This window comes from Anolis sagrei, chromosome 13 (genome assembly GCF_037176765.1).
Source record: "Anolis sagrei isolate rAnoSag1 chromosome 13, rAnoSag1.mat, whole genome shotgun sequence".
Classification (NCBI taxonomy): domain Eukaryota; kingdom Metazoa; phylum Chordata; class Lepidosauria; order Squamata; family Dactyloidae; genus Anolis; species Anolis sagrei.
Genome location: NC_090033.1, coordinates 233877 through 305965, shown reverse-complemented (window position 1 = coordinate 305965; position 72089 = coordinate 233877). Strand labels below are relative to the sequence as shown.

Here is a 72089-nt window from a genome sequence, read left to right as displayed (position 1 = left end):
CCGTATAGAAGCAAAGTAAGTAAGTAAGTAAATAAATAAATAAATGGTTCTGGCCCATGCTACCTATCCGACCGCATCTCTGCCTATGAACCCACCAGGACTTTGAGATCTTCCGGGGAGACCCTGCTCTCGATCCCGCCTGCTTCTCAAGCTCGGCTGGCGGGGACGAGAGATAGGGCCTTCTCGGTGGTGGCTCCTCGGCTGTGGAACGCCCTTCCTACGGACATTAGACTAGCACCATCTCTAATGGTATTCCGCAAAAAAGTGAAGACCTGGCAGTTTGAGCAGGCGTTCGAATAATTAGTGCAATGATTAGTTAATGAACACTGGAATGGAACATGTTTTGGATGACGAGACGACAGTGAATGGGTATTGTAGTCACTGTTTATGAATTGTGTAATGTGTTAGGTTGTGAACTGTTTCTATACTGTAGCCCTGAATCTTTGCTGTTCGTATTTGTTGTGAACCGCTGTGAGTCGCCTTCGGGCTGAGAACAGCGGTATAGAAGTCAGGTCAATAAATAAGGTAAATAAATAAAAGCCTCTGACAATACTCAGGGCGCAATGTTCAGGCGTGGCCACTGGAGGGAGGCAGAGCGCATGTCTTAGAGGCGGGGCCAGAAGGAGAGGGCGGGGCTTACTGCTCTGATGGGCGGGGCTTCACAGGAGTAGCCTTCTGGGAACTGTAGTCCAAAGCGCACCTGGAGACAAGGAACTGGAAGTAATGCTGGGAAGGGGACCAAGGAGGCCATCCGGCCTGACCCCAGGAATGGAAAGGGGTTAAAAAAATACAGGGGAATTCCAGACAGGAAACAATCGGGGACAGCTAACCCCTCCCAACAAAGGATTCCCCCAGGCAGGAAGCAGCCAGGCTTTGAAGCTATAAGGCTATACCAAAGCACATCTGGAGACAAGGAACTGGAAGTAATGCTGGGAAGGGGACCGAGGAGGCCATCCGGCCTGACCCCAGGAATGGAAAGGGATTTAAAAAATACAGGGGAATTCCAGACAGGAAACAATCAGGGACAGCTAACCCCTCCCAACAAAGGATTCCCCCAGGAAGGAAGCAGCCAGGCTTTGAAGCTATAAGGCTATACCAAAGCACATCTGGAGACAAGGAACTGGAAGTAATGCTGGAAAAGGGGACCGAGGAGGCCATCCGGCCTGACCCCAGGAATGGAAAGGGATTAAAAAATACAGGGGAATTCCAGACAGGAAACAATCAGGGACAGCTAACCCCTCCCAACAAAGGATTCCCCCACGCAGGAAGCAGCCAGGCTTTGAAGCTATAAGGCTATAAAGCCGTATTACTAAATAATATTAATATTTACTATTGAATAATAATAACATCAATATGGCCTTTATTATCATTAAAAATGATTGTGAGGATATTAATAATAATAATATACAGACCAAGAAGATAATTAAGTAATGTTAACGCTGAAAATAGTGAAATCGGAACTTTAAGTATTAAATATTAAATATGAACTTATTTTTATATTAAATATAAATAAAATATTAAATGTAAACTTATTTTATATTAAATATAAATCAAATACATAATTTAATTAATGTTCCTATTTTATTATTTTTAGTGTTATTATTTAATTATCTTTTTGGTCCTATTATTATTATTATTCTAATAATAATAATAATAATAATAATAATAGGAGCCCCCAGTGGTGCAGTTATTTATTTATTTATTTATTGTTATTTAATTATCTTTTTGATATTATTATTATTCTAATAATAATAATAATAATAATAATAAGAGGAGCCCCCAGTGGTGCAGTTATTATTTATTTATTTATTGTTATTTAATTCTCTTTTTGGTATTATTATTATTATTATTATTATTATTCTAATAATAAAATAATAATAATAAGGAATCGTGTATATTTATATTTAATATAAATATAATATTTAACATAAATATATTAAATATTTTATTTAATTTATATTTAATATAAATATAAGTTTATATTTAATATTATATTTAATTTATAATAAATATAAATATAAGCTTATATTTAATATTTTATTTATATTTAATATAAATATAATTTATATTTAATATTTTATTTGATTTATATTTAATATAAATATAAGTTTATATTTAATATTTTATTTGATTTATATGTAAACTAAATAAAAGTATATATTTAATATTTTATTTTATTTATATTTAATATAAATATAAGTTTATATTTGATATTTTATTTAATTTATATTTAATATAAGTATGTTTATATTTAATATTTAATTTATATTTAATATAAGTATAAGTTTATATTTAATATTTTATTTATATTTAATATAAGTATAAATTTATATTTAATATTTTAATTGATTTATATTTCATATTAAGTTTATATTTAATATTTAATTTTATTTCTATGTAATATAAATATAAGTTTATATTTAATATTTTATTTCTATGTAATATAAATATAAGTTTATATTTAATATTTTATTTAATTTATATTTTATATAAATATAAGTTTATATTTAATATTTAATATTTAATTTTATTTCTATGTAATATAAATATAAGTTTATATTTAATATTTTATTTATATTTAATATAGATATAAGTTTATATTTAATATTTAATTGATTTATATTTCATATAAGTTTATATTTAATATTTTATTTTATTTATATGTAAACTAAATAAAAGTATATATTTAATATTTTATTTTATTTGTATTTAATATAAATATAAGTTTATATTTGATATTTTATTTAATTTATATTTAATATAAGTATGTTTATATTTAATATTTAATTTATATTTAATATAAGTATAAGTTTATATTTAATATTTTATTTGATTTATATTTAATATAAGTATAAGTTTATATTTAATATTTTAATTGATTTATATTTCATATTAATTAAGTTTATATTTAATATTTTATTTGATTTATATTTCATATAAATATAAGTTTATATTTAATATTTAATATTTAATTTTATTTCTATATAATATAAATATAAGTTTATATTTAATATTTTATTTATATTTAATATAAATATAAGTTTATATTTAATATTTAATATTTTATTTAATTTATATTTAATATAGATATAAGTTTATATTTAATATTTAAATTTATATTTAATATAAATATAAGTTTATATTTAATATTTTATTTATATTTAATATAAATATAAGTTTAATATCAATAGGGCCAGTGTAATGCTGTTGGCCATTCTCAATTGCTGGAAAGCCCCCAGTGGTGCAGTGGGTTCAATCCCTGTCCCGGCAGGACTGAAGACTGACAGGTTGCAGGTTCGAATCCGGGGAGAGGCGGATGAGCTCCCTCTATGAGCTCCAGCTCCTCCTAAGGGGACATGAGAGAAGCTTCCCACAAGGATGATAAAAACATCAAATAATCCGGGCAATGTCCCCTGGGCAACATTTTTGCAGACGGCCAATTCTCCCATACCAGAAGCGACTTGCAGTTTCTCAAGTCACTCCTGACACACACAAAAAATTTGGAAAGGGCGTTGGACGGGCCCATTTACCATTCATCTTGATGGGGATGCACGGTGTACCGCCTGCCTATTGTCATTTCTTTGAATACGCCAGGCTGCCCGTCGATTCGGTCTCCTTGTTGATGTCATTCAAATGATTTTCCGCTTTGACAGCCTTGCAGTGAGGACACACTTCCGTCACTCTGCCGACGAGAACATCCCGGCTCAAACTATCATCGTTGTGCCGGAACGCAAGGCAGTTGTAATTGTGTGATTGTGGCGCACGGAGTCTTGTTAGGAGCCGATCGGCTGTTTTTCCTTGACGTCGTTCCGCCGCTCTCTGCCTCTCGCGTTCCTTCTGTTGGGAGCGAAGAAGCCGATCTGAAGCCGCAGAGCGCAACTGCCGTGCGCGCAAGCGTGCCTCCTGGAGCCTGGCCGCACGCCGCTCGGGGGTTTCCTCGGCACGTCTTTGCGCCATTCTCTGCCTGTTGCGCTCTTTCGCCGATGCCCTTTCCTCCTCGGTCTGGTTTGCGATCACGCGTCGCGTTGCTTCCGCTCGGCGAGTACGGCGGCCCAAGTTGGATCGTCGGCGAGGCATTATTTCAATTTCATACCAATTTCACTGAAAAAGAAGCGAGTTATGGCGTAACACGTTGTGTCAAAATTTCAAAGCACTTGGTGAAGAATTCTCGGAGAATTCAGATTTTGAACAAATGAACATTTACATTTTTATTTATGTAGAGAGATAATAATAATAATAGAAATTTGTGTATGCTTATATTTAACTAGCCGTCCCCTGCCACGCATTGCTGTGGCCCAGTCTGTGTATATGTGTTTTGTGTGTGTATATATGTGTTTATCTGTGTGTTCACATATATATATGTGTGTGTGTGTGGGTGTATACGTGTGTATATATTTGTGTACTTTTGTTTATATGTGTATATGCATATTGTGTATATAAACAGAAGTACACAAATATATACACACGTATACACACGCACACATATATATATGTGCTTGTGTGTGCTTGTGTATATGCATATATGTGTGTGTATTTACATCTTTATTTATGTAGATAGATAATAATAGAAAATTGTGTATATTTATATTTAACTAGGCATCCCCTGCCACACATAGCAGTGGTCCAGTCTGTGTATGTGTTTTGTGTGTATATATATGTGTTTATGTGTGTGTTTGCATATGTGTGTGTGTGTGTGTTTGCATATATGTGTGTGTATACGTGTGTATATATGTGTGTACTTCTGTTTATATGTGTATATGCATATCGTGTATACACACAATATGCATATACACATATAAACAGAAGTACACACATATATACACACGTATACCCACACACACATATGTGAACACACACATAAACACATATATACACAGACAAAGCACATATACACAGACTGGGCCACAACAATGTGTGGCAGGGGACGGCTAGTATACAGACACACATATATATGTGCTTGTGTGTGCTTGTGTATAGGCATATATGTGTGTATGTGTATATTCATATATGTGTGTGTGCGCTGGCGTTTATATATGAGTCGCCTTCGGGCTTGAGATACAGCGGTATATAAGCAAAGTAAATAAATAAATAAAATAAATATATATGTGTGTGTGTGTCTGTAGGTATGTATGCATGTGTATATGTATATATGGTTTATTTTGGGGGGTTTTAAATTCCATTCTGCTGTTTTGTGTGTGTGTGTGTGTTTTTTTAGGGGTGATGGACGTTTGTTGGATTGTTAGGTGTATTGTGTCAAAATTTTGTGTCAATTCATATAGTGGTTTCTGAGTTATGTTAATCCCACAAACAAACATTACATTTTTATATATATAGATATAATTAGGAAAGCCTAGAGAAGGGAATGATGCTGGGGAAAATGGAAGGCAAAAGGAAGAGGGGCTGACCAAGGGCAAGATGGATGGATGGCATCCTTGAAGTGACTGGACTGACCTTGAAGGAGTTGGGGGTGGTGACAGCCGACAGGGAGCTCTGGCGTGGGCTGGTCCATGAGGTCACGAAGAGTCGGAGACGACTGAACGAATGAACAACAACAATAATTAGGAATTATTCTACTAATAATAATAATAGAGAATCATGTTTATATTTAATATAAACAGGAATTATTTGAATAATAATAACAATCTATAGTTATGTTTAATATAAATAATATAAATAGGAATTATTCTAATAATAGAGAATCATGTATACTTATAATTAATATGTATGTGTATATGTGTGTAGGTGTATAGGTTTGTATATGTGCGTAAGTGTATATGTATGTGTATGCATATATGTGTATGTGTGTGTATGTATGTGTATATGTAAGCGTATATGTATGTGTATATATGTGTATGTATGTGTATATGTGTGTAAGTGTATATGTATGTGTACGCATATATGTGTATGTGTGTGTATATGTGTATAAGTGTATATGTATGTGTGTGTATATGTGTATGTATGTTTATGCATATATGTGTATGTATGTGTATGTATATGTGCATGTATGTGTATATGTGTATGTATATATGTGTATATGTGTGTAGGTGTATATGTATGTGTGTGTATATGTGTGTAGGTGTATATGTATGTAGGTGTATATGTATGTATGTGTATATGTGCATGTATGTGCATGTATGTGTATATGTGTATGTATATATGTGTATATGTGTGTATTTGTATATGTATGTGTGTGTATATGTGTATGTATGTGTATATGTGTGTAGGTGTATATGTATATATGTGTATGTATGTGTATATGTATATGTGTATCTATGTGCATGTATGTGTATATGTGTGTAAGTGTATATGTATGTGTATGCATATATGTGTATGTATGTGTATATGTGTGTAAGCGTATATGTATGTGTATGTATGTGTATATGTGTGTAGGTGTATATGTATGTATGTGTGTAGGTGTATATGTATGTGTGTGTATATGTGTGTGTATATGGGTATGTATATGTGTGTAGGTGTACAGGTATGTATTGTATATATGGTTTATTTTGGGGGGGTTTTTAAGTCCGTTCTGCTGGGTTTTTTGTGTGTTTTTAGGGGGGATGGAGGACACTCATTGTGTTTTGTGACCAAATGTCACAGTAATCCATCCAGTGTTTCCGGAGTTATTTATATTTAATATAATTAGGAATTATTCAAATAATAATAATAACAATAATAATAATAGAGAATCTATATTTATGTTTCATATAAATAATATATGTATTTATTATATATTTATTTTAAATTAAATTGTGTTAAGTTTTTGTTGAAAGAAGATAATTATTTGGAAAAGAGAAATAAAAGGGAAAGGGAAAAAAAAACACCCAAAACCCTCATTTACATTGAAAGTGGTTGATAATTTTATTTATATATATATATATATATATATATATATATATATAATATTATAAAATATTATAAATAAATAAAAAATAAAAAAATAAAAAATAATAATAATTGATACAATAATAGTTTGTTGTTGTTCATTCGTTCAGTCGTCTCCGACTCTTCGTGACCTCATGGACCAGCCCACGCCAGAGCTCCCTGTCGGCCGTTACCACCCCCAGCTCCCTCAAGGTCAGTCCAGTCACTTCAAGGCTGCCATCCATCCATCTTGCCCTTGGTCGGCCCCTCTTCCTTTTGCCTTCCACTTTCCCCAGCATAACTGTCTTCTCGAGGTTTTCCTGTCTCCTCATGATGTGGCCAAAGTACTTCAACTTTGTCTCCAGTATCTTTCCCTCCAGTGAGCAGTCGGGCTTTCTTTCCTGGAGGATGGACTGGTTGGATCTTCTCGCAGTCCAAGGCACTCTCAGAACTTTCCTCCAACACCACAGCTCAAAAGCATCAATCTTCCTTCGCTCAGCCTTCCCTAAGGTCCAGCTCTCACATCCGTAGGTTACTACAGGGAATACCATGGCTTTGACTAGGCGGATCTTTGTTGCCAGTCTGATGTCTCTACTCTTTATTATTTTATCGAGACTGGACATTGCTCTCCTCCCAAGAAGTAAGCGTCTTCTGATTTCCTGGCTACAGTCTGCATCTGCAGTAATCTTTGCACCTAGAAATACAAAGTCTGTCACAGCCTCCACGGTTTCTCCCTCTATTTTCCAGTTGTCAATCATTCTTGTTGCCATGATCTTGGTTTTTTTGACGTTTAGCTGCAACCCGGCTTTTGCGCTTTCTTCTTTCACCTTGATTAGAAGGCTCCTCAGCTCCTCCTCGCTTTCGGCCATCAGAGTGGTGTCATCTGCATATCTGAGGTTGTTCATGTTTCTTCCAGCAATTTTCACCCCAGCTTTGCATTCATCCAGCCCCGCACATCCTCGCATGATGTGTTCTGCATACAAGTTCAAAAGGTTGGGTGAGAGGATGCAGCCTTGCCGTACTATGCCTTTCCCAATCTTGAACCCGTCTCCTGTTCCGTGGTCAGTTCTGACTGTGTCTCCTTGGTCCTTGTCCAGATTCCTCAGGAGAGAGACAAGGTGGCTTGGGATGCCCATCCCACTAAGAACTTGCCACAATTTATTATGATCCACACAGTCAAAGGCTTTAGAAGAGTCAATGAAGCAGAAGTAGATGTTTTTCTGAAACTCCCTGCCTTTCTCCATTATCCAGCGGATATTGGAGAAATATTGGAGTAATATATTATTATTATTATTATTATTATTATTATTATTATTATTATTATTATTATTAAAATACAACCTTTATTTCCTCCATTAATTCAGTAAAACAAGGAATATTACTGGGGATACCTCACTCCTGGCTTCCTGCTTCTTCTGAGCAGCCATTTCCGGAAGAGGCGGAAAGGAAGTCCCGCCTCCTCCCCTCAGTCCGAGCCACGGGGACGCTCTAGGAACGCCCCTCTCCATACCTGGGCTCTGGGCAGGGCCCTCCGAGAAGAGGTTCCTCCAGCGCCGCTCTCTCTCTCCCTCCCTCTCGATGATCATTCCGCTGATGGCCCGGCTTCCGGAGGCCTGCTCTCGGGCTCCCCCAAGTGGCCGCTCCCGAACATGGCAGCCTCCCACTTGCTCCATTCACTGCAAGGGAACCCTTTCCCTTTGCATTCCTTTCCCTAAATCTACATTTCTTTATATTTTAAATTCCCAATTTTATTTTCTATTGTCAAATATTATTATTATTGACTAGGCCTTGTAGTCTCTTCCAATGCCATGATTCAACATTATTATCATTATTATCATTATTATTATTATTGTGCTCTTATTATTATTATTATTGTTATTATTATCTCTTATTATTATTGTGGTCTCTTGTTATTATTAATATTATTATTCTGCTCTCGTATTATTAATATTGTTGTTGTGGTCTCTTAATATTGTCTAATATTGTCTATTACTATTATTGTGCTCTCTTATTATTATTAATGTTGTTGTGGCCTCTTATTATTATTGTGCTCTCTTACCATTATTAATATTATTATTATTGTGCTGTCTTATTATTATTGTTGTGGTCTCTTATTATTGTGATCTATTATTATTGTGCTCTCTTATTATTATTATTATGGTCTCCTGTTATTATTAATATTATTATTGTGCTCTCTTATTAATATTGTCTTTTATTATTATTGTGCTCTTATTAATATTGTTGTTGTGGTCTATTATTATTATTGTGCTCTCTTATTATTATTATTATTATTATCTCTTATTATTATTGTGGTCTCTTGTTATTATTAATATTATTATTCTGCTCTCGTATTATTAATATTGTTGTGGTCTCTTATTATTAATGTTGTTGTGGTCTCTTATTATTGTGGTCTATTACTATTATTGTGCTCTCTTATTATTAATATTATTACTGTCTCTTATTATTATTATTGTGGTCTCTTGTTATCATTAATATTATTGTGCTCTCTTATCATTATTAATATTATTATTATTGTGCTGTCTTATTATTATTGTTGTGGTCTCTTATTGTCTCTTATTATTATTGTGCTCTATTATTATTATTATTATTATTATTATTATGGTCTCCTGTTATTATTAATATTATTATTGTGGTCTCTTATTAATATTATTATTGTCTATTATTATTGTGCTCTATAATAATAATAATAATAATAATCATCTCCTGTTATTATTAATATTATTATTGTCTCTTATTATTATTGTGGTCTTATTATTAATATTAATATTATTATTTGAAACACGACGAGTCCACAGCAGACAAGATCACTCTCCTGGCTGTTGTCTAGGGCTGTGTTATGTATTATTATTATTATTATTATTATTATTGTGGTCCCTTATTATTATTATTATTACTATTATTATATACACCAACCCACTATTATTATTATTGGACTCCACAACCACCTACGTATCCAATGCCATCATACTCGGACAACGAGGGATCGCCTAAGTAAGTAAGTAGAGTAAGTAGTTATTTGTATTGTTGAGTACCTGTTGTGGTCTCTTCCAAATCCATAATTCTATGTTATTATTAGTATTATTATTGAGGGGCCTTCTCTATCATTTATTTATTTATTTATTTATTTATTTATTTCCTGCATTTATTAACCGCCGCTCTCAGCCCTAGGGTGACTCGCGGCGGTGTACAGCACATAAAAGACAATTTACAGTGAGCCAAGACAACAAAACTAACATATCACTAATACACAAACATCTAATTACATTAAAATAATCCGCTCCGTCTTATCGTAGAATCATAATCAGTCTTGTAGTCGTAATCCGTTCCAGTTGTCATTTCCAGTTACTGTAGCACTCAGTTAAATGCCTTCTCGAATAGCCATGTCTTCAGGCCCTATTATATTATCATTCTAAATAATAATAGTAATACTGAATAGTCCTCATGTACTTTTCCAACTGTATGATGATGATGATGATGAATCATAGAATCCTAGAATCCTAGAGTTGGAAGAGACCTGGTGGGCCATCATCCAGTCCAACCCCATTCTGCCAAGAAGCAGGAATATGGCATTCAAAGCCCCCCCGACAGATGGCCATCCAGCCTCTGTTTCAAAGCTTCCAAAGAAGGAGCCTCCACCACACTCCCTCTGGGGCAGAGAGTTCCACTGCTGAACGGCTCTCACAGTCAGGAAGTTCTTCCTCATATTCAGACGGAATCTCCTCTCTTCTAGTTTGAAGCCATGGCTCCCTTGCGTCCTAATCTGCAAGGAAGCAGAAAGGAAGCTTGCTCCCTCCTCCTCCTCCCTGTGGCTTCCTCTCACATATTGATACATGGCTATCATATCTCCTCTCAGCCTTCTCTTCTTCAGGCTAAACATGCCCAGCTCCTTAAGCCGCTCCTCATAGGGCTTGTTCTCCAGACCCTTGATCTGCTCGCTCCTCCCTGTGGCTTCCTCTCACATATTTATACATGGCTATCATATCTCCTCTCAGCCTTCTCTTCTTCAGGCTAAACATGCCCAGCTCCTTAAGCCGCTCCTCATAGGGCTTGTTCTCCAGACCCTTGATCTGCTCCCTCCTCCCTGTGGCTTCCTCTCACATATTTATACATGGCTATCATCATATCTCCTCTCAGCCTTCTCTTCTTCAGGCTAAACATGCCCAGCTCCTTAAGCCGCTCCTCATAGGGCTTGTTCTCCAGACCCTTGATCTGCTCCCTCCTCCCTGTGGCTTCCTCTCACATATTTATACATGGCTATCATATCTCCTCTCAGCCTTCTCTTCTTCAGGCTAAACATGCCCAGTTCCCTAAGCCGCTCCTCATAGGGCTTGTTCTCCAGACCCTTGATCTGCTCCCTCCTCCCTGTGGCTTCCTCTCACATATTTATACATGGCTATCATCATATCTCCTCTCAGCCTTCTCTTCTTCAGGCTAAACATGCCCAGCTCCTTAAGCCGCTCCTCATAGGGCTTGTTCTCCAGACCCTTGATCTGCTCCCTCCTCCCTGTGGCTTCCTCTCACATATTTATACATGGCTATCATCATATCTCCTCTCAGCCTTCTCTTCTTCAGGCTAAACATGCCCAGCTCCTTAAGCCGCTCCTCATAGGGCTTGTTCTCCAGACCCTTGATCTGCTCCCTCCTCCCTGTGGCTTCCTCTCACATATTTATACATGGCTATCATATCTCCTCTCAGCCTTCTCTTCTTCAGGCTAAACATGCCCAGTTCCCTAAGCCGCTCCTCATAGGGCTTGTTCTCCAGACCCTTGATCTGCTCCCTCCTCCCTGTGGCTTCCTCTCACATATTTATACATGGCTATCATCATATCTCCTCTCAGCCTTCTCTTCTTCAGGCTAAACATGCCCAGCTCCTTAAGCCGCTCCTCATAGGGCTTGTTCTCCAGACCCTTGATCTGCTCCCTCCTCCCTGTGGCTTCCTCTCACATATTTATACATGGCTATCATATCTCCTCTCAGCCTTCTCTTCTTCAGGCTAAACATGCCCAGTTCCCTAAGCCGCTCCTCATAGGGCTTGTTCTCCAGACCCTTGATCTGCTCCCTCCTCCCTGTGGCTTCCTCTCACATATTTATACATGGCTATCATCATATCTCCTCTCAGCCTTCTCTTCTTCAGGCTAAACATGCCCAGCTCCTTAAGCCGCTCCTCATAGGGCTTGTTCTCCAGACCCTTGATCTGCTCCCTCCTCCCTGTGGCTTCCTCTCACATATTTATACATGGCTATCATATCTCCTCTCAGCCTTCTCTTCTTCAGGCTAAACATGCCCAGTTCCCTAAGCCGCTCCTCATAGGGCTTGTTCTCCAGACCCTTGATCTGCTCCCTCCTCCCTGTGGCTTCCTCTCACATATTTATACATGGCTATCATCATATCTCCTCTCAGCCTTCTCTTCTTCAGGCTAAACATGCCCAGCTCCTTAAGCCGCTCCTCATAGGGCTTGTTCTCCAGACCCTTGATCATTTTAGTCGCCCTCTTTCTCTGGACACATTCCAGCTTAGAGTCAATATCTCCCTTCAATTGTGGTGCCCAGAATTGGACACAATATTCCAGGTAAAGTGGTCTAACCACAATAGTAATGATGATGACTATTATTAATGGGCGCTTCTGGTCCACTCCACTTCTGTTGTTGTTGTTGTTGTTGTTGCTATGGTTGTCTATTGCAATGTTCCTCTCAGAAGCCTATGGGGCCTTCTTGCCCAGGTTCCCCATACAAGCATACGGGGCTTCCTGGCCAGTGTGCCAAAAACTCCCCTAGAAACCTATGGGTGGGGTGCTGGAGCTTACCACACTAGCCATCATGTGCATGGAAGCTGAATCTGACTTACGGCAATGGCGCAACGGGGATTCCTGCCCATCGAGGAGGTTTGTGGCGGGCTGCGGCTGGAGTTCTGTTTCGCCAGAGTGGAGTACCCGCAGGAGAGGCTGGTGGTGACGTGGCTATTTACTTCAGGTTGTTATGATTTCCCATTTGCTGCTTAGAAGATGTTTAATTTTACGTTTATTACAAAGATTGTGTAAACACGTTGCAATGCTGATATTTTTGTGTTTCTCAACCTGGGGGTCGGGACCCCTGGGGGGGGGGGTCAGAGGGGTCGCCAAAGACCATCAGAAAACACAGTATTTTCTTTTGGTCGTGGGTGTTCTTTGTGGGAAGTTTGGCCCAATTCTATCGGTGGGGTTCAGAATGCTCTTTGATTGTAGGTGAACTATACATCCCAGCAACTACAGCTCCCAAATACCAAAGTCTATTTTTCCCAAACTCCACCAGTGTCCACATTTGGGAATACTGAGTATTTATGTCAAGTTTAGTCCAGATCCATCATTGTTTGAGTCTGGATGTAGGTGAACTACAACTCCCAAACTCAAGGTCAATGCCCACCACACCATTCTAGTATTTTCTGTTGGTCATGGGAGTTCTGTGTGCCAAGTTTGGTTCAATTCCATCATTGTTTGAGTCCACAGTGCTCTCTGGATGTAGGTGAACTACAACTCCCAAATTCAAGGTCAATGCCCACCAAACCCTTCCAGTGTGTTCTGTTGGTCATGGAAGTCCTGTATGCCATGTTTGGTTGAATTCCATCATTGGTGGAGTTCAGAATGCTCTTTGATTGTAGGTGAACTATAAATCCCAGCAACTACAGCTCCCAAATACCAAAGTCTATTTTCCCCAAACTCCACCAGTTTCCACATTTGGGAATACTGAGTATTCATGTCAAGTTTAGTCCAGATCCATCATTGTTTGGAGCCTGGATGTAGGTGAACTACAACTCCCAAACTCAAGGTCAATGCTCACCAAACCCTTCCAGTATTTTCTGTTGGTCAAGGGAGTTCTGTGTGCCGAGTTTGGTTCAATTCCATCGTTGATGTTCAGAATGCTCTTTGATTGTAGGTGAACTATAAATCCCAGCAACTACAACTCCCAAATACCAAAGTCTATTTCCCCCAAACTCCACCAGTTTCCACATTTGGGAATACTAAGTATTTATGTCAAGTTTAGTCCAGATCCATCATTGTTTGGAGCCTGGATGTAGGTGAACTACAACTCCCAAACTCAAGGTCAGTGCTCACCAAACCCTTCCAGTATTTTCTATTGGCCAAGGGAGTTCTGTGTGCCGAGTTTGGTTCAATTCCATCGTTGGTGGAGTTCAGAATGCTCTTTGCTTCTGAAATCTCAGCAACTACAACTCCCAGGTGACAAAATTATTCCCCACCCCACCCCAACCCCACCAGTATTCAAATGTGGGCGTATCAGGTATTTGCGCCAAATTGGTTCCAGTGAATGAAAATACGTCCTGCATGTCAGATATTTACGTTATGATTCATAACAGGAGCAAAAGGACAGTTGTGAAGTATCAACGAAAATAATGTTATGGTTGGGGGTCTTCACAACATGAGGAACTTCGTTAAGGGGTCGTGGCATTAGAATCACTGGGTTGCTGTGAGTCCTCTGGACCGTATGGCTATGTTCCAGAAGCATTCTCTCCTGACCTTTTGCCCACATCTACGGCAGCCATCCTCGGAGGTTGTGAGGACCGTTGGAAACTAGGAAAATTTCTTTCTTTCTTTATTTACAACATTTATATGCCGCCCTTCTCACCCCGAAGGGGACTCTGAGCGGCTTACAAGGTATAAATATATACACACACACACACACACACACACACACACACACACACACACACAATATTGTATTATTAGCACAGTACAATATCAGCATTAAACATTGCTATATTGCACCGTACCACTATATCGTAATATTATTAGCGATATTACGTGTAATATAAATATATAATTATGGTATCATTTCTCATTTCCGTAGATCCTTCTGCTTTCTTTTTCCTTTCTGTCTGTGTGACCTGCTTGGCTGTCTCACGCAACATGGGCACACATTTAACTCTCTCTCTCTCTCTCTCCTATTAAGATCCAGACCAGGAAGTAGCTGCCTCTGCCACACTCCACTCCTTCTCTTCTTTCCTCCCTCCCTCCCTTTCTTTCCTTTTCTTCCTTCCTTCCCCTTCCTTTCCGTCCCTCCCTCCTTCCCTTCTTTCTCCTTCCTTTCCTTCTTTCCCTCCTTCCCTTCCTTCCTGTCCCTTCTTCCTTTCCTTCCTTTCCTTCCTCACTCCCTTTCCTCCTTCTTTCCCTTTCATTTCCTTCCCTCCCTCCTTCCTTCATCTCCTTCCTTTTCCGCCTTCCTTCCTGCCTTCTCCTTCCTTTTTCCTTCCTTCCCGTCCCTCCTTCTTCCCTTCCTTCCCTTTTTCCCACCTCCCCTTCCTTCCTGTCCCTCCTTCTTTCCTTTCCTTCATTTCCTTCTTTACCTCCTATCCCTTCTTCCTTTCCTTCCCCCCATTCCTCCTTCTTTCCCTTTCTTCCTTTCCTTCCCTTTCATTTCCTTCCCTCCCTCCTTCCTTCATCCCCCTCCTTCCTTTCTCACCTTCCTTCCTGCCTTCTCCTTCCTTTCTTTTTCTTCCTTCCTGTCCCTCCTTCTTTCCTTCCCTTCCCTTCTTCCTCTCCTTCTTTTCCTTCCTCCCTCCCTTTCCTCCTTCTTTCCCTTTCTTCATTTCCTTCCCTTTCATTTCCTTCCCTCCCTCCTTCCTTCATGTTCAGATCACCCTGGACGATGCTGAGGAATCTTAAGCACCTTCAAACCAGGCCAAAGTCTTCTTCTCGATGCCAATGGGCTGGTTTGAAGGCGCTTAAGATTCCTCAACGTGATCTGAACATGAAGCATGAATCTTAAGAGTACAAACTTCAGCAGTGGAACTCTCTGCCTTCCCCGGAGGGAGTGTGGTGGAGGCTCCTTCTTTGGAAGCTTTTAAGCAGAGGCTGGATGGCCATCTGTCAGGGGTGATTTGAATGCAATATTCCTGCTTCTTGGCAGAATGGGGTTGGACTGGAGGATGGCCCAGGAGGTCTCCTCCAACTCTTGGATTCTAGGATTATTGTTATTATTATTATTATTATTATTATTATTATTATTATTATTAAGCAGAGGCTGGATGGCCATCTGTCAGGGGTGCTTTGCATGCAATATTCCTGCTTCTTGGCAGAATGGGGTTGGGCTGGATGATGGCCCACGAGGTATCTTCCAGCTCTAGGATTCTAAGGGAATTCCAGACAGGAAACAATCAGGGCCAGGTAACACCACCCAACAAAGGATTCCCCCCAGGCAGGAAGCAGCCAGACTTTGAAGCTGCAAGGCTATTCAATGCTGATGGCAACATTCCCACTTGCCTCAAGCAGAAAAGAGTTCTTTCTTTCTCCCACAGATATATATATATATATATATATATATACACACACACACACACACACACCCCATTTCCCACATTTTCCAACGGACATCACAACCACTGAGGATGCTTGCCGTAGATGTGGGCGAAACGTCAGGAGAGAATGCTTCTGGAACTCACCGTGTTCTTTCCCTCCTCCTCCTCCTCCTCCTCCTGTCGCAAATACTGCTTGCCCAGAAAAGAAAGCAGGAGCCAGCGTGAGTTAGCACAATATAAATATGCCGTTGTTGGTGCGAAGTCAACTCCCCGTCCCCATCCGTACCCCCGCCCCCCATGCCCACCCCCCAGTCCCCCCGGTGCGGTAATAAAAATACATTCTTTACAATTAAAAGGAAGCTAGTGCAAGTCCCGTTGTGGCGGCGAGGAGGAGGAGGAGGAGGGCCCGGGTCTCACTTGAGGGGCACCTCGTACTTGAAGATGACGCTGAAGATCTTCCCTCCGAGGCGGTCGGCCAGCCAGGAGTTCTTGATGACGGCCAGCTTGAGGCTCTCGCAGTCCAGGGCCGCCTCGTAGTTGGTGTGGATGGCGCGGCCCATGCCTTCGATGACCACCAGGTCCGTCTTCCGCTCCCGGACCAGGCTGGCCAGGCCTTTGTCCAGGCGGCTGCAAGGAGAACCGGCACACTTATTAATATTATTATTATTATTATTATTATTATTATTATTTGGGGTTCTTCTACCCCGCCTTTCTTCTCACCCCGAAGGGGACTCAGGGCGGCTTACAGAAGCAAAGGCACAATTACATCAATTCACAATTCACACTAGTTCATGCATTATAACCATAAAATCAATAAAATCAATAAAACCAATACAAACCCAGTTCCTCCTCTTACATGGTCAGCGATCGCTAACTCATAATTCTAATTTTCGTTCCACTTCGTCAATCCTGTTGGTCTTACTCGCCTGATTGTCTGATTTAATTGCCAGATTGCCCAAAGGCCTGGTCCCACAACTACGTCTTTACTTTCCTCCTGAAGGAGAGGAGGGATGGCGATGCTCTGATTTCCCCGGGGAGTGAGTTCCACAGGTGAGGGGCCACCACCCAGAAGGCCCTGCACCTCATCCCCACCAACCTCACTTGTGATAGCGGTGGGGTCAAGAGCAGGGCTCCCCCAGATGATCTCAAATTCTGGGGTGCGATGTAGAGGGAGATAAGTTTGGACAGATACGCTGGACCCGAACCGTACAGGGTTTTGTAGGTCAAAACCAGCACCTTGAATTGTGCTCGGAACTGAACCGGCAGCCAGTGGAGCTGGCACAACAAGGGGGTGGTGTGTTCCCTGTATGTCGCTCCGGTGAGCAGTCTGGCTGCCGCTCATTGGACTAGTTAAAGTTTCCAAACAGTCTTCAAGGGCAACCCCACGTAGAGCGCGTTGCAGTAGTCTATTCGGGTGTTGTTGAAGTTCAACAGGAGGAAATGCAAGAGACTCCACTTGGGCAGGATAACTTGTTGAGGTTCAACCGGAGGAAATGCAAGAGACTCCACTTGGGCAGGAGAACTTGTTGAAGTTCAACCGGAGGAAATGCAAGAGACTCCACTTGGGCAGGAGAACTTGTTGAAGTTCAACCGGAGGAAATGCAAGAGACTCCACTTGGGCAGGAGAACTTGTTGAAGTTCAACCGGAGGAAACGCAAGAGACTCCACTTGGGCAGGAGAACTTGTTGAAGTTCAACCGGAGGAAATGCAATTGACTCCACTTGGGCAGGAGAACTTGTTGAAGTTCAACCGGAGGAAATGCAAGAGACTCCACTTGGGCAGGAGAACTTGTTGAAGTTCAACCGGAGGAAACGCAAGAGACTGCACTTGGGCAGGAGAACTTGTTGAAGTTCAACCGGAGGAAATGCAAGAGACTCCACTTGGGCAGGAGAACTTGTTGAAGTTCAACCGGAGGAAACGCAAGAGACTCCACTTGGGCAGGAGAACTTGTTGAAGTTCAACCAGAGGAAACGCAAGAGACTCCACTTGGGCAGGAGAACTTGTTGAAGTTCAACCGGAGGAAATGCAAGAGACTCCACTTGGGCAGGAGAACTTGTTGAAGTTCAACCGGAGGAAACGCAAGAGACTCCACTTGGGCAGGAGAACTTGTTGAAGTTCAACCGGAGGAAATGCAATTGACTCCACTTGGGCAGGAGAACTTGTTGAAGTTCAACCGGAGGAAATGCAAGAGACTCCACTTGGGCAGGAGAACTTGTTGAAGTTCAACCGGAGGAAACGCAAGAGACTGCACTTGGGCAGGAGAACTTGTTGAAGTTCAACCGGAGGAAATGCAAGAGACTCCACTTGGGCAGGAGAACTTGTTGAAGTTCAACCGGAGGAAACGCAAGAGACTCCACTTGGGCAGGAGAAACAAAAGGCAAAGGTACAAAATGGGGGGCGAGGAGGCCTGGCTCGTAAGCAGGACGCGGGGAAAAGATCTTGAGCCAGGAATGTGATGCCGGGGCAAAAAAAGCCAATGGGATGTTGGCCTCTATAGTGTCTAGAGGCACGGAAGTCCTGCTCCCCATGCTCTATTCCGCCTTGGTTGGACCACACCTGGAATCACATTGTGTCCCATTCTGGGCACCACAATTGAAGGGAGATGTTGACAAGCTGAGAAAGAGGGCGACTCAAATGATCAAGGGTCTGGAGAACAAGCCCTAGGAGGAGCGGCTTAAAGAGCTGGGCATGTTTAGCCTGATGAAGAGAAGGCTGAGAGGAGACAGGATGAGAGGCATGTATAAATATGTGAGAGGAAGCCCTAGGTTGAATGAAAAGTAATGCCTCCACCTTCGTAACTCCTCAACAGATGGCAGTACTGGTATATGACAGGTACTGGCTTATTAAGTAGACTCTCCTCCACAGTTCCATTTTGGCAGGGAGCCTTGGCATTGAACAGTTGTGTTGTTGAAGTGAAAAGTAATGCCTCCCCCTTCGTAACTCCTCAACAGATGGCAGTACTGGTATGCGGCAGGTATTGGCTTGTTCAGTAGACTCTCCTCTACAGTTCCATTTTGGCGGGAAGCCTTAGCATTGAACAGTTGTGTTGTTAAAGTGCCAAGTATGGAACCCTGCGCAGATGGGAAGGCTGAGAGAAGACATGATGAGGGCCATGTATAAATACGTGAGAGGAAGTCCTAGGTTGAATGAAAAGTAATGCCTCCACCTTCGTAACTCCTCAACAGATGGCAGTACTGGTATGTGACTGGTACTGGCTTGCTCAGTAGACTCTCCTCTACAGTTCCATTTTGGCGGGAAGCCTTAGCATTGAGTGGTTGTGTTGTTAAAGTGCCAAATATGGAACCCTGTGCAGATGGGAAGGCTGAGAGGAGACATGATGAGGGCCATGTATAAATATATGTAAGTCCTAGAGAGGAGGGAGCAAACTCCCTTTCTGCTGCACTGGGGTGAGACTAGGACGCAATGGAACATAGTAGAAGAAAGGAGACCGAATGTGAATGGACCGGAGGCGGACCCTTGTTTGTCATACCCAGGAGAAGCCTTACCTCAAGTCCAAGCAGGGCGAGCTGGAGCCTGTCTGCACCAAGAGCAACTTCTCTTCCTTCAAGGCAGATCTAAAGGAAGAAAGGTGCCGTAAGAAGTGGGTACGAAATACAGTCATTACATGATATAACATACTTCTTGTTCCTGGGTTACAAATGTCATTTCCTGTTGTACCTGCCGCGTACCAGTACCGCCAACTGTTGAGGAGTTACGAAGGTGGAGGCATTACTTTTCATTCAACCCTCGTATCTATTGAGAGAGGCGGATGGCGGAAACAGAAGAAGAACGGCCTGCCTCAGGGGAGCGTGCTTGCTCCATCCATGTTTAACATTTGCACAAATGACCAGCCACTGCCAGAAGGGACAGAGAGCTTCATCTATGCTGATGATCGTGCCATCACTGCTCAAGAGGGAGCTTTGAAATGGCGAAACAGAAGCTCTCCAAAGCTCTAGGTGCTCTTACTGCCTAAAACAGGGAAAACCAGCTGATCCCTAATCCATCTAAAACTGGGACATGTGCTTTTCACATTAAGAACAGCCAAGCATGCCAGGCTCTGAGGATTATTACCTGGGAAGGAATCCCACTGGAGCATTGCAGCGCACCCAAATCCCTGGGAGGAGTCACTCTGGACCGTGCTCTGACCTACAGGAAGCACTGCCTGAATATCCAGCAAAAAGTGGGTGCTAGAAACAATATCATACCAAAGCTGACTGGCACAACCTGGGGATCACAACCAGACACAGTGACGGCATCTGCCCTTGCGCTATGCTACTCTGCTGCTGAGTACGCATGCCCAGTGTGGAACACATCTCACCACGCTAAAACAGTGGATGTGGCTCTTAATGAGACATGCCGTATCAGGGAGTGTCTGCGCCCTACACCACTGGAAAAATTACACTGTTTAGCCGGTACTGCACCACCTGTCATCCGCCGGGAAGGAGCAGCCAATAGTGAAAGGACCAAGGCAGAGACATCTCCAGCGCATCCCCTGTTTGGGTATCAGCCAGCACGCCAATGACTTAAATCTAGAAAAAGATCTTCGGAGACACTCGCTGGAACATCTCAGCAAGCGAGAGTCCAAAAGTGGCAGGCTCAAATCCAGAACCTGATACCCAATGAGAGACTCACCCCCTGGGCACACAGAAGAAGACTGGGCGACTTGGAAGACGCTGAACAGACTGCGCTCTGGCACCACGAGATGCAGAGCCAACCTCAAGAAATGGGGCCACAAAGTGGAATCCACGACATGTGAGTGCGGAGAAGAGCCAACCACTGACCCCCTGCTGCAATGCACCCTGAGCCCTTCTTCCACATGATGCACAAGGGAGGACTTTCTCGCGGCAACACCAGAGCCAGATTCTGGTCAAATATGATAAATAAATCAACGACCAACTTAACATAGTTTGTGGCAGCTGTTTAATAGACACCCATGAAATCATTCTATTTCCCATGAATTTCCTGTAGATCTTAGGAAAAACGACGTTTCTAGAGTAGAACAACTGCTTTCAAAGTAAGTCCCACACAACTAAATGAGAAACAACACTTACAAACCAGGAACAGAAAAAAATACACAGTGTTATTAATAGTTATTAAAAGCAATGGATCTGAAGTTAATGGAGAAATAAAACGAAGCCTTTGAGTCATAGGTTGAACCTTCATCTGTTAAATTCACACAACATGGAATGTATTGGGAATATCATCCAATTCTGAATGGGTTTTTTTTTTGTTCCGCTACAAAATCCTAGAATCCTAGAGTTGGAAGAGACCTCGTGGGCCATCCAGTCCAACCCCGTTCTGCCAAGAAGCAGGAAAATGTCAGACTGTAGGATCTGTATAGCAATATTAAATGATCACTCACAAGCCGGTTTTGCTTTGAAATGGATATATTGCTTGTATCTCTGCAGCAAAGAAAGACACTACGGACTTTTCCCCACCACCACTTCCTTTTATACACCTTTGCTGCCCATCTCCCCCTCTTCCCAGTTTCCTTATTAGAGCTTGTGGCATCACAAGTTCCAACACAAGATTTCCAGTGCCCTGGCTTCAACATGTCACAGGGAGAGAATTGATTCAGCCAGGATGATTCAGTCAGGATGTCACGGAGGGAATTTCATAGAATCATAGAATCCTAGAATCAAAGAGTTGGAAGAGACCTCCTGGGCCATCATCCAGTCCAACCCCATTCTGCCAAGAAGCAGGAATATTGCATTCAAATCACCCCTGGCAGATGGCCATCCAGCCTCTGCTTAAAAGCTTCCAAAGAAGGAGCCTCCACCACACTCCCTCCGAGGCAGAGAGTTCCACTGCTGAACGGCTCTCACAGTCAGGAAGTTCTTCCTCATGTTCAGATGGAATCTCCTCTCTTGTAGTTTGAAGCCATTCTTCCATTGCGTCCTAGTCTCCAAGGAAGCAGAAAGGAAGCTCCCTCCCTCCTCCCCCCTGTGGCTTCCTCTCACATATTTAGACATGGCTCTCATCATATCTCCTCTCATCCTTCTCTTCTTCAGGCTAAACATGCCCAGCTCCTTAAGCCGCTCCTCATAGGGCTTGTTCTCCAGACCCTTGATCTTCTCCTTCCTCCCTGTGGCTTCCTCTCACATATTTATACATGTCTCTCATCATATCTCCTCTCAGCCTTCTCTTCTTCAGGCTAAACATGCCCAGCTCCTTAAGCCGCTCCTCATAGGGCTTGTTCTCCAGACCCTTGATCATTTTAGTCGCCCTCTTCCTCTGGACGCATTCCAGCTTAGAGTCAAGATCTCTCTTGAATTGTGGTGCCCAGAATTGGACACAATATTCCAGATGTGGTCTAACCAAAGCAGAATAGAGCATGGGGAGCATTACTTCCTTAGATCTAGACACTAGGCTCCTATTGATGCCTGAGGCCAAAATCCCATTGGCTTTTTGTGCCGCCACATCACATTCCTGGCTCATGTTCCCCTTCCTCTCCACGAGGACTCCAAGATCTTTTTCACACGTCCTGCTCTCGAGCCAGGCCTCATCGTCCCCCGTTCTGTATTTGTGATGTCTTCATGCCGTCAGAAATTAACTCCTGGCAGAAAATCACAAAGCACCCCAGACAGATGGCCATTCAGCCTCTGCTTAAGAGCCTCCAAGGAAGGAGCTTCTACCACATTCCGGAGCAGAGAGTTCCACTGCTGAACGGTTCTCGCAGCCAGGAAATTCTTCCTCACATTCAGATGGAACATCTCTAACTTTCACACTCTCTCCTAACAGCGCAAAAGAAGAAGAACATACCAAACCGCTCCTCACCGTATGACCGGATCAGTCGCCGCGATCCTGTCGGCCACAAGCAGGGATTCGCTGTAGGTCACGTCATTCAGGGCCGGCCCTGAATTACAGGCCAATATGACCTACAAGAAGGGAAAGGAAAAATCGGGTCACGGAGAAGAACGCGGTCGAAAAAAACGTGTCAACATTTTGGAGAGTTCCATGTGGCCTACCAAACAGGGAGGGTGTTGTAGATCAGCCAGAGGCTGATGGTTTAACTGATGATTGAGAGAGGATTGGGGCACAAAGCGATGGGCTCTCGATTCTGGGTAAATCAAGTCTGGGAAATGATGGTTCTCTCTGTGAGGAAACTGGCTCGGAAAGTGCAAGGCCTCCAGGGCATTCAGGGGAGCCAAAAGTAGCAACCACAGTTAAGGAATCAAGTGAAGACTTGAGTGATAAAGAGGGTTCCCAGAAGGAACCACCTATAGCTACAGAGATCCACAAAAGTCTTCATTGACAAAACAGAACTGAAAATAGATTGCGTAATTCTGAAAGATTACGTGGGAAAGTTGTGAAGGAAATCCACAGGAAACAGAATGATTTCATGGGTGTCTATTAAGCAACAAGTTGTTTACCTTAAGTTCAGTTCAGGCAATGCCGTGTTAGAGTCAGAAGCTAAGACTGACTCAAACACAGCATTCCGGGAAACTGAATGATTTCATGGGTGCCTATTAAACAATAAGTTGTTTACCTTAAGTTCAGTTCAGGTAACGCCGTGTTAGAGTAAGAAGCTAAGACTGACTCAAACACAGCATTCCGGGAAACTGAATGATTTCATGGGTGCCTATTAAACAATAAGTTGTTTACCTTAAGTTCAGTTCAGGTAACGCCGTGTTAGAGTCAGAAGCTAAGACTGACTCAAACACAGCATTCCGGGAAACTGAATGATTTCATGGGTGTCTATTAAACAAGTTGTTTACCTTAAGGTCAGTTCAGGCAACACTGCGTTAGAGTGAGAAGCTAAGCCTGAGTTTTACATGGGAAAGCTGTGAAGGAAATTGACAGGAAACGGAATGATTTCATGGGTGTCTATTAAACAAGTTGTTTGCCTTAAGGTCAGTTCAGGCAACGCTGCGTTAGAGTGAGAAGCTAAGCCTGAGTTTTACGTGGGAAATCTACAGGAAATAGAATGATTTCAGGGGTGTCTATTAAGCAACAAGTTGTTTACCTTAAGCTCAGTTCAGGCAACACTGCGTTAGAGTGAGAATCTAAGCCTGAGTTTTACGTGGGAAAGCTGTGAAGGAAATTTACAGGAAATAGAATGATTTAATGGGTGTCTATTAAACAAGTTGTTTACCTTAAGCTCAGTTCAGGCAATGCTGCATTAAAGTCAGAACCAAACCTGAGTTTTACGTGGGAAAGTTCTGAAGGAAATTCATGGGAAACAGAATGATTTCATGGGTGTCTATTAAACAAGTTGTTTGCCTTAAGCTCAGTTCAGGCAACGCTGCGTTAGAGTGAGAACCTAAGCCTGAGTTCTTCTGCTTCTGGTTCAACTCAAGCTTTGATTTTGGATTTAATATCCTGGAAGTTTTCTATGTTCTTACTCATGTACTTTTGTTCAAGTTTTATTAGTTATACTTTCTGGGTTGTGCACTTATGCTGTACCTGTGATTTCTGGCTGTTCCTGGACTTTGTCACCTCTGGACGTTTGGATTATTTTCAGTTTATCGCCTGTTGCCAAACCTTTTGGGATTATTTATCTTCCTTTCTTATTCCTGATTTTTAAAATGCTTTTTAAAATATATTTTTTACAATAAATGGTGTTCTTTATTCCTGGACTCTTGTGTGGTCCGATCGTCATAGGTGTTGCACAACAATGGCTAAGGAATCGCAAACCGTAATTGGAATACGTTCCAGAGCTTTGCAGCTGTGTTTTCCAATTCAAATGAGATGCAAATGGGTTTGTGATGCCACTGACCTCAGTTCCCCTCAACAGCAGCTCCCGGACAAAAGGGAAAACGCCCAAAATGATGTCGATGCCGCTGTTGTCGGCAAAAATTAAGGCACATTTATGAGGAGGGGCCTGCGGAGAGGGAGAAACAGGAAGAAATCTCAGTGTGAAGGTCCCCGTTAGGTATGTATGCAGGCTCAACGTGATCACTACCCTCCCCGACTGCCGTAGCAGCATATACTGTACAAAGATAACGGCTACATATAGAAAACGGGGTCTTTTCCAGCCAGATGTGGCCCTTTCCTCTTAAAACGTCATCACATAGCACGATTCCAGAAAATACAAGAAACAAGGAGAGAAAAAACCAACAAGGCGCAGTTTTGTTGCATCTGCTATAACTCTTTCCAGTTTCCTGCAACTCTTTCCAGTTGTTTACCTTAAGTTCAGTTCAGGCAACACTGCGTTAAGAGTGAGAAGCTAAGCCTGAGTTTTACATGGGAAAGCTGTGAAGGAAATTCATGGGAAACGGAATGATTTCATGGGTGTCTATTAAACTACAAGTTGTTTACCTTAAGTTCAGTTCAGGCAACACTGCGTTAAGAGTGAGAAGCTAAGCCTGAGTTTTACATGGGAAAGCTGTGAAGGAAATTCATGGGAAACGGAATGATTTCATGGGTGTCTATTAAACTACAAGTTGTTTACCTTAAGCTCAGTTCAGGCAACACTGCGTTAAGAGTGAGAAGCTAAGCCTGAGTTTTACATGGGAAAGCTGTGAAGGAAATTCATGGGAAACGGAATGATTTCATGGGTGTCTATTAAACTACAAGTTGTTTACCTTAAGCTCAGTTCAGGCAACACTGCGTTAAGAGTGAGAAGCTAAGCCTGAGTTTTACATGGGAAAGCTGTGAAGGAAATTCATGGGAAACGGAATGATTTCATGGGTGTCTATTAAACTACAAGTTGTTTACCTTAAGTTCAGTTCAGGCAACACTGCGTTAAGAGTGAGAAGCTAAGCCTGAGTTTTACATGGGAAAGCTGTGAAGGAAATTCATGGGAAACGGAATGATTTCATGGGTGTCTATTAAACTACAAGTTGTTTACCTTAAGTTCAGTTCAGGCAACACTGCGTTAAGAGTGAGAAGCTAAGCCTGAGTTTTACATGGGAAAGCTGTGAAGGAAATTCATGGGAAACGGAATGATTTCATGGGTGTCTATTAAACTACAAGTTGTTTACCTTAAGCTCAGTTCAGGCAACACTGCGTTAAGAGTGAGAAGCTAAGCCTGAGTTTTACATGGGAAAGCTGTGAAGGAAATTCATGGGAAACGGAATGATTTCATGGGTGTCTATTAAACTACAAGTTGTTTACCTTAAGCTCAGTTCAGGCAACACTGCGTTAAGAGTGAGAAGCTAAGCCTGAGTTTTACATGGGAAAGCTGTGAAGGAAATTCATGGGAAACGGAATGATTTCATGGGTGTCTATTAAACTACAAGTTGTTTACCTTAAGTTCAGTTCAGGCAACATTGCGTTAAGAGTGAGAAGCTAAGCCTGAGTTTTACATGGGAAAGCTGTGAAGGAAATTCATGGGAAACGGAATGATTTCATGGGTGTCTATTAAACTACAAGTTGTTTACCTTAAGCTCAGTTCAGGCAACACTGCGTTAAGAGTGAGAAGCTAAGCCTGAGTTTTACATGGGAAAGCTGTGAAGGAAATTCATGGGAAACGGAATGATTTCATGGGTGTCTATTAAACTACAAGTTGTTTACCTTAAGTTCAGTTCAGGCAACACTGCGTTAAGAGTGAGAAGCTAAGCCTGAGTTTTACATGGGAAAGCTGTGAAGGAAATTCATGGGAAACGGAATGATTTCATGGGTGTCTATTAAACTACAAGTTGTTTACCTTAAGCTCAGTTCAGGCAACACTGCGTTAAGAGTGAGAAGCTAAGCCTGAGTTTTACATGGGAAAGCTGTGAAGGAAATTCATGGGAAACGGAATGATTTCATGGGTGTCTATTAAACTACAAGTTGTTTACCTTAAGCTCAGTTCAGGCAACACTGCGTTAAGAGTGAGAAGCTAAGCCTGAGTTTTACATGGGAAAGCTGTGAAGGAAATTCATGGGAAACGGAATGATTTCATGGGTGTCTATTAAACTACAAGTTGTTTACCTTAAGTTCAGTTCAGGCAACATTGCGTTAAGAGTGAGAAGCTAAGCCTGAGTTTTACATGGGAAAGCTGTGAAGGAAATTCATGGGAAACGGAATGATTTCATGGGTGTCTATTAAACTACAAGTTGTTTACCTTAAGCTCAGTTCAGGCAACACTGCGTTAAGAGTGAGAAGCTAAGCCTGAGTTTTACATGGGAAAGCTGTGAAGGAAATTCATGGGAAACGGAATGATTTCATGGGTGTCTATTAAACTACAAGTTGTTTACCTTAAGTTCAGTTCAGGCAACACTGCGTTAAGAGTGAGAAGCTAAGCCTGAGTTTTACATGGGAAAGCTGTGAAGGAAATTCATGGGAAACGGAATGATTTCATGGGTGTCTATTAAACTACAAGTTGTTTACCTTAAGCTCAGTTCAGGCAACACTGCGTTAAGAGTGAGAAGCTAAGCCTGAGTTTTACATGGGAAAGCTGTGAAGGAAATTCATGGGAAACGGAATGATTTCATGGGTGTCTATTAAACTACAAGTTGTTTACCTTAAGCTCAGTTCAGGCAACACTGCGTTAAGAGTGAGAAGCTAAGCCTGAGTTTTACATGGGAAAGCTGTGAAGGAAATTCATGGGAAACGGAATGATTTCATGGGTGTCTATTAAACTACAAGTTGTTTACCTTAAGTTCAGTTCAGGCAACACTGCGTTAAGAGTGAGAAGCTAAGCCTGAGTTTTACATGGGAAAGCTGTGAAGGAAATTCATGGGAAACGGAATGATTTCATGGGTGTCTATTAAACTACAAGTTGTTTACCTTAAGTTCAGTTCAGGCAACACTGCGTTAAGAGTGAGAAGCTAAGCCTGAGTTTTACATGGGAAAGCTGTGAAGGAAATTCATGGGAAACGGAATGATTTCATGGGTGTCTATTAAACTACAAGTTGTTTACCTTAAGCTCAGTTCAGGCAACACTGCGTTAAGAGTGAGAAGCTAAGCCTGAGTTTTACATGGGAAAGCTGTGAAGGAAATTCATGGGAAACGGAATGATTTCATGGGTGTCTATTAAACTACAAGTTGTTTACCTTAAGCTCAGTTCAGGCAACACTGCGTTAAGAGTGAGAAGCTAAGCCTGAGTTTTACATGGGAAAGCTGTGAAGGAAATTCATGGGAAACGGAATGATTTCATGGGTGTCTATTAAACAACAAGTTGTTTACCTTAAGTTCAGTTCAGGCAACATTGCGTTAAGAGTGAGAAGCTAAGCCTGAGTTTTACATGGGAAAGCTGTGAAGGAAATTCATGGGAAACGGAATGATTTCATGGGTGTCTATTAAACTACAAGTTGTTTACCTTAAGTTCAGTTCAGGCAACATTGCGTTAAGAGTGAGAAGCTAAGCCTGAGTTTTACATGGGAAAGCTGTGAAGGAAATTCATGGGAAACGGAATGATTTCATGGGTATCTATTAAACAACAAGTTGTTTACCTTAAGTTCAGTTCAGGCAACATTGCGTTAAGAGTGAGAAGCTAAGCCTGAGTTTTACATGGGAAAGCTGTGAAGGAAATTCATGGGAAACGGAATGATTTCATGGGTGTCTATTAAACTACAAGTTGTTTACCTTAAGTTCAGTTCAGGCAACACTGTGTTAAGAGTGAGAAGCTAAGCCTGAGTTTTACATGGGAAAGCTGTGAAGGAAATTCACAGGAAATAATGCATACAAAACAGTTTCCATTCGAGCTGGTTGCTAAAAGGCCAAGTAAGGCCCCTCTACGCCATATAAAATCCAGATTATCTGCTTTGAACTGGCAGTGTAGACTCATATAATCCAGTTCAAAGCAGATAATCTGGATTATACAGCAGCATAAACTAAGCATTGTCTTTCTGTTGTTTCTTCGGACATTAAACGATGGGAATGTTTCTATGGCCAGTGTTGTTTAGAAAACTAGTTTTGTTTAGTTATTTGTTTGTCTGTTTACGACATTGATATGCCGCCCTTCTCACCCTGAAGGGGACTCCGAGCGGCTTACAAGATGTGTATGTATGTGTGTGTGTGTGTGTGTGTATATATATCTATATATATATATATATACACACAATACACACACACATACATACACACACAATATATTATATTAGTAGCATAGCACAATATCAGTATTATATATTACTATATAGTACTATATCATTACGTTGTAATATTATTAGTTATATTACATGTAATATAAAATATATAATATATTTACTTTACCTCTACTACTACTATTTATTTATTTATTTATATTCTGCCCTTCTGACCCTGAAGGGGACTCAGAGCGGCCTACAAGATATATATATACATACAATATATTATATTATTAGCTTAGTACAATATCAGTATTATATATTACTATATTGTACTATATCATTATATTGTAATATTATTAGTAATATTACATGTAATATGAATATATAATTATAGTATCATATTATTATTATTACTATATATTATATTATATTATTAGTATAGCACAATATCAGTATTATATATTACTATATTGTACTAAATGTACTTTCTCAACCTTCCTAATGCCGCGAACCCTTAATACAGTTTCTCATGTTGTGGTGACCCCTACAATATGCTATTGTTATGAATCGTAATGTAAATATCTGATATGCAGGTTTTTTTTTTCATTCACTAGACCAAATTTGGCACAAATACCTGAAACACCCCAATTTGAATACTGGTGGGGTTGGGGCAGGGATTGATTTTGTCATTTGAGAGTTGTAGTTGCTGGGATTTATAGTTAATCTTCAATCAAAGAGCACTCAGAACTCCACCAATGATGGAATTGAACCAAACTTGGCAGACAGAACTCTCATGACCAACTGGAAATACTGGAAGTGTTTGGTGGGCATTGACCTTGACTCTTGGAGTTTATTTATTTATTTATTTATTTGCTTTATTTCTATACCGCGTTTCTCAACCTATAATAGGTGACTCAATGCGGTTTACACAATATTAATTATCATAACAATAACAATTAAAACACAGCATATCCAATAGCACACACACAACCATTCATACAATGCCTCGATCGCAAACAAGATCCAGTCTCATATCCTTATGCCGTTCCTATATTCAGTTTACCGTCATTCTGTGTACCATTGCGCTGATTAGCCAAACGCTTGCTCAAAAAGCCAGGTTTTGAGCTTCTTCCTAAATGCCAGCAACGAAGGGGCCTGTCTGATGTCGTTTGGTAGGGCATTCCATAACCGAGGGGCCACCACCGAGAAGGCCCTGTCTCTCGTTCCCGCCAGCCGTGCCTGTGACGCAGGCGGAACCGAGAGCAGGGCCTCCCCGGACGATCTTAATGTCCGTGTCGGTTCATAGGAGGAGATGCGTTCGGAGAGGTAGGTGGGGCCGGAACCGTTTAGGGCTTTGTAGGCTAATGCCAGCACCTTGAATTGTGCCCGGTAGGGAATTGGCAGCCAGTGGAGCTGGCTCAACAGAGGAGTGGTATGCTCCCTGAGAGCTGCTCCTGTTAGCAACCTGGCTGCCGAGCGCTGGACCATCTGGAGCTTCCGGGCAGTCTTCAAGGGCAGCCCCACGTAGAGCGCGTTGCAGTAATCTATGCGGGATGTGACCAGAGCGTGGACTACCGTGGCCAAGTCCGACTTCCCGAGGTACGGGCGCAGCTGGCGCACGAGCCGAAGCTGTGCAAATGCTCCCCTGGCCACCGCTGAGACCTGAGGCTCCAGGCTCAGCGATGAATCCAGGGTTACACCCAAACTGCGAACCTGCGTCTTCAGGGGGAGTGTAACCCCGTCTAACACAGGCTGTAACCCTATGCCCCGTTCGGCCTTTCGACTGACCAGGAGTGCCTCTGTCTTGTCTGGATTCAACTTCAATTTGTTCACCCTCATCCAGTCCGACACAGCAGCCAAGCACCGGTTCAGGACCTGAACAGCCTCCTTAGAAGTAGGTGGAAAGGAGTGACAGAGTTGGACATCATCTGCGTACAGATAACACCGCACCCCGAAACTCCGGATGATCTCTCCCAACGGCTTCATGTAGATGTTAAACAACATGGGGGACAGTATTGAACCCTGCGGGACCCCACAAGACAATGGTTGTGAGGACGAGCAGCTGTCCCCCATCAACACCTTCTGGGTACGACCCTCTAGGAAGGACCCGAGCCACTGTAAAACAGTGCCACCAAGGCCCATTCCCGCGAGGCGTCCCAGAAGGATACCGTGGTCGACGGTATCGAAGGCCGCTGAGAGATCCAGCAGGACCAACAGGGACACACTCCCCCTGTCGAGCTCCCTGCGGAGATCATCCACTAAGGCGACCAGGGCTGTCTCGGTACCATGCCCTGGCCTAAAGCCAGACTGTGCCGGATCCAGATAATCCGTGTCTACCAAGAATACCTGGAGTTGTGAGGCCACCACACGTTCCAGGACTTTGCTCAAAAAGGGAAGATTGGAAACAGGCCGATAGTTTACCAATTGAGTGGGGTCTAGTGATGGTTTTTTCAACAGCGGTTTTATTACAGCTTGTTTTAAGCTGGCTGGAATATTGCCTTCCCGAAGGGAGGCATTCACCACCACCTCCACCCACTCGGCCAATCCCCCTCTGGCCTCCTTTAGAAGCCAGGATGGGCAGGGGTCTAGGATGCATGTGGTAGCTCTCATTCCTCCAAGTATCTTGTCCACATCCTCGGGTTTCACCAATTGAAATGAATCCATCAAAATCGGACAAGCAGATGCTCGTGTTACATCCTCAGAGACTGCCGTTAACGTGGTATCCAGGCCAGAGCGGATCAAAGCGACTTTGTCCGCAAAGAACCGAGCAAATGCTTCACAGCGGGCCGAGTTGTAGTTCACCTACATCTAGAGAGCACTGTGGACTCAAACAATGGACCAAACTTGGCACGGATACTCATTATGACCACATGTGAACACTGGTGGAGTTTGGGGAAAATATACCTTGACGTTTGGGAGTTGTAGTTGCTGGGATTTATAGTTCACCTACAACCGAAGAGCATTCTGAACCCCACCAAATGATAGAATGGGGCCAAACTTCCCACACAGAACCCTCATGACCAAAAGAAAAGACTGTGTTTTCTGATGGTCTTTGGTGGCCCCTCTGGAACTTCCTCACGACCCCCTCAGGGGTCCCGACCCCCAGGTTGAGAAACGCTGTACTAAATCATTATATGGTAATATTCTTAGCAATATTACATGCAATATAAAATATATAATATATTTACTTTACCTCTACTACTACTACTATTATTTATTTATTTATTCATGTTTATTCTGCCCTTCTGACCCCGAAGGGGACTCAGAGTTGAGTACAGAACACATATACGGCAAACATTCAATGAGAAGACAGACACCTGTACATAAGTAAAGGTTTCCCCTTGGCATTAAGTCTAGTTGTGTCGGACTCTGGGGGGGTGGTGTTCATTTCCCTATTCTAAGCCAAAGAGTCAGCGTTGTCCGTAGACGCCTCCAAGGTCATGTGGTCAGCATGACTGCGTGGAGCGCTGTTACCTTCCTACGCCACTACCTATTGATCTACTCCCACACTTCCATGTTTTCGAACTGCTAGGTTGGCAAGAGCTGGGGCTAACATTGGGAGCTCACCCCCACTCCCCGGATTCGAACCAACGACCTTTCGGTCAGCAAGTTCAGCAACTCAGCGATTTAACGCACTGCGCCGCTGGTGGTTACTTATTGTACACAGATGGAGGTAAATATAGGCTTTCCCATCTGCGACATTTTGGAGGCTGTGCTCGGTTCCAGCCACTGGGGGGTGCTGTCACTCAATCTTCCCTGATGTAAACTTCCTCCTGGATCGAATGGCCAGCATTTTTCTGGCATTTCCTTATGGGTGCCTTTAAAAATACTTCCCCCACTTAAGCAGAATATATTTTATTTACTCACATTGCGGTTTGTGAAACTGCTAGGTAGGCAGAAGCTGGGCTGAAGGCCACGAGCTCACTCTAACCTGGGTTTTGAACTATCAACCTTTCAATATTTACAATATTTATATTCCGCCCTTCTCCTCACCCCGCAGGGGACTCAGGGCGGATTACAATGCGCATATACATGGCAAACATTCAATGCCATAGACACACAACACATATAGACACACACATAGAGGCTATTTAACATTCCAGCTTCTGGCCACTGGGGAGCTGTTGCTTCACTGTCCATTTGTGACATTGACAAAGTACTTCCTCATTCTTTGCATACTTGCTGGAGATTTTTATGGCCTCGTAAATGAAATTGGCCTCCCCGCATAAGCAGTATCTAAATTTCCTACTGTCTTTCAGGCTGCAAAGGTTGACAGCAAGGTACACAAATTGGTCAGAAGCTCACTCCGACCCGGGCTGGCTTCGAACTCCGGTCAGTGGTGACTTTAATGCAGCGGTGCCGCTGTCCCGGTGCTAAAGCCCGGCCTACTACTACCAGTACCTCTTTTACTAATTATTATGTCAAGATCCTGTTTATTATTCTCAAAAGGTGTTTCCTTCCGTATCCTTGTCCCATGAGCTTTGATCGCCATTGATATAAAAATCTGAAATCGTATATGTCGACGACTTCATGGGCACCGTCAACATCCCAAAGGGACCAACCGTACATACCTTAAGCCGCTCCAGCCATTCGTGGTAGGAATCCTCAAGCCAGGGGCGTTCTGCGCAATGGGAGAAGAAAGCATCACATGACCAAAACGTTGTCACAACCCACAAAACATCTCCCCGCAACTCAGCAGAGAACTGGGAGTGATGGAGGGCCCCCAAAGTCATTGCGGAGGGCGGGGGGGGGGGGGTTTACTTTACGAGGATTGTTTTAGACGACTATCCTCCAAAAGCCATAGACCTCTGCCTCTCGACTGGCATTTGCAGCACCCATTAACCCTACCATGAAGCGGCATTTCCACCCACGTACCTTGCAATTTCTCCTTCGCTTCTTCGAAACCAAACTGTGGCTCTGTTTCAAGAACACTGGCGCAGAAAAGGAGAGAGGATACAAACATACCGTTAGGAAAAGAGATCTTACACCTATTATTATTATTATTATTATTATTATTATTATTATTATTAGAAACACCACAAGATGAGTCCACAGCAGACACTCTGCTGGCCGTTGTGTTGGATCACACGTCGGACCCTTCCCAAGTGTCTATTATTATTATTATTATTATTATTATTATTATTATTATCAAGAGAGATATTGACTCTAAGCTGGAATGTGCCCAGAGGAGGGCAACTAAAATGATGAAGGGTCTGGAGAACAAGCCCTATGAGGAGCGGCTTAAGGAGCTGGGCATGTTTAGCCTGAAGAAGAGAAGGATGAGAGGAGATATGATGAGGGCCATGTATAAATATGTGAGAGGAAGCCACAGGGAGGAGGAGGGAGCAAGCTTGTTTTCTGCTGCCCTGGAGACTAGGACGCAAGGGAACAATGGCTTCAAACTACAAGAGAGGAGATTCCATCTGAACATGAGGAAGAACTTCCTGACTGTAAGGAGAGCTGTTCAGCAGTGGAACTCTCTGCCCCGGAGGGAGTGTGGTGGAGGCTCCTTCTTTGGAAGCTTTTAAGCAGAGGCTGGATGGCCCTCTGTCAGGGGTGATTTGAATGCAATATTGCTGCTTCTTGGCAGAATGGGGTTGGACTGGATGGTGGCCCAGGAGGTCTCTCCCAACTTTAGGATTCTAGGATTATTATTATTATTATTATTATTATTATTATTATTATTATTATTATTAGAAACACTACAAGATGAGTCCACAGCAGACACTCCTCTGGCTGTTGTATTGGATCACATGTCGGACACTTCCCAAGCGTCTATTATTATTATTATTATTATTATTATTATTGGAAATACCACAAGATGAGTCCACAACAGACAAGATCACTCTTCTGGCTGTTGTACTGGATCAATAATTGCATCATCAACATCATCATTATTATTATTTGAAACACAACAAGATGAGTCCACAGCTGACACTCTGCTGGCTGTTGTACTGGATCAGACGTCAGATCCTTCCCAAGCGTCTATTATTATTATTATTATTATTATTATTATTATTATTATTATTTACTGTTGTTGTTGTTTTTATTAGAAACACAACAAAATTAGTCCACAGCAGACACTCTGCTGGCTGTTATACTGAATCACACGTCGGGCCCTTCCCAAGCGTCTAGGACTGTGTGATGTATTGGCAAATAATGCATGCAGATCCCAGTCAGGTGGCCTTTTGCAGCTGGCAGATGGTAATTTTGTCAGCGCCGATTGTGTTTAAGTGCAGGCCAAGGTCTTGAGGCTCTGCACCCAGTGTGCCGATCACTACCAGGACCACCTTGACTGGCTTGTGCCAGAGTCTTTGCATTTCTATTTCTAAAACTCTGTCTGAATTATTATTATTATTATTATTATTATTATTATTATTATCATTATCATCATCATCATCATCATCATCATTATGAATTATTATTCTTATTGTTCTATTATAATTATTAAAATAATACTATATTATTATCATCATCATTATGAATTATTATTATTATTATTATTATTCTATTATAATTATAATATTATAATAATACTATATTATTATTATTATTATTATTATTATTATTATTATTACTATTATCTCTGCACTGATGGTGATTAGTCAACACATGATTCTTTGAGAAGGGGAACAAGGAACAATAAATGCAAATATGAGACCCAACGCAACGTGGCAGGAGGTTTGCGGAGAGTGCTGGTGGTACTTACTCGGAGACGGCTTTGGCCCCCCAGTCGAAGACGTTTCCGGCGAGCAGCCCTTTGACCAGGGCAAACTGCCTCTCCTCCCAACCTAATGAATCCAGAGATGCAATTACACTCTGATAACATTTTAAAGCTATGCCATTTTCTTTCTGCTTTACCTGCGAGAGAGACAACATGTTTGAGAAGAAAGAACAGAGTTACTCCTTTGCCGACAGACTCGCTCCCACGGTCCCTGGGCTGAGGCAGAGCCTCTCGCTGGCCACGCAAACGTCAGCCTCGCGGCACTTTTGCAACATCGCAACACACCATCTCCCCGCCCAAACATAACTTCATAATTCTCACAATAACACTATGCAACAAAATTTGAAAAGATTTCTCTTCCTGGTTATTTGATTTATTTTGTATCCAAAGCATTGCATGAATTAGTATTAAACTGATAAAAAAATAGAAGGTGCGGGCGGCTAAATATCTTTTGACCAAAAACGGGCAACAGCAACAGCATTGTCTGCAGCCTCCAACAACACTTCCATTGTACATGAGGCAGGGCACAGTGGACAAGCATACAGGTGCGGAGTTGTCTGTTCTGCTCCACAATCACACAAGGTGTGGGATTCTTTTAGGTCGTGCCATTGTGTCTTGGCAGGGTTAGGCTCCAGGTGGTTCTCTTTGGAGTAGCTGGAGAGATCTTTCAGGGCAATAGTAAGCTGGATTTCAACTGTTTCAAAGTCTTTTGCTTGTGTTGTTTGGGGCGGGGGCGGGGGGGGGGGTTTGCAATGCCAGCTAGCTTGCCAAGTTTATCAACAGGTGTAGGTTTAAGACATCCTGTGATTATTCTGCATGTTTCGTTCCATGCTGTGTTCACCTGCTTTCCATGGGCAGACTTGTGCCAAACAGAGCGGACATACTCGGCAGTTGAGTCAGACAAGGCCAGGGCTGATGTTCTTACTAATTGTGGGTCTGTACCCTATGCACTACCATTACGTTTATCAACAGATTTAGGTTTAAGACATCCTGTGATTATTCTGCATGTTTCGTTCAATGCTATGTTCACCTGCTTTGCATGGGCAGACTTGTGCCAAACTGGGCAGGCATACTGGGCAGTTGAGTCAGACAAGGCCAGGGCTGATGTTCTTACTAATTTTGGGTCTGTACCCTATGCACTACCATTACGTTTATCAACAGGTGTAGGTTTAAGACATCCTGTGATTATTCCGCATGTTTCATTCAATGCTGTGTTCACCTGTTTTGCATGGGCAGACTTACGCCAAACTGGGCAGGCATACTTGACGGTTGAGTCAGACAAGGCTAGGGCTGATGTTCTCATTAATTTTGGGTCTGTACTCTATGCACTACCATTGAGTTTATCAAGAGGTGTAGGTTTAAGACATCCTGTGATTATTCTGCATGTTTCGTTCAATGCTATGTTCACCTGCTTGGGCAGACTTATGCCAAACAGAGCAGGCATCCTTGGCGGTTGAGTAAGACAAGGCCAGGGCTGATGTTCTTACTAATTTTGGGTCTGTACCCTATGCACTACCATTACGTTTATCAACAGGTATAGGTTTAAGACATCCTGTGATTATTCCGCATGTTTCGTTCAATGCCACGTTCACCTGCTTTCCATTGGCAGACCTATGCCAATCAGGGCAGGCAGACTCGGTAGTTGAGTAAGACAAGGCCAGGGCTGATGTTCTTGCTAATTTTGGGTCTGTACCCTATGCACTACCATTACGTTTATCAACAGGTGTAGGTTTAAGACATCCTGTGATTATTCTGAGTGTTTCATTCCATGCTCTGTTCACCTGCTTTGCATGGGCAGACTTGGGCCAATCAGGGCGGACATACTGCTCTGTTCACCTGCACCCCATATGCTGCCAGTATGTTTCCGCAGGATGTTACTGTGTGCAGCTACTCTGTGCTTGGTGTTCAAGCAGTGTTTCCTATCTGCTAGTCTTCTATCTAAGGTGACACTGAGATATTTAGGATGGAAACAATGTTCAAGCTCTTGATCTTCCCAGGTGACTTTCTATTTCCTGTTGGCTTCACGGTTTCGTGGGGGGAAAGCACACACTTGTGTCTTGGCAGGGTTAGGCTCCAGGTGGTTCTCTTTGGAGTAGCTGGAGAGATCTTTCAAGGCATTAGGAAGTTGGATTTCAACTGTTTCAAAGTCTTTTGCTTGTGTTGTTGGGGGGGGGGGCAATGCCAGCTAGCTTGTAGAGTTTATCAACAGGTGTAGGTTTAAGGCATCCTGTGATTATTCTGCATGTTTTATTCAATGCTCTGTTCACCTGTTTTGCATGGGCAGACTTGTGCCAAACAGGGCGGACATACTCAGTAGTTGAGTCAGACAAGGCCAGGGCTGATGTTCTTACTAATTTTAGGTCTGTACCCTATGCACTACCATTACGTTTATCAACATATGTAAGTTTAAGACAACTTGTGATTATTCTGCGTGTTTCATTCAATGCTCTGTTCACCTGCTTCGCATGGGCAGACTTATGCCAAACTGGGCAGGCATCCTTGGCGGTTGAGTAAGACAAGGCCAGGGCTGATGTTCTTACTAATTTTGGGTCTGTACCCTATGCACTACCATTACGTTTATCAACAGGTGTAGGTTTAAGACATCCTGTGATTATTCTGAGTGTTTCATTCCATGCTCTGTTCACCTGCTTTGCATGGGCAGACTTGGGCCAATCAGGGCGGACATACTTGGCAGTTGAGTCAGACAAGGCCAGGGCTGATGTTCTTACTAATTTTGGGTCTGTACCCTATGCACTACCATTAAGTTTATCAACAGGTGTAGGTTTAAGACATCTTGTGATTATTCTGCGTGTTTCGTTCAATGATATGTTCACCTGCTTTCCTTGGGCAGACTTGTGCCAAACAGGGCAGGCATACTCAGCAATTGAGTCAGACAAGGCCAGGGATGATGTTCTTGCTAATTTTGGGTCTGCACCCCATATGCTGCCTGTCAGTTTCCGCAGGATGTTATTGCATGCAGCTAGTTTGTGCTTGGTGTTCAAGCAGTGTTTCCTATCTGCTAGTGTTTTATCTAAGATGGCACCGAGATATTTAGGATGGAAACAGTGTTCAAGCTCTTGACCTTCCCAGGTGACTTTCAATTTCCTTTTGGCTTCATGGTTGCGTAGGTGGAAAGCACACACTTGTGTCTTGCCAGGGTTAGGCTCCAGGTGGTTCTCTTTGGAGTAGCCGGAGAGATCTTTCAAGGCATTAGGAAGTTGGATTTCAACTGTTTCAAAGTCTTTTGCTTGTGTTGTTGGGGGGGGGGGGGGGCAATGCTACCTAGCTTGTAGAGTTTATCAATAGGTTTAAGACATCCTGTGATTATTCTGCATGTTTCATTCCATGCTCTGTTCACCTGCTTGGGCAGACTTATGCCAAACAGGGCAGGCATACTCGGCGGTTGAGTCAGACAAGGCCAGGACTGATGTTCTTACTAATTTTGGGTCTGCACCATATGCACTACCATTACGTTTATCAACAGGTATAGGTTTAAGACATCCTGTGATTATTCTGCATGTTTCGTTCAATGCTGTGTTCACCTGCTTCGCATGGGCAGACTTGTGCCAAACTGGGCAGGCATACTCAGCAGTTGAGTCAGACAAGGCCAGGGCTGATGTTCTTGCTAATTTTGGGTCTGCTAGTGTTTTATCTAAGATGGCACCGAGATATTTAGGATGGAAACTGTGTTCAAGCTCTTGACCTTCCCAGGTGACTTTCAATTTCCTGTTGGCTTCATGGTTGCGTAGGTGGAAAGCACACACTTGTGTCTTGGCATGGTTAGGCTCCAGGTGGTACTCTTTGCAGTAGTTGGAGAGATCTTTCAAGGCATTAGGAAGCTGGATTTCAACTGTTTCAAAGTCTTTTGCTTGTGTTGTTAGGCCAAGTCATCAGCATATAGAAAGCTCTTTGTGAGTGGTGGTTGTGGCTGATTGTTAGTAAAGATATGAAACAAGGTCGGTGCAAGAACACTGCCTTGGGGTAAGTGCGTTTGGTGGGGACGAGAGACGGGGCCTTCTCTGTGGTGGCCCCTCGGCTATGGAACTCTCTCCCGAGCGGGATTAGATCTGCCCCCTCCCTCTTGTCCTTCGGGAAACCAGTGAAATCCTGATTATGGAACGAAGCGTTCCCAGAATAATGGCTGAGAGTGGTTGCAGACCACAGTGAGCGACCACATATGCGGACTGAGCTGAACGTGATTTGACCTTGGTGATTTGGCATATATATGTCTTTTATCTATATGTATTTTAATCTTGTATTGCTGTATGATATTTTAACTTGTCCTAGTACTGTGATGGTGAACCTATGACACGCGTGTCAGCACTGACACGCAGCCACATGCGGCCACATACAGAGAAATACACCATATAAGAGCCAATCTAATTCTATCCTTAAATTTGCAAAAGGCTCTACAAATGTGACATCTGCACATTTGAGCATTGTCCACTCCATAACTCAGCATGGAATATACATTTTTCTTATTGAAACTATAGATATTGCAAAATTATGGGGTTTTTTTCTCAAAGTTGACACCCCACCCAAGATATGCTCAGGTTTTTGGCAACCTAGGATGCGGAACAATGGCTTCAAACTCCAAGAGAGGAGATTCCATCTGAACATGAGGAAGAACTTCCTGACTGTGAGAGCCGTTCAGCAGTGGAACTCTCTGCCCCGGAGGGAGTGTGGTGGAGGCTCCTTCTTTGGAAGCTTTGAAACAGAGGCTGGATGGCCATCTGCCAGGGGTGCTTTGAATGCAATATTCCTGCTTCTTGGCAGAATGGGGTTGGACTGGATGATGGCCCAGGAGGTCTCTTCCCACTCTAGGATTCTATGATTCTATGATTCTATTCTAGGCCTGGGTAACAACGGAAAAATTTGTTTCTAAAATCGATTTGTTTTTTGGGGTTTTTTGCGTTTCGTTATTTAAAATAATTACAAAATTTTCCTTTTAAAAAGTTTGATATTTACAAAATTTCGTAAATGTGAAAAAAATTACAAAACATTAACGAATCGATTTCCGAAACAATAACGAATCGATTCGTTAATGGCGGACGCGACCGCGAAATACGCTAAAAAACCTCCAAAAACTTCCCTCTCCCTCTGTTGTTGATTATTGGTGTGATATTATAATTTTTTTTCACTAATTAAACAAAAAACAACCATAAAACTTGCCCCAGACATGCGGAAATAATAATGAAACGACCTCAAAACAATAACAAAACGAATACAATAACGAAATACGAAGCATTTACAAAACTATTTAAAAATTCGTTTTTTTAAAAAAATTGCTCCAGAATGGTTCGTTATCGTTTTGTAATTAAAAAAATTAACGAATTATTAACGAATTACGAATTAACGAAACGAAACTGCCCAGCCCTATTCTATTCTATGAAATTTTGACACACCAAGCTCAAAAGGTTGCCCATCACTCCCCTAGTAGCATTGAATCCTTGCTGTCAGCCGGCCTGAGTCCCTCCGCGGAGGTCGATAAGATCGGGATAGAAAAGTTTTAAATAAATAAAAATGTCATAAATAATAAATAGATAATAAAAGCTGGAAACCTTAATGATCTGGATGGAAAGACCGCCTTCCGCCTTCCAACCCACAACACCAGGCGTCTCTAAGCTCCCTCGCGAACGAAGTTACGACACGGATGGGAAATTAGGCCAAACGGCACCTAGCCGTGAATGAGGAGAAGACAACCCACCTTGGAGTAAGGGTCGGGGAAGTTGAACTCATTCAAGCAGTGTTCTCTCGTATCCAACAAACTCCGAACGGTCAAGGTGCCGTAAGCGCTGAAAAGGAAGCACAAGGACAGGGTGGCTTGGAAACAGTCCTGGGATCCGGGAGCCTTTAGTCGAGCACAAGCTGAACGCGAGGCGAGAGCGTGATGCGGCAGCGAAAAAGGCCAATGCGATTCTCAGCTTCGTTAAGAGGAAGATAAGTGTCGAGATTGAGGGAAGTCGTAGTCCCCGCTGTATTCTGCTTCAGCCAGGCCTCATCTGGATTTTTTGTCGTGTCAGGAGCAACTTGAGAAACTGCAAGTTGCTTCCGGTGTGAGAGAATAGGCCGTCTGCAAGGACGTTGCCCAGTGGACGCCAGTGGGAAGCTTATCTCATGTTGTTGAGACTCAGCATTCTGGCACCATACCTACTACTAGTAGTAGGAGAAGAAGAAGGAGTGATGCAGAAGCAGACTATTATTTGCATCTCAATTGCTGTTTAAGACAATCTGTGTTCTGTGGGTCGCGACACATGTCCCCACATAATAATAATACTAATAATAATACTAATACTACTACTACTAATAATAATAATAATAATAACAACAACAACTTTATTTATACCCCGCTCCCATCTCCCCAAGGGACTCAGTGCGGCTTACATGAGGCCGAGCCCAAAGTACATAGAATCATAGAATCAAAGAGTTGGAAGAGACCTCATGGGCCATCCAGTCCAACCCCATTCTGCCAAGAAGCAGGAACATCGCATTCAAAACATCCCTGACAGATGGCCATCCAGCCTCTCCTAGAATCATAGAATCCTAGAGTTGGAAGAGGCCTCCTGGGCCATCATCCAGTCCAACCCCATTCTGCCAAGAAGCAGGAACATCGCATTCAAATCACCCCTGACAGATGGCCATCCAGCCTCTCCTAGAATCATAGAATCCTAGAGTTGGAAGAGGCCTCCTGGGCCATCATCCAGTCCAACCCCATTCTGCCAAGAAGCAGGAACATCGCATTCAAATCACCCCTGACAGATGGGGGTGATCAACCCCTCAACAGTAAAAGCAACAAGAAAACAATCAATACAACAGTTAAAGTAAATCTCATAAACAAAAGTAAACAATAAACAGTAACAATAACAACAAGCATTTAAAACCTATGGCTAGGCCAAATGCAATAATTTAAAATTAAAAAAATAATGCTGGACATTATGAGGAGCTGGAGCTGATAGAGGGAGCTCACCCGCCTCTACCTGGATTTGAACCTGCAACCTGTTGGGTCTTCAGTCCTGCCGGCACAGGGGGAGTTTAACCCACTGCGCCACCGGGGACTCATCTGGAATAATACTTGTTTATAAAGCTACTACCTGTCCCCTGCCATGCATTGCTGTGGCCCACATGGGGGTTCTGTGTGGGAGGTTTGGCCCAATTCTCTCATTGGTGGGGTTCAGAATGCTCTGTGATTGTAGCTGAACTATACATCCCAGCAACTACAACTCCCAAATGTCAAGATTCTGTTTTCCCCAAACTGCACCAGTGTTCATATTTGGGCATATTGAATATCCGTGCCAAGTTTGGTCCATATCCATCATTGTTTGAGTCTACAGTGCTCTCTGTATGTAGGTGAACTACAACTCCCAAACTCAAGGTCAATGCCCACCAAACCCTTCTAGTGTTTTCTGCTGGCCATGGGAGTTCCGTGTGCCAAGTTTGGTTCAATTCCATTGTTGATGGAGTTCATAATGCTCTTTGATTGTAGGTGAACTATAAATCCCAACAACTCCAACTCCCAAGTGTCAAGGTCTAATTTCCCCAAACTCTACCAGTGTTCACATTTGGGCAGATTGAGTATTCTTGCCAGGTTTGGTCCAGATCCATCATTGGGTCCACAGTATGTGCTGGTCAATGACCGAAATAAATGATTTGATTTGATTTGATTGAGTCCACAGTGCTCTCTGGATGTAGGTGAACTACAACTCCAGAACTCAAGGTCAATGCCCATCAGACCCTTCCAGTATATTCTGTTGGTCATGGGAGTTCCGTGTGCCAGGGTTGGTTCAATTCCATCATTGGTGGAGTTCAGAATGCTCTTTGATTGCAGGTGAACTATAAATCCCAACAACTACAACTCCCAAATGACAAAATCATATTTTGTTTGAGTGATGGTCACTCCTTGTGTTGTGAGACGTTTTGTGGCCAAATTTGGTGTGATTTCGTTTATTGGTTCTTTTGTTTTTAAGGAACTCATTATGCACAGAGCATTTTTATATATATAGATTATTGTTGTTGTTGTTATGGTGGAATATGCTTCCTTGGAGTGTGATGGGGGCTCCTCTGGAGATTTGAAAGCAGAGTCTGGATGGCCATCTGTTGAGGAGGACTGATGGTGTTCTGCCTGCCTGGCATGAAGAAGCGGGGAGCACTGGGCGTCCCTTGGGGGCCCCTTCCAACCCCAGGATTCGAGGGCCCTCGACCCCAGACTTACAAGGGTTGTTGCCGCAGCGTCTGGAGCTTATGCCAATACTTCTGCCGGAACTTCTCCGCTCGCTCCGCCACATCGGCCGCGTCCGGCTGGCTGGCCGCAGCACGCTTGGCCACCTGGCAAACAGAGAGAGAGGGAGAGAAAAGAGAGAGAGCAGGGAGCCAATGCAAACAAGGCCTCTACAACAGAGTTTCACAACATTCCTAACACTGCGACCCCTGAATACACTTCCTCAGGTTTTGATTTGGTCATTTGGGAGTTGTAGTTGCAGGGATTTATAGTTCACCTACAATCAAAGAGCATTCTGAACTCCACCAATGATGGAATTCAACCAAACAATGCAAACAAGGCCTCTACAACAGAGTTTCACAACATTCCTAACACTGCGACCCCTGAATACACTTCCTTTGGTCATTTGGGAGTTGCAGTTGTTGGGACGTATAGTTCACTTTCAATCAAAGAGCATTCTGAACTCCACCAATAATAATAATAATAATAATAATAATAATAATAATAATAATAGTAATAATAATACTTTATTTATATTCCGCTCTATCTCCCCCAAAGGGTGGATGGAATTGAACCAAACATGGCACACAGGCCTCCCATGACCATCAGAAAATACTAGAAGGGTTTAGTGGGCATTGACCTTGAGTTTGGGAGTTGTAGTTCACCTACATCCAGAGAGCACTGTGGACTCAAAGAATGATGGATCTGGACCACACTTGGCACGAATACCCAATATCCCCAAATGTGAACACTGGTGGAATTTGGGGAAATTAGACCTTGACATTTGGAAGTTGTAGTTACTGGAATTTATAGTTCAGCTACAATCAAAGAGCACTCTGAACTCCACCAATGATGATGATGATGATGATGATACTTTATTTATATTCCGCTCTATCTCCCCCAAAGGGTGGATGGAATTGAACCAAACGTGGCACACAGGCCTCCCATGACCATCAGAAAATACTAGAAGGGTTTAGTGGGCATTGACCTTGAGTTTGGGAGTTGTAGTTCACCTACATCCAGACAGCACTGAGGACTCAAAGAATGATGGATCTGGACCAAACTTGCCACGAATACTCAATATGCCCAAATATCAATACTGGTGGAGTTTGGGGGGAAATAGACCTTGCCATTTGGGAGTTGTAATTGCTGGGATTTATAGTTCACCTACAATCAAAGAGCACTCTGAACCCAACCCACAATGGATCTGTACCAAACTTGGCACAATACCTACATGGCCAACATTCAATACTGGTGGGGTTGAGGGGAAGCTGTTTTTGAATTCTGGGAATTGTAGTTCACCAACATCAAAAAGGAAGAGAAGGACTGGAAGAGAGATCTTCAGCCTTTTATAATATTATAATTATATGTATGTGTGTGTGTGTGTGTATGTATATATATATAATGTAATGCAATATAATACTAATACTAATAATATATTATAATTATATATTTATATGACATGTACTATTACTAACAATATTACAATATAATGGTATAGTACAATATAGTAATATATTATACTGATATTGTGCTATGCTAATAATATAATATATACTAGTAATAATAATATGATATTATAATTATATATTTACATGACATGCACTATTACTAATAATATTACAATATAATGGTATAGTACAATATGGTAATATTTAATTCTGATATCGTACTATGCTAATAGTATAATATATTGTATGTATACATATATCTTGTAAGCTGCTCTGAGTCTCCTTTGGGATGAGAAGGGCATAAATAAATAAATAATAAATAAATAAATAAATACTCTGCCAAAGGGGTTCCTAAGACCATCGGAAATATGTGTTTTCTGATGGTCTTTGGCGACCCGCCCAGGGGTCGTGACCCCCAGGTTGAGAACCACTGTGCTAGGAGAAGTGGGTAATAATAATAATAACAACAACAACAACAACAACATTTGTATAACTATTTTTGGTCGTGTCAGGAGCAACTTGAGAAACTGCAAGTCGCTTCTGGTGCGAGAGAATTGCCCGTCTGCAAGGATGTTGACCAGGGGACTTTGCCCGGATGATTTGATATTTTTTTTTAATCATCCTTGTGGGAGGCCTCTCTCATGTCCCCTTTGCATGAGGAGCTGGAGCTGATAGAGGGAGCTCATCCGCCTCTCCCCGGATTCGAACCTGGGACCTGTCGGTCTTCAGTCCTGCCATCACAGGGGTTGAACCCACTGCGCCACCGGGGGCTCCTGTATAACTATAATTACACTCTGTAACACAATTTTTGTTCCTAGGTTATAAATGTCATGTCCTAATTGGTTCTACAATAAACAGAGGAAAAGACCGTGTTTACCCCGTCCAAAGCCTCCTCGAAGCACGAGAGCCAATACTTCCTGGCCATGGCGTCATAGGTGAGGTCCACGGTGTCGGGGACGTAAGTGGAGGGGTCCTTCAGCAAAGGCAGGTTCACCAGCGTCCGCTCCAAACGATCCATTTCCAACATGTCGAACTGGAGAAAGAGAGAAAGATTGGCGGGCAAGGGTTGAGGGTTTGGGCAGTCTACGAGAGCCAATCCCCCCCGGAAATGTTGTGTCCCCTCCTTCCCCGAAGAGACTCACGGTGCCGCTTCTTTCTCTCTGGACGGGGCAGATGTCCGGGGAGGGGCTGCTCATGAGGCCGGAGCTGCCGGCGTAGTTCTCTCCCCAGCTGTAGAGATTGGGGTCTGGGAAGGGAAACAGACCGACAGAGAACATGTGGGAAAGGAAGGCCACCGAAATAGAAAACACGTCATCTTGTTCTTCTTCCTTCTTCTCTTTCTTTCTTTCCTTCTTCTTTCATCCTCCTCCGGGACTGTGGCGCAGCTGGCGGAGTATCCGCTGCATTAAGATCACTCTGATCAAAAGGTCATGAGTTCGAAGCCAGCCCGGGTTGGAGTGGGTTTCCAACCAATTGTGTCTAGCCTGTTGTCGACACACATCAGTCCTCCTCAACAGATGGCCATCCATCCTCTGCTTTCAAATCTCCAGAGGAGCCCCCATCATACTCCAAGGAAGCAAGCTTCCTTTCTGCTTCCCTGGAGACTAGGACACAATGGAACAATGGCTTCAAACTACAAGAGAGGAGATTCCACCTGAACATGAGGAAGAACTTCCTGACTGTGAGAGCCGTTCAGCAGTGGAACTCTCTGCCTTCCCCGGAGGGAGTGTGGTGGAGGCTCCTTCTTTGGAGGCTTTCAAGCAGAGGGTGGATGGCCATCTGTCAGGGGTGATTTGAATGCAATATTCCTGCTTCTTGGCAGAATGGGGTTGGACTGGATGGCCCAGGAGGGCTCTCCCAACTCTTTGATTCTATGATTTGCAACCCAAAAGACAGCTGCATCTGTCAAGTAGGAAAATTAGGTACCACCTTAAAGTGTGGGGAGGCTACATTAACTGATTTATGAGGCCATAAAGAAGACTCCAGCAAAAGCATTCCAGCGGGGAAGCATGCGGGGAATGCGGAAGTGCTTCATCAGCGTCGCAGATGGACGAGGAAAGCGACAGCTCCCCTGGCGGCCAGGAAAAAGCAAAGCATTCCTGCGGGGAAGCATGCGGGGAATGCGGAAGTACTTAATCAGTGTCGCAGATGGACGAGGAAAGCGACAGCTCCCCTGGCGGCCAGAAAAAAGTTAAATAGCCTCTGTCTATGTCTGTATATGTTGTATGTCAAAATTGGCACGGAATGTTTGCCATCTATGTGTACATTGTAATCCGCCCTGAGTCCCCTGCTATGGGGTGAGCAGAAGGGCGGAAGAGAAAAACAGTAAATAAATAAATAAATAAATTTCTTTCAGCGCTGTTGTCTCATCGTTCCTTCTTTCCTCCCCCTCCTCCTTTTCTTCTTATTCCCTTCCTCCTCTTCTTTCTTTACTCCTCCTTTCTTTCTTTTCTTTCTTTCCTACTTCCTTCCTTCTCTACTTTCATCTTTTCAGTCTCCTCCTCCATTTTTTCTTTCCTTCTCCTTCTTCTTTTTTTCTTTCCTCCCCCTTTCCTTATTCTTCCTTCTTTCTCTTCTTTCTGCCTTTCTTTTTCTTTTTTCCTTCTCTCCTTCCTTTCCTCCTCCTTTCCTTCTTTTTTCCTCCTTCCTCTTCTCCACTTGCTTTTTCTCCTTCCCTTCTCCTTCCTTTCCTTCGTTCCTTCCTTCCTTCCTCCCTCTCTCACCTTCCACTTTCCTCCTCCTTCTTCTTCCCTCTTTCCCTCCTTCCTTCCTTCTTTCTTCTCCTCCTTCTTCCTTCCTTCCTTCCTCACCCTTCTCCTTTCCTTCTTCTTCTCTCCTTCCTTCTCCTATCTTTCTTCTGCCTCCTTTTCCTCTTCCTTCTTTCCTCTTCACCCTCCTCCTTTCCTTCTTTTTTCTCCTCTTCTTTCTTTCCTACTCCTTCTTCCTTCCTCTTCATCTTCTTTCCTTCCTCCTCATTTCCCTTCCTTCTTTCCTTCCTTCCTCCCTCCCTCACCTTCTACCTTTCCTCCTCCTTCTTCTTCCCTCTTTCCCTCCTTCTTCCTTCCTTCCTTCCTTCCTTCCTCACCCTTCTCCTTTCCTTCTTCTTCTCTCCTTCCTTCTGCCTCCTTTTCCTCTTCCTTCTTTCCTCTTCACCCTCCACCTTTCCTCATTTTTTCTCTTCTTTCTTTCCTCCTCCTCCTTCCTTCCTCTTCATCTTCTTTCTTTCCTCATTTCCCTTCTTTCCTTCCTCACTCAACCTCCTCTTTTCCTTCTTCTTCCCTTTTCCTCTTCCTTCCTCCTTTACCCCCTCTCCTTTCTTTCCTTCTTTTCTCCTTCTTCCTCTTTTCTTCCTCCTCCTTCTTTCTTCCCTCCTTCCTTCTCCTGCTTTCTTTTCTTTCATTCTTCCTCCCTCACTTCCTCCTCCTCCTTTCCCTCACTTCATTTTCTTTCTTTCCTCCTTTTTCCCTTCCTTCCTTCCTCAAACTCCTCCTTTCTTTCGTCTTCTCCCCTCCTTCCTCCTCCTTCCTTTTCTCCTCTTCCTTCCTCCTTTCTTTCCTTCTTCTTTCCTCTTCTTTCTTTCACCCTCCTTCTTTCTTTCCCTTCCTCCTTCCTTCCTTCCTTCCTTCCTTCCTTCCTTCCTTCCTTCTTCATCCTCTTTCTCTCCCTTCCTCTTCTTCTTTCTTCCTCTTTCTCCTCTTCCTTCCTCCTTTCTTCCTTCTTCTTTTCTCTTCTTTCTTTCACCCTCCTTTCTTTCTTTCCCTTCCTTCCTTCTTCATCCTCTTTCTCTCCCTTCCTCTTCTTCTTTCTTCCTCTTCCTCCCGTCACAGGGACTCAAGGCCTGCCCTTGACCCCTCTCAAAAGCAGACTCGGCTCTAACACATTTCCAATTGTGTCCTATTTATATATGCAGCGGGATCCTTTTATTTGTGGATTCGAGACCCACCGTGGCAGGATACCACGACAGCGTGGCAGGATACGGCCAGGGCACTTACTGTCTTCTTCGGCTCCTTTGAGAAACGCCCCGATGGCTCCCAGGTAGCCTTCGTGCCTCAGGAACAACGCCTGGACCTCTCCCTGCCGCAGGAGAAAACACAAGAGCTGTGGAATATCTATTTCCGTGTTTGGTAGCATCTATCGTGTACGTTAGAGTAAAATTGCACAATTGTGGGAAACTATGTTATTGACTCTGATCCGAAAGAAAAAGGTACAAAGCACTGACCCTAAAGCCAGGGAAGTTCTGCCACTCTACTCATCATAAAGTCTGACTTGGCCACGGTAGTCCACGCTCTGGTTACATCCCGCCTAGACTACTGCAACGCTCTCTATGTGGGGCTGCCTTTGAAGACAGCTCGGAAGCTCCAACTAGTCCAACGCTCGGCAGCCATGATTCTAACAGGAGCGGAGCGCAGGGAGCATACAACCCCCCTGTTGCGCCAACTCCACTGGCTACCGATCTGCTACCAGGCGGAGGAACTCAGGAACCCAGATGCAGGCAAAACGTCAGGAGAAATGCCTCTAGAACATGGCTCTATAGCCCGAAAAAACCTAAAAAAATCACCAGGACTTTGAGATCTTCCGGGGAGGCCCTGCTCTCGATCCCGCCTGCTTCTCAAGCTCGGCTGGCGGGGACGAGAGATAGGGCCTTCTCGGTGGTGGCTCCTCGGCTGTGGAACGCCCTTCCTACGGACATTAGACTAGCACCATCTCTAATGGTATTCCGCAAAAAAGTAAAGACCTGGTTATTTGTGCTGGCGTTCGAATAATTAGTGCAATGAATGGTAATAATGACATAGGAATGGAAGAATGGATGACGAATCTGGATCATGTTTTTTAGTGATGAGACACTAGTGAATGGTCATTATAGTAATTAGGTTCTTGTGGGTTTTTTCGGGCTATAGAGCCATGTTCTAGAGGCATTTCTCCTGACGTTTCGCCTGCATCTATGGCAAGCATCCTCAGAGGTTGTGAGGTTGTGAGGTCTGAAAAAACCCACAAGAACCTAGTGATTCCAGCCATGAAAGCCTTCGACAATACATTGAATTCAAAGTGCTGGCGTTGACCTTTAAAGCCCTAAACGGTTCCGGCCCAAGCTACCTATCCGACCGCATCTCTGCCTATGAACCCACCAGGACTTTGAGATCTTCCGGGGAGACCCTGCTCTCGATCCCGCCTGCTTCTCAAGCTCGGCTGGCGGGGACGAGAGAGAGGGCCTTCTCGGTGGTGGCTCCTCGGCTGTGGAACGCCCTTCCTACGGACATTAGACTAGCACCATCTCTAATGGTATTCCGCAAAAAGGTGAAGACCTGGATGTTTGTGCAGGCGTTTGAGTAATTTAGTGCAATCTGGTAATGGAACATAGGAATGGAACAATGGACGAGGAACCTGGACTACGCTTGGATGATGAGAAGGTTGGGTACGGATGTTGTTTTTTTGTAATAATTGTGCATTGTAATTGCTTATTGGTAATTTATGGATAATGTGTTCAGTCAATTGTTCTATGTTGTATGGAACCACTGCTGTTTCTACTGTTTTTACTGTTTGTGAACCGCCGTGAGTCGCCTTCGGGCTTGAGATACAGCAGTATAGAAGCAAAGTAAGTAAATAAGTAAATAAATGGTTCCAGCCCAACTTACCTATCCGACCGCATCTCTGCCTATGAACCCACCAGGACTTTGAGATCTTCCGGGGAGACCCTGCTCTCGATCCCGCCTGCTTCTCAAGCACGGCTGGCGGGGACAAGAGATAGGGCCTTCTCGGTGGTGGCTCCTCGGCTGTGGAACGCCCTTCCTACGGACATTAGACTAGCCCCATCTCTAATGGTATTCCGCAAAAAGGTGAAGACCTGGATGTTTGTGCAGGCGTTTGAGTAATTGAGTGCAATCTGGTAATGGAACATAGGAATGGAACAATGGACGACGAATCTGGAACATGTTTGTGATGACGAGACGACAGTGAATGGGTCGTGTAATGTGTAATGTGTGAGGTTGTTAACTGTGTCTATACTGTAGCACTGGATTTTTGCTCTTCGTATTTGTTGTGAACTGCTGTGAGTCGCCTTCGGGCTGAGAACAGCCGTATAGAAGTCAGGTCAATAAATAAGGTAAATAAATAAACAACGCTTCCTTCGAAACGACCTCCTCTTTGCATTCTCTAGTCACTTGCCCACCCCAAAAACCCCGTTTCCATTACCTTGGAGAAGAAGTTAATACTGTAAGTGATGGTGCGCATGGTGACGGGGTGCCCTCGGATGAAGAACCCCCCGAAATAGATCTTGTTGAGGTTGTGGAGCTTGGCGTAGAGGCAGGCCAGCTGCCCAATGTCGTTGCTGATCATGTGCAGCAAGCTTTTGGCCATGTCCTCTTTGGAAAAGTCTAGAAAGAAAGGAAGAGAGAGATCGGGAGGACACTTCGATCTATGGGATTCCCAGAATCATAGAGTTGGAAGACCTCGTGGGCCAGCCAGTCCAATCCCATTCTGCCAAGAGTCCTCCCAGGGGTGAGAAAGGAAGGATATAAATACTGTAAATCTAGATAAATAAAAGGAAATGTTCGTTTGTGGGATTAACACAGTGTTTCTCAACCTGGGGGTCGGGACCCCCGTGGGGGTCGCGAGGGGGTGTCAGAGGAGTCGCCAAAGACCATCAGAAAACATAGTATTTTCTGTTGGTCATGCGGGTTCTGTGTGGAAAGTTTGGTCCAATTCTATCGTTGGTGGGGTTCAGAATGCTATTTCATTGTGGGTAAACTATAAATCCCAACAATTACAACTCCCAAATGGCAAGGTCTATTTTCTCCAAACTCTACCACTGTTCGCATTTGGGCATATTGAGTATTTGTGCCAAATTTGATCCAGATCCATCATTGCTTGAGTCCACAGTGTTCTCTGAAAGTAGGTGAACTACAACTCCAAAAAAATCAAGGTCAATGTCCACCAGACCTTCCCAGCATTTTCTCTTGGTCGTGGGAATTCTGTGTGCCCAGTTTGATTCAATTCCATCATTGGTGGAGTTCAGAAGGCTCTTTAATTTTAGGTGAACTATAAATCCCAGCAACTCCAGCATTACCAAATGACAAAATCAATCACCCCCAATTCCACCAGTATTCAAATTTGGGCGTATTGGGTATTTGTGCCAAATTGGGTCCAGTGACTGAAAATACATCATGCATATCCGATATTTACATGACGATTCATAACAGTAGGAAAATTACAGTTGCAAAGTAGCAACGAAAATAACATTATGGTTGGGGGTCACCACAACATGAGGACCTGTACTAAGGGGTCGCAGCGGCATTAGGAAGGTTAAGAACCACTGGATTAACAGAACTCAAAAACCACTGAATGAATTGACACCAAATTGGGACACAAGACACCTAACAACCTGCCAGGTCTTTATCAGGAGTTGCCGAGCTCCTTGTGGGCGAAAGGTCCTCTCCCTGTTGGCCGGACTCCACTTTCAAACTCCATCCAACAGACAGAACCTTGCTCTGAGATCCCCTCATTTCCCCCATTGAAAGAACCATCCACCATTCTCCCAGGCTCTGAAACCCCAATCCTCTCATCTCCATGTGTCTGAACCACAACACCAGCAACGCAATGGAAAATGTGCGCTCGGTGGCAGGGAGAGGTTGTTGACTCTTCAGCATCATAAAATAGATCACCTCTGGTTACTAGGGCTGGGCGGTTTCGTTCGTTAATTTCGTAATTCGTTAATAATTCGTTATTTTTCTTGATAACGAAGCGATAACAAACCATTCAGGAGCAACTAAAAAACGAAACGAATTTTTAAAGCTATTTCGTAATTGTTTTGTAATTGTTTCGTTATTATTTCCGTATGTCTGGTGCAAGTTTTAGAGTTGTTTCCCTCCCCTCTCCCTGGTTGCAAGCGGTTGGCATTTACCCCACTTCCGGGTCCCTGGCCTCTGCTTAAGTGGATCAAATTCTCCTCTCCTCCTGTCGTCACCTCACCTCGTTCCTCACTCTGGCCTGCGTGCATTGGGCAAAGAGACACAGCAGTGAGTGCAGCACTCAGAGACCTGCCTCTTGCCTGCCTCACCTCCTGCCTTCTCCAGGTTAAAACTATTATATTTATTATATTTATATTTATTATTATTATTATTATTAAGAATGGATGGCCATCTTTCAGTAGTGCTTTGACTGTGCCTTACATGCAGGAAGGCAGAAAGTGGTTTGTTGTTATTATTATTATTATTATTATTATTATTGAGAAGAAGCATTGTCAAACCAGAATAGAGATCTCGCCCCTCCTCTCTTTCCCCCCTCTTTCCTTCTCCAGGTTAAAACTATTATATTTATTATTATTATTATTATTATTATTATTATTATTATTATTATTATTAAGAATGGATGGCCATCTTTCAGTAGTGCTTTGACTGTGCCTTACATGCAGGAAGGCAGAAAGTGGTTTGTTGTTATTATTATTATTATTATTATTATTATTGAGAAGAAGCATTGTCAAACCAGAATAGAGATCTCACCCCTATTATTTTCAGTTGCGCAACCGCGTCCGCCATTTTAACGAATTGATTCGTTAATATTAACGAAATTTCGTAAATATCGAACTTTTTAAAAGGAAAATTTTGTAATTATTTTAAATAACGAAACGCAAAAACCCCCAAAAAACGAATCGATTTTAGAAACAAATTTTTCCGTTGTTACCCAGGCCTACTGGTTACCTTTGTCTGCGGTGGCAGATTTCCCAAAACTGCTGGCAATGAGATTCCCGCTCAATCCAAGGGTCTGGTAGGCCCCGCCATAGACGTCCTTCACCAGCATGTCCACATTGGTGTGCTGACCCTTCGAAGCGAGGTGCAGCAGCTCATCGAACTTCTGAAACGAAACGAAAGACTTGTGACAGGTAAATCAATCCCAGTCCACTCTGCAATTCACACCAACAGACATGGAGATCGCCGTGACCTTCCTTGCAATAGAAATAGGCCAACAATTGATATCAACATACTGTTTCAGGCGAAGCAGAGAGCTGGAGTGGACCAGGTCGCCCCATTAATAATAACAACAATAACAACAATAACAAGATAAAATCATAGAGAAGCCAAAAGGGCCACTCAGCCATCATCACTATAATCATCATGACACAGAAGAACGCCCTGCCTCAGGGGAGTGTGCTCGCTCTATCAATGTTTAACATTTACACAAATGACCAGCCACTGCCAGAAGGGACAGAGAGTTCCATCTATGCTGACGATCATGCCATCACCACCGAAGCAGGGAGCTTTGAGATGGTTGAAGAAAGCTCTCTAAAGCTTGCTCCATTAAAGTTTAAAATTTACACAAATGACCAGCCACTGACAGAAGGGACAGTGTTCCATCTATGCCGACGATCATGCCATCACCACCCAAGCAGGGAGCTTTGAGATGGTTGCACAGAAGCTCTCCAAAGCCTTAGGTGCTTTTACTGCCTATTACAGGGGAAACCAGCTTGCTCCATCAATGTTTAACATTTACAAAAATGACCAGCCACTGCCAGAAGGGACAGAGTGTTCCATCTATGCAGATGATTGTGCCATCACCACCCAAGCAGGGAGCTTTGAGATGGTTGCACAGAAGCTCTCCAAAGCCTTAGGTGCTCTTACTGCCTATTACAGGGGAAACCAGCTTGCTCCATCAATGTTTAACATTTACACAAATGACCAGCCACTGCCAGAAGGGACAGAGTGTTCCATCTATGCTGATGACCGTGCCATCACCACTCAAGCAGGGAGCTTTGAAATGGTTGAACAGAAGTACTATGAAGCTTTAGGTGCTCTTACAGCCGATTCTTAATCCATCTAAAACGCAGATGTGTGCTTTTCATCTTAAGAACAGACAAGCATCCCGAGCTCTGTGGATGACCTGGGAAGGAATCCCACTGGAGCGTTGCAGCACACCCAAATACCTGGGAGTTACCCTGGACCGTGCTCTGACTTTCAAGAAGCACTGCTTGAATATTAGTCAAAAAGTGGGTGCCAGAAATAATATCATACAAAAGCTGACTGGAACAACCTGGGGATCACAACCAGGCACAGTGAAGACACCTGCCCTTGCGCTATGCTACTCTGCTTCTGAGTACGCATGCCCAGTGTGGAACACATCTCACCACACTAAAACAGTAGATGTGGCCCTTAATGAAACATGCCGCATTATCACGGGGTGTCTATGCCGTACACTGCTGAAGAAATTATACTGTTGAGCCGGTATTGCACCACCTGACATCCACTGGGAAGTAGCAGCCAATAATGAAAGGACCAAAGCACTGACATGTCCGGCCATCCTCTGTTTGGATATCAGTCAGTGTGCCAATGCCTTAAATCAAGAAATAGCTTCCTAAGATCTAAAGAGATACTCCCAGGAACACCTCAGCAAGAGAGAGCCCAAAAGTGGCAGGCTAAAACTCGGAACCTCAACCCATGGCTGATACAGAATGAGATACTCCTGCCAGGGGCACAATGGAGGACCTTTCTTATAGCAACACCAGAGGCACTCCAAGTGGCCAGAAACCAGTCAAAGGACATTCAGTATGATGCCAAGTTTTTAAATATTTTACAACTGTACCTTCAATTTGCTTCTAACACAATAAATAAATAATAATAACAATCTATATAAATAAAAATGGAATGTTTTGTTTGTGGGATTAACAGAACACAAAATCCACTGGACAAATTGACACCAAATTTGGACACAAGACACCTAACAACCCAATGTATGTCCTTCACTCACAAAATTGATTTTCTCATTTGGGAGTTGTATTTGCTGGGATTTATAGTCCATCTACAATCAGAAAGCAGTCTGATCCCCACGTACGATGAAATTGATCCAAACTTGGCACACAGTTCTCCCATGACCAACAGAAAATACTGGAAGGGTTTGATGGGTATTGATGTTGAGTTTTGGAGTTGTAGTTCACCTACGTCCAGAGATCACTGTGGACTCAAACAATGATGGATCTGGACCAAACTCGGCACGAAGACTCCATATGCCCAAATATAAACACAGATGGAGTTTGGGGGAAATAGACCTTGACATTTGGGAGTTGTAGTTGCTGGGATTTATAGTTCACCTACAATCACAGAGCATTCTGAACCCCACCAATGAGAAAACTGGGCCAAACCTCCCACACAGAACCCCCATGTGGGCCACAGCAATGCGTGGCAGGGGACGGCTAGTAGCAACATAAAATCATAGAGATCAAAAGAGCCACTGAGTCATCATCATTGCTTCAGGTGATAATTCATATATTGCATAACTTCTCCACCCCCACCCCCCAAATAATAATAATAACAGCAACAACCCCACACAACCCCCCTGTTGCACCAGCTCCACTGGCTGCCGATTTGCTACCGGGCCCAGTTCAAGGTGTTGGTATTGGCCTATAAAGCCCTAAACGGTTCCGGCCCAAGATACCTATCTGACCGCATCTCTGCCTATGAACCCACCAGGACTTTGAGATCTTCCGGGGAGGCCCTGCTCTTGATCCCGCCGGCCTCCCAAGCACGGTTGGCGGGGACGAGAGAGAGGGCCTTCTCGGTGGTGGCTCCTCGGCTGTGGAACGGCCTTCCTACGGACATTAGACTAGCACCATCTCTCATGACATTCCGTAGAAAGTTGAAGACCTGGATGTTTGTGCAGGCGTTTGAGTAATTCAGTGCAATCTGGTAATTGAACATAGGAACGGAACAATGGACCACGAATTTGGATCATGCATGGATGATGAGGCGATCGGGGATGGGATTTGTGATAATTGTGTATTGGGATTGCTTATTAGTTCTTAATGGAAATGTGTAAATTAATTGTCATTGTTTATTAACTATTGCTGTTTTTATTGTCTTCGCTGTTTGTAAACCGCTGTGAGTCGCCCTCGGGCTTGAGATACAGCGGTATATAAGAATAGTAAATAAAATAATAATAATAACAACAACAATGTTTTTTTGTATCCCACTTTTTCTCTCCACAAGGAGATAAAGAAGAACTCTATGCACACAGAAAGAGCGCCACGGAGGAGTCCCTTCTGGTCTTACCTTTGTTTTCGTAAGCAACGCGCCAAGGCCCCAAAACGTGCCGCCACCAATTGAACTGCCGCCAATCCATTCAAACTTATCTTCTGTTTCCACCTAGCAAAGGCAATTAGCAAAGGTAAATAACGGTGGTTATTATTATTATGCATTGGACAAACCAACTCTTAAGCGAACTTTGAATGTAATTTAAATTGTACTTATGGTCTTTTGATTTTATATCCACACACGTTTTAAATTTTTTTGTGCTTATGTTAGTTTTAATGTTCTGTGCTTGATAGCTGCCATGGGTCCCTATGGGGAGAAAGGCAATATAGAACATGGGCACAACGGCAAGGAGGCTGTATAGGCTTGCATGGGGAACATAGGATCATAGGCAGCCCATTTAATAAAATAATGACAATAATAATAATAACAACAGTTTATATTATAGTAATGCATGTCAGTTTAAGTGTATTTATGATTCATCAATGTGTATATGTATTGATTGATTTAATTTGATTTAACAATTTAATTTAGATAGATACGTTTTATTGATTGGCCTATTGGCCGTATCAAAACATTTAACACATAACACATTTAACACATAGTCATACATACAACATACAACCCTCAGTATGAGAGAGGTTAAAATAAAAGAGGTTAAAATAAACAAACTGTTAGCAGATCCCGCAATAATAATAATAATAATAATAATAATAATAAAGAAGTGGAGTGGACTACACTCCAATTAATAATAACAACAACAGCAACAACAACAAAATCATAGAATGACCAAAAGGGCCACTCAGTCATCATCATCATCATCATCATCACCACCATATATAATCAAACAGATGGAAAAGAACATGAGAGCCATTCATTATTATTATTATTATTATTATTGACACAAAAGCACAGTATGTTACAGCAAACGAGATCTAGATGCTGGATTTCGTATCACAAAATCACAAGTCGAACACTTCCCAAGCGTCTAGGACTGTGTGATGTATTATTATTATTATTATTTTACTGACACAAAAGCCCAGTATGTCACAGCAAACGAGATCTAGATGCTGGATTTCGTATCACAAAATCACAAGTCAAACACTTCCCAAGCGTCTATGACTGTGTGATGTATTATTATTATTATTATTATTATTATTATTATTATTATTAGGGCTGGGCAACCATGGAAAAAATTGTTTCTAAAATCGATTCGTTTTTTGGGGGTTTTTGCGTTTCGATTTTTAAAAGAATTCCGAATTTTTTCTTTTAAAAAGTTTGATATTTACGAAATTTCGTAAATTACAAAACAATACGAAACAGTAATGAAACAATTTCGAAACAATAACGAATTGATTTGTTAATGGCGGACGCGACTGCGAAATATGCTAAAAAACCCTCCCAATGGGAGAGGGGGAACTTTTGAAGCTTCCCTCTCCCTCTGTGGTTGACTGTTGGTGTGATATTATAATTTTTTTTCACTAATTAAACAAAAAACAACTATAAAACTTGCCCCAGACATGCGGAAATAATAACGAAACGACCTCAAAACGATAACGAAACGAACACATAACGAATCCGAAGCATTTACGAAACGAATTTAAAAATTCGTTTCGTTTTTAAGTTGCTCCAGAATGGTTCGTTATCGCTTCGTTATAAAAAAATAACGAATTTTTAACGAATTACGAATTAACGAAACGAAACCGCCCAGCCCTAATTATTATTATTATTATTATTATTATTTTACTGACACAAAAGCCGATCATTTTTATTTATATAGATATTAATAATAATAATAATAATAATAATAATATTGAAGCAGAAAGTTGGAGTTGACCAGGAGTTCCCAACAACAACAACAACAACAACATTCAATCATAGAGGGGCCAAAAGTCGTCGTCGTCGTCATCATCATCATCATCATCACTATATAGAATAATACAGTTGGAAAAGAACATGAGGTGTGTTCATTATGAATATCAATATTATTTAGAATGATAGAGAAGGCCCCTCAATAATAACAGTAATAATAACAACATAGAATTTGGAAGAGACCAAAACAGATCTGCAATAATACAAATAATAGAAATGATGACTAACAACAACAACAATGTGTTGTCAAACTCACAAGCTCTGAGGATGCCTGTCATAGTTGTGGGTGAAATGACAGGAGAGAATGCTTCTGGAACATGGCCACACAGCCCGGAAAACTCACAGCAACCCACCCACAATAATAATAACAATAGTAAGTGGACGTTGACCCACCTTCACGATAGACACCCCGGAACCAATATTAACCAGCAAATAGGGGAAAATGTGTGGGTGGTTCATCTGGAACCGGAACTCGGGGTCCGCGTCCTTCATGTACACAAACGCCTCGTTGGGGATGTTCTTGAGCACAAAGTTACACCCCTTAATTAAGCAAGTCATGACGTCTTCTTTATCTAACCTAAAAAGACAGAAGACACGAGTCAGGGCTTCCTTGTTCTACCATTGGTCACAGAGATCCATGTTTTCCGCACACAAATAGGTCGGGGTTCTTCGCAAGCGAGACCCCGAAACGTTCCATCCAGCTCTTCCTTTGAGACAATAACCAAAGCACCGTGATACATATTTTCAGAGTGTGTATGTTTCCAAATATTATTCCTGGAAAATATTTCAGCTGGAAATATTTTCCAGGAATAGTATTTGGAAACATACAAACTCTGCAAATTTGAATCATGGTGCTTTGGTTATTGTCGGTAAACGGTGCCGGTGATCACGCACAACACTGATGCGGTTTGGTATTATGAGTTTAGAACAGGCATGGGCAAACCTCGGCCCTCCAGGTGTTTTGGACTTCAAGTCCCACAATTCCTAATGGCCTACCGGCTTTTAGGTCCATTCTCCTCCTATCTGCAACAGGACATAAAGTGGGTCGGGGGGGGGGGGGTCTGTGTCCCAAGTTTGGTCCAGGTCCGTCATTCGTGGGAGTCGCATTGGTCTCTGGAAGTGAGTTAAGGTACTGCAAATCCCATAATCCATGGTCCATCCTCCCCCAAACCAAACCAGGACATAAAGTGGATTACGGGGAGGGGTCTGCGTGCCAAGTTGGGTCCAGGTCCGTCATTCGTGGGGGTCGCACTGGTCTCTGGAAGTGAGTGAATGTATTGCAAATCCCATAATCCATGGTCCATCCTCCCCCAAATTGCACCAGGACCTAAAGTGGGTCATGAGGGGTCTGTGTGTCAAGTTTGGTCCAGGTCTGTCATTCATGGGGGTCACACTGGTCTCTGGAAGTGAGTGAAGGTACTGCAAATCCCACAATCCATGGTCCATCCTCCCCCAAACTGCACCAGGACATAAAGTGGGTCATGGGGGGGGGGGGTCTGTGTGCCAAGTTTGGTCCAGGTCCATCATTCGTGAGGGTCGCACTGGTCTCTGGAAGTGAGTTAAGGTACTACAAATCCCATAACCCATGGTCCATCTCCCCCAAACCAAACCAGGACATAAAGTGGGTCACGGGGCGGGGTCTGTGTGCCTAGTTTGGTCCCGGACCATCATTAGTGGGGGTCACACTGGTCTCTGGAAGTGAGTGATGGTACTGCAAATCCCATAATCTATCATTTGTAGGGGTCGCACTGGTCTCTGGAAGTGAGTGAAGGTACTGCAAATCCTATAATTCATGGTCCATCCTCCCCCAAACCAAACCAGGACATAAAGTGGGTCGGGGGGGGGGGGTCTGTGTCCTAAGTTTGGTCCAGGTCCGTTATTTGTGAGGGTTGCACTGGTCTCTGGAAGTGAGGAAAGGTACTGCAAATCCTATAATCCATGGTCCATCCTCCCCCAAACCAAACCAGGACATAAAGTGGGTCAAGGGGAGGGGTCTGTGTGCCAAGTTTGGTCCAGGTCTGTCATTCGTGGGGGTCGCACTGGTCTCTGGAAGTGAGCAAAGGTACTGGAAATCCCACAATCCATGGTCCATCATTCGTGAGGGTCGCACTGGTCTCTGGAAGTGAGTGAATGTATTGCAAATCGCATAATCCATGGTCCATCTCCCCCAAACCAAACCAGGACATAAAGTGGGTCATTGGGGGGTGGGGGTGCCAAGTTTGGTCCAGGTCCATCATTCGTGAGGGTCGCACTGGTCTCTGGAAGTGAGTTAAGGTACTACAAATCCCATAACCCATGGTCCATCTCCCCCAAACCAAACCAGGACATAAAGTGGGTCACGGGGCGGGGTCTGTGTGCCAAGTTTGGTTCAGGTCTGTCATTCATGGGGGTCGCAGTGGCCTGTGAAGTGGGAGCCGGAGTTTGCCCATGCCTGGGTCAGACTGAGTTGCCTGACCCACGGCGCTTCCCTCCCCGCCCTCCTTCCCCGCTTACTTCAGTCCCAGCTTCCTCTCAATGAGGTCTTTGAACTTGTAGGCGCCGCCTCCGGTGGCTTTGATGACCTTCGTTTCCGTGTTGACCAGGTGGTCCTTGATGAAGTCCAGGCACGTCTCGATGTACGTGTTCTCGAACTTAATGAAGTGCAGCCGCGCCGTGATCTCCTCCTGGACGGTGATCTCGTACGGCGACTCGGGTTCCAGGTCCTTTTGGAGGAGCAACAAAGACAATTCATCACAGGGAAGGTTCTAGGTTCAGTCCTCGAATGCCGCATTCCAGAGCCATGTTTTTAGCTATTTCCTGAACATCAGGAGGGAGGGGGCAGATCTAACCTCTAGTGGGAGGGAGTTCCAAAGCCGGGGAGCCACCACCGAGAAGGCCCTGTCTCTCGTCCCCACCAACTGTGATTGTGAGGGTGGTGGGACCGAGAGCAGGGCCCCCCCGGAAGATCTTAGTAGCCTTGATGGTTCATAGGGGAGAATCTGTTCGGACAGGTAAACTGGGCCAGAGCCGTTTAGGGTTTTATAGGTCAACACCAGCACTTTGAATTGTACCCGGAAGCTGATCAGCAGCCAGTGGAGCTGGCGTAACAGAGGGGTCGTGTGGTCTCTGTACCCCACTCCTGTTAACAATCTGGCTGCCGCGCGTTGGACTGATTGAAGCTTCCGGGCAGTCTTCAGAGGCAACCCCACGTAGAGAGCGTTGCAGTAGTCTAAACGGGATGTAACCAGAGCGTGGACTACCGTGGCCAAGTCAGACTTCCCAAGGTACGGGCGCAGCTGACGCACGAGTTTTAATTGTGCAAAAGCTCCCCTGACCACCGCCGAGACCTGGGATTCCAGGCTCAACTATGCGTCCAGGATCACACCCAAACTGCGAACGTGCGCCTTCAGGGGGAGTGCGACCCCATCCAACACAGGCTGTAACCCTATGCCCTGTTCGGCCTTTCGACTGACCAGGAGGACCTCTGTCTTGTCTGGATTTAGTTTCAATCTGTTGTCCCTCATCCAGTCCGTGACAGCGGCCAAGCACCGGTTCAGGACATCAACAGCCTCCTTAGTAGCAGGTGGACAACAACTTTATTTATACCCCGCCACCATCTCCCCAAGGGGACTTGGGATGGCTTAAATAATAATAATAATAATAATAATAATAATAATAATAATAATAATAATAACTAGGGCTGGGCAACCACGGAAAAATTTGTTTCTAAACTCGATTCGTTTTTAGGGGGTTTTTGCGTTTCGATTTTTAAAAGAATTCCGAAATTTTCCTTTAAAAAAGTTCGAAATTTACGAAATTTCGGAAATTACGAAACAGATACGAAACAATTACGAATCGATTCGTTAATGGCGGACGCGACCGCGCAATACGCTAAAAAAACCTCCAAATGGGAGAGGGGGAACTTCTGAAGCTTCCCTCTCCCTCTGTTGTTGACTCTTGGTGTGATAATTATATTTTTTTTTCACTGATAAAACAAACAACAACTATAAAACTTGCCCCAGACGTGCGGAAATAATAACGAAACGATTTCGAAACAATAACGAAACAATTACGAAACGAATTAGAAAAATTCGTTTCGTTTTTTAGTTGCTCCTGAATGGTTCAATATCGCTTCGTTATAAAAAAAAAATAACAAATTAATAACGAATTACGAAATTAACGAACGAAACCACCCAGCCCTAATAATAACGTTGCAGCAGTCCAACTGTTGCTCAGTTCTTACTCCCAGGAAGTTCTTCCCAATGTTTAGGTGGAATCTCTAGCAGAAAACAAGCTTGTCTCCTCCAGATCAAACCAGAGAACAAGCCCTATGAGGAGCGGCTTAAGGAGCTGGGCATGTTTAGCCTGAAGAAGAGAAGGCTGAGAGGAGATATGATGAGAGCCATGTATAAATATGTGAGAGGAAGCCACAGGGAGGAGGGAGCAGATCAGGGGTCTGGAGAACAAGCCCTATGAGGAGCGGCTTAAGGAGCTGGGCATGTTTAGCCTGAAGAAGAGAAGGCTGAGAGGAGACATGATGAGAGCCATGGATAAATACGTGAGAGGAAGCCACAGGGAGGAGGGAGCAGATCAAGGGTCTGGAGAACAAGCCCTATGAGGAGCGGCTTAAGGAGCTGGGCATGTTTAGCCTGAGAAGAGAAGGCTGAGAGGAGACATGATGAGAGCCATGTGTAAATATGTGAGAGGAAGCCACAGGGAGGAGGAGGGAGCAAGCTTGTTTTCTGCTTCCCTGGAGACTAGGACACAATGGAACAATGGCTTCAAACTACAAGAGAGGAGATTCCACCTGAACATGAGGAAGAACTTCCTGACTGTGAGAGCCGTTCAGCAGTGGAACTCTCTGCCTTCCCCGGAGGGAGTGTGGTGGAGGCTCCTTCTTTGGAAGCTTTGAAGCAGAGGCTGGATGGCCATCTGTCAGGGGTGATTTGGATGCAATATTCCTGCTTCTTGGCAGAATAGGGTTGGACTGGATGATGGCCCAGGAGGTCTCTTCCAGCTCTTTTATTCTATGATTCTATGATTAATTACAATTGTGATCACACTCTCCTCCATTTCAATAACATTGTACTCGAGCAACGTCAAAGGACACCGAAAGCGCCGCCTTACCTTCCCGGTCTGATCAAAAGAGCGCACGCGGGCCACTTTATGTTGCACCGTCGAATAATACGCCAATTTGGCTAACGACCCACCTGTGGAGGAAACGAAGTCGGACAGGTATGAGGGAAACATACATGAGATGCGCCGAAAAGCGGAGGTTTAAAGCAAGCCACCTCTTTGAAAGAAATACAAACATAAATTCTCATAACAATTGGCACGGAAGAAGAGGTGCAAAGGCACATAAATTGCCACAATGACATGCATGGGGACACAACGTATGGCGTGAAAGGTTTGCTATACGGTGCGGCTTAATTGGGGCCCCAACGAGGTCTCACCAGCACTCCCCTTCTTCCTTCCTTCTCTGTTTCCTTCCCTTTTCTCTTTCCTTTCTTCCCTCCCTCCTTCCATCTTTCTCTTCTTCCCTTTCGTCCTTCCTTCTCTCTTTCCTTCCTCCTTCCCTCCCTCTTTTCCATTCTCTTCCACCCTTTCATCCTTCCCTCCTTTTGTCTTTCCTTCCTTCTCTCTTTCCCTTCTCCTTACCTTCCCTTTCTCCTTCCATCCTTCTCCCTCTTCCTCTTCCTCCTTCCTTTCCTTTCTTCCCTTTTGTCTCCCTTTCCTTTTCTCTTTCCTTTATATTTCCTTCCATCCTTCCCACCATTTCCTTCCTTCTTCTCTTCATCCCATTCTTCCTTCCTTCTGTTTCCTTCCCTTTTCTCTTTCCTTTCTTCCCTCCCTCCTTCCATCTTTCTCTTCTTCCCTTCCGTCCTTCCTTCTCTCTTTCCTTCCTCCTTCCCTCCCTCTTTTCCATTCTCTTCCACTCTTTCATCCTTCCCTCCTTTTGTCTTTCCTTCCTTCTCTCTTTCCCTTCTCCTTACCTTCCCTTTCTCCTTCCATCCTTCCATCCTTCCCCCTCTTCCTCTTCCTCCTTCCTTTCCTTTCTTCCCTTTTGTCTTCCTTTCCTTTTTTCTTTCCTTTATATTTCCTTCCATCGTTCCCACCATTTCTTCCTTCCTTCCTTCTTCTCTTCATCCCATTCTTCCTTCCTTCTCTGTTTCCTTCCCTTTTCTCTTTCCTTTCTTCCCTCTCTCCTTCCATCTTTCTCTTCTTCCCTTCCGTCCTTCCTTCACTCTTTCTTCCTCCTTCCCTCCCTCTTTTCCATTCTCTTCCACCCTTTCATCCTTCCCTCCTTTTGTCTTTCCTTCCAACCAGTCCACCCTCCAGGAAGTAAAGCCCGACTGCTCATTGGAGGGAAGGAGAAGAGAGGCCAAGATGGAGTCACATCGTGAGAAGACAGGAAAGCTTAGAGAGGACCATGATGCTGGGGAAAATGGAAGGAAAATGGAAGAGGGGCCGACCAAGGGCAAGATGGATGGAGGGCATCCTTGAAGTGTCTGGTTTGACCTTGAAGGAGCTGGGGGTGGTGACGGTCGACACATCATGAGAAGACAGGAAAGCTTAGAGAAGAGAATGATGCTGGGGGAAATGGAAAGAAAAAGGAAGAGGGGCCGACCAAGGGCAAGATGGATGGAGGGCATCCTTGAAGTGTCTGGTTTGACCTTGAAGGAGCTGGGGGTGGTGACGGTCGACACATCATGAGAAGACAGGAAAGCTTAGAGAAGAGAATGATGCTGGGGGAAATGGAAAGAAAAAGGAAGAGGGGCCGACCAAGGGCAAGATGGATGGAGGGCATCCTTGAAGTGTCTGGTTTGACCTTGAAGGAGCTGGGGGTGGTGACGGTCGACACATCATGAGAAGACAGGAAAGCTTAGAGAAGAGAATGATGCTGGGGAAAATGGAAAGAAAAAGGAAGAGGGGCCGACCAAGGGCAAGATGGATGGAGGGCATCCTTGAAGTGTCTGGTTTGACCTTGAAGGAGCTGGGGGTGGTGACGGTCGACACATCATGAGAAGACAGGAAAGCTTAGAGAAGAGAATGATGCTGGGGAAAATGGAAAGAAAAAGGAAGAGGGGCCGACCAAGGGCAAGGTGGATGGGTGGCATCCTTGAAGGGACTGGCTTTACTCTGAAGGAGACCCTGGGGGTGGTGACAGCTGACAGGGAGCTCTGGCCTGGGCTGGTCCATGAGGTCACAAAGAGTCGGAAATGACACAACAACAACAAAATTACTATATTATATCATATTGATGTATTGTCGAAGGCTTCCATGGCCGGAATCACAAAGGGTTGTTGTAGGTTTTTCCAGGCTATATGGCCATGGTCTAGAAGCATTCTCTCCTGACGTTTCGCCTGCATCTATGGCAAGCATCCTCAGAGGAAGTGAGGACTGTTGAAACCCTGATTGTTTCCTCTCTATTGTTTTGCTGTTGTAATTTTAGAGTTTTTTAATACTGGTAGCCAGATTGTGTTCCTTTTCATGGGGGACAATGCCTGGCTTGAGAGCAGTACGTGTGAAAAAGATCTTGGAGTCCTCGTGGACAACAAGTTAAACATGAGCCAGGAATGTGATGTGGCGGCAAAAAAAGCCAATGGGATTTTGGCCTGCATCAAGAGGAGCATAGTGTCTAGGTCCAGGGAAGTAATGCTCCCCATGCTCTATTCCACTTTGGTTAGACCACATCTGGAATATTGTGTCCAATTCTGGGCACCACAATTCAAGAGAGATATTGACTCTAAGCTGGAATGTGTCCAGAGGAGGGCGACTCAAATGATAAAAGGTCTGGAGAACAAGCCCTATGAGGAGCGGCTTAGGGAACTGGGCATGTTGAGCCTGAAGAAGAGAAGGCTGAGAGGAGACATGATGAGGGCCATGTATAATAAATATGTGAGAGGAAGCCACAGGGAGGAGGAGGAGGGAGCAAGCTTCCTTTCTGCTTCCTTGGAGACTAGGACGCAAGGGAACAATGGCTTCAAACTACAAGAGAGGAGATTCCACCTGAACATTAGGAGGAACTTCCTGACTGTGAGAGCCGTTCAGCAGTGGAACTCTCTGCCCCGGAGGGAGTGTGGTGGAGGCTCCTTCTTTGGAAGCTTTTAAGCAGAGGCTGGATGGCCATCTGTCAGGGGTGATTTGAATGCAATATTCCTGCTTCTTGGCAGAATGGGGTTGGACTGGATGATGGCCCAGGAGGGCTCTTCCAACTCTTTGATTCTAGGATTCTATGATTCATGGTCTCCTCCTTTCTGTTGAAATTGTCCACCTGCTTCTCGTGGATTTCAATGGCTTCTCTGTGTAGCCTGACATGGTGGTTGTGAGAGTGGTCCAGCATTTCTGTGTTCTCAAATAATATGCTGTGTCCAGGTTGCTTCACCAGGTGCCTCTGCTATGGATGACTTCTCTGGTTGAATTACCCTGCAGTGCCTTTCATGTTCTTTGATTCGTGTCTGGGCAATGCTGCGTTTGGTGGTCCCTCTGGAGACTTCTTGTCCACAGCTGCATGGAATACAATGGTAGACTCCTGCAGAGGTGAGAGGATCCCTCTTGTCCTTTGCTGACTGGAGCATTTGTTGGATTTCCTTGCTGGGTCTGGAGATAGTTTGTATGTTGTGTTTCCTCATCAGCTTCCCTCTGCGGTCAGTGGTTCCCTTGATGTATGGCAGGAACACTTTTCCTCTGGATGGATCTTCATCTTCACTCTCGTGGCTTGTCCTGGGTGGTCTTGCAGCTCTTCTGATGTCTGAGGTGGAGTCTCCCTTGGCCTGGAGAGCCCAGTTGAGGTGGTTCAGTTCCTCTTGGAGGAGGTGGGCTTCGCAGATTCTTTTTGCGCGGTCTGCCAAGGCTTTAATGGGGCTTCTTTTTTGACTTGGGTGATGGTTGGAGTTTTTGTGTAGATATCTCTCTGTGTGTGTGTGGGTTTTCTGTAGACGGTGTGACCCAATTGTTGATCTGGTTTGTGGATGACTAGGACATCTAGAAAAGGCAGTCTTCCTTCCTTTTCTTTTTCCATAGTGAACTGGATGTTTGGGTGGATGCTGTTAAGATGCCGAGGTGAGAGGATCCCTCTTGTTCTTTGCTGAATGTAGCATTGGTTGGATTTTCTTGGTGGGTTTGTATACAAGCAACATACAAACTATCTCCAGACCCACCAAGAAAATCCAACCAATGCTCCGTTCAGCAAAGGACAAGAGGGATCCTCTCACCTCTGCAGGGGCCTACCATTGTATACCATGCAGCTGTGGACAAGAAGTCTCCAGAGGGACCACCAAACGCAGCGATGCCCAAACAAGAATCCAGGAACATGAAAGGCACTGCAGACTCCTTCAACCAGAGAAGTCAGCCATAGCGGAGCACCCGAGGAACCAGCCTGGACACAGCAGGTTATTTGAGAACACAGAAATGCTGGACCACTCTCACAACCACCATGTCAGGCTACACAGAGAAGCCATTGAAATCCACAAGAAGCACGAGGACAATGTCAACAAAAAGGAAGAGACCATGAAAATGAACAGGGTCTGGCTACCAGTATTAAAAAACTCTAAAATTACAACAGCTAAACAACAGAGAGGAAACAATCTGGGACATCTAATCGCCTCTCAACAAAAGATTCCCCCAGGCACTGCCAAGCCATCAAATGCTAATCAAGGTGGTCAGTTGAAACATTCACACCTAGCTCCAGCAGACAAGAGTCCTTTGTCCCACCCTGGTCATTCCACAGATATATAAACCCATTTTCCTAGCTCCAACAGAGCTCACTACCTCTGAGGATCCTTGCCATAGATGCAGGCAAAACGTCAGGAGAGAATGCCTCTAGAACATGGCCATATAGCCTGGGAAAAAGCTACAACAACCCAATCAGGGACCTCTAATGACCTCTCAACAAAAGATTGCTCCGGGCATTGTCAGGCCATTATATGCTAATCAAGGTGGTGAGTTGAAACATTCACACCTGGCTCCAGCAGACAAGAGTCCTTTGTCCCACCCTGGTCATCATTCCACAGAGATATAAACCCATTTTTCCTACTTCCAACAGACCTCCCTCCCTCTGAGGATGCTTGCCATAGATGCGGGCGAAATGTCAGGAGGGAATGCCTCTAGACCATGGCCTTACAGCCCGAAAAAAACTACAACAACCCATTCCCACCTAGCTCCAGCAGACAAGAGTCCTTTGTCCCACCCTGGACATCATTCCACAGATATATAAACCCTTTTTCCTAGTTCCAACAGACCTCACTCCCTCTGAGGATGCTTGCCATAGATGCAGGCGAAATGTCAGGAGAGAATGCCTCTGGAACATGGCCCTATAGCCCCAAAAACCCCACAAGAACCCAGTGATTCCAGCCCTGAAAGCCTTGGGCATTGCATGTGGTCACGGATTTCCCCCTGGTTTGGGCTTTCCGCCACTCGAGTGAGGATTCCACCCGAGGCCCTTGAAGGAATGGAGGGGACCTTGTTTACCCTTCTCAGGCTGCGCGCGACACGCGCTGGGACTTGTAGTCTTTCCGCCCAGGGCTGCCACGGCGGCGAATGGGAGCGAGGACTACTCTTCCCGTGGGGCGCCGCGCCGCCTGCTCCTCCGCAGTGCACGCCGGGAAAGTGAGTCCCGCGTCCCCTCGGCAGCCTAGGCGCCGGCGGGGGCTGGGACTTCATTTCCCGGCGTGCTTTGCGGGGCGCTCGCTCTCTCTGTTTCTCTGAGGCTGCCTCAGAGTGTGGCGGCGGCAATGGCGGAAGGAAGGAAGGAGGGACGGAGGGAGGGAGGCGGCCTCCCGGGCCTCACCGATGTCGATGGCGAAGCGCTTGGCGTTCTCCAGGTTGCGGAAGATCTCGTCCGGCGGGAGCGTGATGCTCTTGTCCAGCCCGCCGCCGCCTCCGCCTCTCTTGCCGCCACCGCCGCGCTCCGCCATCTTGGATTCATCGACCCGCTCGGCCTCCCTCATTAGGCATGCAAATTTATGCGCATCTATTTGCATCTTAAAACCAGGAAGGGGAGGGAGGGAGGGAGGAAGGGAGGGCAGCCAGAAAGCATCAGGAGAACAGAAAGGAGGAAAGTAAATACAGGGTTAGTCAAAATGAATAGGCCAATTCGGGTACAATTAATTTTCTTATTGGCCTATTCATTTTGACTAACCATGTATACCTAAATATACAGAGGGGAAACAAACAGGCACTTGGAATCACCCTCAACAAAAGATTCCCCCCAGGCACTTCCAAGCCATTGAATGCTAATCAAGGTGATCAGCTGAAATATTCACACCCAGCTCCAGCAGACAAGAGTCCTTTGCCCCACCCCGGTCATTATTCCACAGATAGATAAACCCATTTTTTCCTACTTCCAACAGACCTCACTACTACCTCTGAGGATGCTTGCCATAGATGCAGGCGAAACGTCAGGAGAGAATGCTTCTGGAACACAGCCATTCAGCCCCCCCCCCAAAAAAACTACAGCAACCCATTCATACCTAGCTCCAGCAGACAAGAGTCCTTTGCCCCACCCCGGTCATTCCACAGATAGATAAACCCATTTTTCCTACTTCCAACAGACCTCACTAACTCTGAGGATGCTTGCCATAGATGCAGGCAAAACGTCAGGAGAGAATGCCTCTAGAACATGGCCATACAACCCCCCCAAAAAAACCTACAGCAACCCATTCCCACCTAGCTTCAACAGACAAGAGTCCTTTGTCCCACCCTGGTCATTCCACAGATATATAAACCCCTTTTTCCCAGTTCCAACAGACCTCACTACCTCTGAGGATGCTTGCCATAAATGCAGGCGAAACGTCAGGAGAGAATGCCTCTAGAACATGGCCATGCCAGGCCTTCAAATGCTAATGAAGGTGGTCAGTTGAAACATACACACCTAGCTACAGCAGAGAAGAGCTCTTTGCCCCACCTCAGTCATTCCACAGATACATATAAACCCCATTTTTCCTAGTTCCAACAGACCTCACTACTACCTCTGAGGATGCTTGCCATAGATGCAGGCGAAACGTCAGGAGAGAATGCCTCTAAAACATGGCCCTATAAATTGAAAACCCCCACAAGAACCTAATCCAAGAGCATTCTGAACCCCACCAACGATGGAATTGATCCAAACTTGGCACACAGTTCTCCCCTGACCAACAGAAAATACTGGAAGGTTTTGGTGGGCAGTGTCCTTTGGTTCTGGAGTTGTAGTTCACCTACATCCAAAGATGACTGTGGACTCAAACAATGATGGATCTGGACCAAACTTGGCATGAATACTGAATGTTCCCAAATGTGAACACTGGTGGAGTTTGGTGAAAATAGACCTTGACATTTGGGAGTTGTAATTGCTGGGATTTATAGTTCACCTATAATCAAAGAGATTTGGAATCCCACCAACGATAGAATTGGACCAAATTTCCCACACAGAACCCCCATGCCTAGCTACAGACTGCCTATGATCCCTTAATGAATTGGTTACCCCGAACTCTGCTTCTCTTGCCTTTCCTTGCTGTAATTCAGCCTTTCCCAGCCATCATGCATCTTTCCTCTTTTCTCCTCTTTCCGGATGGCTGGTTCCCCCATTAGAAAGCTTTTGAGAGCTTCTCTGCTCGTTCTATTTCTCTCCCGCCCCCCTCCCTGTCTCAGAGCGCACTCTCTGGCCTCTTTGGTTACCCAGGGATTCTGAAGACTATGCTTTCCAAGCCTGAGAAACTATGTCTCCCAGGACTGCTGTTACCAGCTGAATACTGATATGTTCTAAAGTTGTTTTCCTTATCCGTTCCCATCCTCC

General features: G+C 43.9%; 1 protein-coding gene across 2 annotated transcripts; it reads right to left on the bottom strand.

Annotated features, from left to right (window-relative positions):
* Positions 1-16485: 16485 nt before the first annotated feature.
* On the bottom strand, positions 16486-70257 carry PANK4 (pantothenate kinase 4 (inactive)). 2 transcript variants are annotated; one of them, XM_060759052.2, is made up of 19 exons: positions 70107-70257; positions 64445-64527; positions 61832-62040; positions 59732-59915; positions 57488-57580; positions 54149-54302; positions 51645-51826; positions 49448-49529; positions 46598-46701; positions 46333-46488; positions 43999-44111; positions 41497-41584; positions 35775-35926; positions 33941-33996; positions 33637-33686; positions 24886-24990; positions 22944-23044; positions 19673-19741; positions 16486-16793 (listed from the first exon to the last, which is right to left on the bottom strand). In XM_060759052.2, exons 1-19 carry the CDS (start codon positions 70231-70233, stop codon positions 16580-16582), a joined length of 2322 nt encoding a protein of 773 aa, XP_060615035.2. In that variant the 5' UTR covers positions 70234-70257; the 3' UTR covers positions 16486-16579. The 2 variants fall into 2 exon arrangements, with proteins under 2 accessions (XP_060615035.2, XP_060615036.2); XM_060759053.2 differs by lacking the exon at positions 16486-16793 and having other exon boundaries at positions 22929-23044.
* Between the last annotated feature and the right edge of the window lie 1832 nt (positions 70258-72089).

Bases quoted from the DNA above. Each gene is read 5' to 3' on its own strand.
- PANK4 (XM_060759052.2), bottom strand. From the start codon at position 70,233: ATGGCGGAGCGCGGCGGTGGCGGCAAGAGAGGCGGAGGCGGCGGCGGG. The intron at 33,997-35,774 runs GTAAGTACCACC...TTTCTGCGCCAG, and splicing joins GGGGCCAAAGCCGTCTCCGA to TGTTCTTGAAACAGAGCCAC. The intron at 16,794-19,672 runs GTAAGGCTTCTC...TTCTCCTTGCAG, and splicing joins TCGCCCTGCTTGGACTTGAG to CCGCCTGGACAAAGGCCTGG.